Raw genomic sequence first — 60,948 nt, 5'->3', positions numbered from 1 at the left:
TTTTGAATTCTTAATGAACATTTACATGAAGACATTTAAGAGGGATGAATGCATATCAAGTTCCTGATTAGTTGTTGAATCTGTATGAGTTCGTTGATCGCTTACTCCTTAAACGTTAAGGTGCCTTAGGCAAAACTCATAATTAGCCTCAAATTTTTAAGCTTTCTCTAGAGCTTGAGAAACTTGCGCACCAAAGAATACATGGAGGCTACAAAGCTTTATGCGTTGTGAAATATCTACAAAAGTGATATCAATTTGTAGTGCTCTTCAAAAGTATTAAAGCTCAATGCACAACACCTTTGTAATTATACCCAATTTTTATGATTAGGGGACTAAGGAAAATATTGTGACAAGAGTAGAAGAATAAGTTCATACTATTAGTGATAATAATTATGATGTTGAAAATGATGTAAGAAACATTCGTTTATGAATGAGTTTATTGGTAGGCATTATTTTTTACCCTTTTGTTTTTGTACTTTTGCATGATTATTATGTTGGTGATACCCTATTTACAACATAATTATCTGTTAATGTCTTTTAACTTAATCAAGATTTATGCTTCATATCATCTTGAGGCGAAAGTAATATTCAATGCTATGTTTTCATCTTTTTTTCTTAGTTTGGCATGAAAGGTTGAGATTTGGACTTGACAAGGATATAATCCTTAACGAGTCGTACACTCAAGTTGGATATGTAAAACGGGGTATGCTGTTATAATCAATCACATGTAAACTCTTGTTTTATTGAAAGTAATCATAAACCCAAGAAAATCTAGTCCATCCAGCCTCCTTTAAAAACCTTCTCTTTCTTCACCCCTGCCAATATTAAGTTCTAGTTCCATACGATTTGGTTTGTGTATGTGTTCTTACACTACAATAGTGTTCATAAAGTTTAGTGAACTAGTTTCTACTTCAACAAATTAATGTCTTATTGAACTTGGGATGAGAGGGAGATTTTTGTTCTGTTAGATAATGGTCGATTCGATGGAGTCCAACTTAGACTAACAAGTTCATCCGAATAGCACAACGATGCAGTAAGCTCAGTAGGTGAGCCTAGTGATTGACCCAAGCCCGACCCGAGAAAGAAGTGCAAGTCATTTGGTTTGAGGGATAATAGGGGGAGAGTAAACATTCATGCATACAATGCTGCATTTTGAGATTAAATCTCAACCAAACAACACTAAAACATATGGAAATAACTTCAATATCATCAGCTGATTCAAACACTCTCAATACAACAACTCTTATCATGACACAGGAACTTCAAAGACAGACAAAGAAGAAACAGTAAGAAATTCAACATTGCATACAGAATGACAGACAGATCATCAGGGAACTCAAACCATCTCTTTGAGGGCAAGAAGAGAAACAAGAAGACCAAGAAACTTGAGGAGCATGGAATGGGAACATAAGGCCTCTGGTGCATCAGAGCTACCATAGCTCTGAGCTTCTGCTTTTGTAGCAATGGCAGCAACCAAGCAAGCAACCCAAATTAGAGCCAAACCGAAACATTTCTGAAGATCCATTTTCCTTCTTTGTTCTTTATGTTGTTTCTCAGGCTGAGGAGATTGTTATGGTGATGTTCTGATGGTAGGAATTTATAGAGGGAAAAGAAGGATCATTTGCCAGAGAACTTTTCATTGGAAGTGTCAAAATGTGAAGAAAGAATTGTTTGTTACTTTATCAGATGGATCTGAGTTTTGGTGTAGAGAACGGCATATAGAAGCCAAATAGAAGATGATTTAGCTTCATCCATGGCTTCATACTTTGCAGGCCAGGTGATAAGAACAAGGAATTTTCAGGCCATAGGTTTCTCTAGTTATATGCATACAAATAAATATGAAAATATACTTTAGAATGTTCATATAACCCTAACATGTCTCAACTAGCTAGGAAATTATATTATTAAAAAATGTTCAAGAGATTTAAATATTTGTCTCCACATGTTGTACTAAGAAACAATCAATTTTATTTATTTGATCATTGTGGTTTGAGCCATGTGGTTCGACCCATATTGATGGGGTTCATTCACTTTGGAACAACAAATTCATTCTAGTTAGAGAAACGAACACCTAGATGTTGAAAGCTTTCAATCAAGATCCAAGGAACGAATGCTAAGATCTAGCACATAGTTTCAGTTGGGGAACAATTGTATGCCAAGTATAGAATGTGCTAGCATGGGTAGACAACTGAGATCAAATGGTGGTTGGGGTGACAATTTTGTTTGTCAGAAAAAAGAGAGAAGGAAGAAGGGAGAAAGAAGAGAAAATTTTAGCACATACTATTTTCGTTCAATATTTGACACATCATTAGATGGTATATTATTTTATTCCTTAGGACTCAAATAATTTTTTAATGTTTCTTTATAATGAAGGAGAGGGACTATTGTAACATTATAAGTTTTTCCTATCAACAGTCCAAACACTAAAATTGGCATGTCATTAAAGTTCAATTAAGTCAACTGAGATTCAAAATGTATTAACAACACCACATCCATGCACGAGCACACACATAACTAACAATCAAACTCTACTTGGAGTTGGAGGCCTTCTGAAAGCTCTATTTTAAATTTTAGGGACTAATTAGAAAAAATATTTAGACTTTAAGGAGCAAATATAAGGAGTAAATATGTGACTTATAAAATATTAGGGATTGAATAGAAACTGAATTCAAATCTCAAAAAGTAAGTTCATATTTCACGAACCAAAACTGTATATTACATTTGGATGTTTGTAAGATATCAGTTGAATTTTTAAAATTGAACTTCTATATTTTTTATTATCATTTTGACTCGTTAATATTTTTAAAATGAGGTAAAACGTACATCTCAAGTTCTTGCATGATGTTCTTAGAATCAATTATAATAGCTTTGCATTAGGCATTCATACCTCATACAAAAGACTTTAATACAAAGTGTTCAATACAAAGATTTGCAAGTAGAATGTTTCAAATTGACACATCAAAAAGCTCCATAAAGAGGCACAACCTTTAGCAACTTTGAAAGATCGTACGACTTGAAGTTTTTCCCATAACACAAGCTCAAATCCAAGGGTGTTTTTCCATCCTGAATACAACAATAGTGTCATTTCTACTGACCCAGACCCAGAACCAGAACCAAGAACTCGCTTAAAATAAAAACATTTTAATAACTAGTTAACTTTACAAAACATGTGAATGGTTTCAGACCATGCATTGATGAATCGGTTACGATAGCTTACCTTGTTTCTTCTGTTCCTATCTGCTCCATTGACCAACAAAATTTTTGTTATATCTCTATTTCTACCTTGGATGGCGATGTGCAATGGCGTCCATCCATCCTATACAATTGTTCAAGGGAAGCTAGTTACTATAACATCAGCAAGAAAACTAAACCAAATGCTTCATTTTTTGTAGGTTTTTTTATGGATATAAAAAGCTCACTGAATCTGCGACATTGACATCAACTTTGTATTTTATTAGTAGCTTCACAATCTGTTTTGCACCGACTTGAACAGCATAATGAAGTGGGGTAGCACCATTCTATCAAGAAGACAATTATTTAGTCATGATTTTTTTGAAAGCACAGTCCTAAGAAAATACACAGAAGCATCAGCATAACTGAATAAACTACTTACTTTGTCTGTGATATGAGGACTTGCACCTTTTCTTAGAAGATGACCAATGACAGCGTCCTTTCTGCCTATAATTGCCTTATGTAGAGCAGAAAAACCATCCTGATTCACCACATAGAGTCTTGACTTATGAGCTCAACTAAAGAAGCTATGATTTCAAACAATTAAATGTAGAAATTGGATATTAATAGTATTCACCTCGTCGACAGAATCAATGTCAAATCCACTTTCAAGTAGTTTGTCCATTGGAATAATTTGCCCTGATAGCGCAAAAGTGTGAAGTGGATTCCATTTCGGCTGAATATGAAAGGTGCGAGAATTAATTTTTTGGTCAAGCAGACAGCTTTAAACATAAGTGTAAAGGAAAATTAATACACTAAAGACATGAAAGTTGCTGCCTTTTCAAAAGATAGATAAGAGGGAAAAAGCTATTCTAAGACAGTTTGATAATCATTTTATTTTGGTTTTTAGAAATTAAGTTTATAAAACCTACTTTCAACTCTAACTTTGTTTGTTTTGTTGTCCACTTTCTACCAATATTTCCAAGCAAAGTTTTAAAAAAAAAAAATTTAAAAAAAAGTAACTTTCAAAAACTTGTTTTTTCTATAAAAAAAATGATTAAAAACTCAAATGTTTTTTCTTTCAAGAAACATGAAAACTATAGTACAAAAATGAAGAAGAAACAAGCATAAATTTAAAAAACAGAAAACTAAAAATGAATTCATTATCAAATGGAGTCTAAGTATTTTCAGCATTACAGTTGACAGTTTATCCACATTCAGAGTTGCATTCTGTTGCAGAATTGCTTGTTCTTCGGGTTCCAAAAGTTGTTCAACCTCTGCAAGAATTAACAGGCCTTTGATAAAGGTTCTGAAAAGGGGAAAAATCTTAGATATGTATAACTAAAAGATCACAGAAAAGGATTACTGGGCACCCCACCCATAGTCGAAAATTATCTAACATCAGAGTAACACTGTTGAGTCCAAGAGAAGAGAGGTGAAAGGCCAATTAAAGAACTGGTTGTACCATGTACTTTTAATTCTAGAATCAAACTGCTTATGGTTGTACCTTCACAAAAAAATTTATATTTTCAGCAAGTAAAGTGGACATAGGACAAGAACAAGCAAGCCATTCTTTACAAGAGAAACAAAAACAATGTCTTTACAAGATAAACAAAAAGAAACAAAACACGTGACAATCACATGTTTTGAACTACTCTTTGGATGCTCAAATTGTTATGCAATCATCGTATCTTTCATATATGTATTTTAGATTTTATTTGCTCCGCGTTGAGCTTCTATTTACTTTAAAGGGACGCAATCTCTTTACCAAACCATAACTAGAGATAGCCTGACACTCTCAGTAAAGGCTCAAATCTTTCTTGCCGTGACCACCGTACACATTTTAAATGGAAGTGAAAACCTCAAAGATTAAAATGTGACTCATTAAAACTTAAAGATTAAAGTAGAATTATTCTCAAGTATCAATGACTAAAAATGTATTTTTCTCTTTCAATATTCTAAATGAAAAAAATTGTAAGAGAGAAATATATATGCAATGGCTAAAAGACAAACAGATTGAAAGTTGATGGAGGCAGTAAAAACCTTTCTGAAGATCCACCTCATACTTGTTTGCAGCAGGCTGATCAGTAATAGAGACGGCTTGAACATCAGACTCCAAGTTATACTCATCCAATTCCCAATCACTTTCAAAATCCAAGTCATACTCATCCACTTCTTCTTCATCATTATCTTCCTCATCAAACTCACTGCCGCTTCCATCATCTGGATCTTCCCAAGTTTCTTGGCGTGATTGCAAGAAAGACACTTGGTTTGACTCTGTGGCAAAAGTTCTCATTGTTGACCATTTCTTTGAAAGAGAGAATTGGAGCCTTGTGCTTCTAGAACCAACTACATCCAAGTAGTTGGTGGTGCAACCCAACAATGGACCCGAAGCAGTAGCAACAACAGAAACAGGAGGAACTTCAAAGGGAACAAAAGTTGATATAGCCCACGACATTATCTGTTTCTTTTATATGGTATCAACTGAAATAATATTTAGCACCAAAAAGCAACATGGGTAGTTAAACAGAGCTCAAGAGACTTGAGAAGCAATAAATAGTTCACTTAGACATATCAACAAACACCTTGTGGGCAATGAATACCAAATCGTAATTCAACCATTCTATTGGAAGTTTCACCCATGAAAAAAGAAACACGTTCACATAACTCGAATAAGAAAGTAGTACTTGCAGACCCAGAATTAGATTTCGATAAAGACTACAAATTTTTCCTGTCTTAGTTTTTCTCAGTTATCAACAATCCCAGAAATCACCCAATTACATAGAAATGGTAGGGAGAGGACACAAACCTAGATCAGGGAGACAGAGCAAAGTTGAAGTTTTTTGAAAAATCTCCAACCAACAAGAACAGATTTTGGCGCTTATACAGAATAATCGAAAACCCAGAGACGAGGAAGTGCCAAGTTGCATCTCCCCATTACAATATTGATAGCCTGAAAGAGCGCTATACAGTATACCACCGTTTTTCACTTTCCAAAAAAAAAATAATAATAAAATAAATCCCTTTATTGTACCCTTTTTAAACTAATAATTATATGTCAATGCTCAACTGATTAGTAATCGAGAGAAAAAACCGAGTCGACCCACTAAAACTGATCGAATCGATGGTGGCTAGTTAGAGAAGAGGAGGGCTTGATCGGCAATGGATTGAGAAAAATCCAAACAAACAATTTTTTTTTTTATATAATTTGTAAAGAATAAAATCAACCAAAACTGACCGATCGACAATGGTCGTAGTCGGTTTGAATATTTATTAAACTAACAATAATCGGTTCGGTGGACGTTTGATCGAAAAATCGACTCCAATCGATCACCACACATCTCTAAAGAAATGTGCAATATATTAAAAAAAAATCTAATAATTATATCCATTTAAATAATAGTATAATTTAATTAGCTTAATTTATAAATAAGTTAGAAAAATATATGGAAAAGAGAATATGAAAAAATATTAATATTAGGGTAATTATTTTAAATAGTAAAATTATTGAAAATATTTTTAAATGTAGCGAAATGTCACTATCTGTCCGTGATAGACTTCTATCACTGACATTGATAGATGACTATAACGATCTATCATTGATAAATTGTGAAATTTTGTTATATATATAAATAAGTTGACTCATTTTTCTTTATTTGAAAACAGAATAAACATATTCTATATATTTTATTTGAGCATTATCCTTTAGGATTAGAATCTTGATAGAAAGTCTAAATAAGTACAAGTTTATTTTTATTTAAATTTAATATTTTTTTAATTTTATTTAAAGTGTCATCTTTATTTGCTTTTAAAATTTTAGTTTTTCAAAATTACACTTATAAATATGATTCTTTTTTTTTCAAGAAATATATAATTTATAAACATAACTTTCACTTTTCGTTATCTGATATTTTCAAAAACCATAAATATTAAGTTTGGAATAAAAAAAAAAAGAAAAAAAAAAGCTTCTTTTTAGAATTGAACAAACAATCCAAATATTTCTTTGAAAATTAGGCACAAAGGTAAGAAAATTAAGAGTAAACAAAAATGATTTCAAAAATTAAAAAAACGAAATCAATATCAAATAGCCAACAAGCCTAAGTTATTTGTTTATGAAATTTTGATCATTGATAACTATCATAATTGTCTCAAACCTCAGTGTATAAGTAATTAGAGATTTAGTTTAACTTTCAAAATTGTATCAAATAGGTCATTTATAAATTTTCAATTTATGTTTGGTTGATTTTTTTGAAGTGTTAAGAATGTTTAATAGATTCCTTAAATTTATAATCTTGTTTTAAAAAACCCAACTTATTTGAAATCTTAAGAATTCACATAACATCATTTTTGTATTTAGTAGAGTACGATTCGCTTTAGGGAGACACACAAAAGTGAAGTTTTAAAAGTTTAAGTTACTAAATACTTAAAAACCTTAAAAATTTATTGGACACGAAGTAAAAGGAATAAAAAATTATCATACATATTTTAAATTTTAAAGATGTATAGTACATCATTTATTATAACAATCTTTTTAGGTATTTACTTCGTTCTCTATTTCTATTTAAAATAATCCTTAGAAAAAGTATTTGGTTTCCACCGAACTAAAATAATGTCGGAGGTCTCTAGTAAATCGAAAACATTGTTTAAAAATGGAAGATTCAATAGATATAAGGGTAAAACTAGTGGGATTCAAGAAAAGTTTGATACAATAGCCTACCCTTTTTTCCATAATAGGTCAAATATATAATTTGGTTTCATTTTAAGGGAAGTAAATGCAAACTAAGCATGTTCTTCAAATTTTAGAAGTAAATAACTCGAAAATAATAACTAATTAATAATAAACTTCAATATCAATCGAGATAATTATATTTTTAATTGGTATAAATTTTCTTCTTTCTTTTTGATAACATGTGGGATAAGTTGAATATTTGACTTCAAGATTTTTTTCTTTAATATGACAAACTATTATAAAGATAATGAAGATAAATTAGACTCAATCGAACAACAAAGCCAATCAAGAAAATTATAAAAATTCTTGACTTCAAAATTAATAGTATAAACACTATGTCAGTTGAACGGCTATGCTCATTTTGACATATTTCAATCTGAATATAACTCTTCTCCATTAATATTTAGTAGTACAAAAATTTAACATATTGTGAATCTGAATATAATTCAACCAGTTAAGATGATATTAACTCTACAAAAAAAAATCTCATACTTTTTTTCGGTTTTCAATTATTCTTGGTTAAATTAAACACATATTCATCCATGTTTAGACATAATCAATTTGATTAATTGCATTGATTACAAATTGAAATGCTTGAAAATGAAGAACAGATTGAGACCAAAAGTATATTCTCTTTTTTCTTTTTCCAAAAAAGAAGAAGAAGAAGAAGAAACAAGAAGAACATTAGAATAACTTATCTCTTATACTCAGAATTGCCATTATTTCGTGTTTGAAACCCATATACTAACAATACTATAACGTATCATTGTACAAATTTACTGAAGAAAAAAAAAAACTCTAAAAATCTTTATCTACCAATTTTCAAACACCAAATACCTTTTTTTTTCTTTTCAAAATCTATCATTTTTTAGTCCATTCTGTGCCCAATCTTTGAAGGGCCTAAAACACCAAAAAGAAAAGAAAAAAAAAAACTTATGAAATCCACTCCAAACATTTTTTTAGTTCATTTGCTCACCAATCAAGTCCAAGCCCACCACCAGGAATGACAAACCTTGAAAAAGCAAGAAATAGAAATGAACTCCATGTTCAGACAGCAAGCTTCTAGCAGATGCAGTGAGCAACAGAAAAGCAAGAGCTAGCTCTTTTCTATACACTTTGTTTCTCTTCTTCTTTGAACCCTTTTGCTTGTTGATCTCTTGTTGGTTCAATTTACTCAATAACTCGAGCCCCGACTCCGAATGTCTCCTTAGAATCTTCTCCTCGTTCGATGTTTTCGACTCTCGTTCTGCGAATGCTAAGAAGTCGGATTCAGATGATCGTCCTGTCTTCTTTGTCACGACCCATTCGTATGAACTTCCGAGCTGGAATAGCCCCGATACCATGGCATTGAACTTTGTGACAGACATGGTGTTCTCAAACAAGAGATATGGGATCAAGAAAGGGAAGGATTTTGGAGATGGAAGAATGTTTAGTAAGGACATGAAGACTGGGATGTAGCAGATTACCCAAAGAGGCAATTCTGCTTCTGGAATAAACATTGTTAATGGAAGTATGATGCAAAACAAAGTGAATGAGTAAAATGGAAGTATGAGTTTTCTCAAGAGAAAGAACAGAAATATCAAGTTGGTCTTCTTCCATATCGATATCTGCACGAAAAACATTAATTCAAATCACAACCGTCAATCGAAATTTTAAGCTCAACGAGTCGATGATGTGAAATAGGAATGTTTGAAAGTAAACCTTTGAAGTAATGATGGAAGGAAGGCATAATCTGAAGAGCTGCATTGGACCAGAATGCCAACGGTGTTGCTGTTTCTTGTAAGCTTCATATGATTCAGGCAATTCACAAAGCACCTTAACATCATTGAGGAAGATGAATTTCCATCCCTTCAAGTGTGCTCGAACTGCGATATCCATATCTTCCACGGTCGTTCGCTCGAGCCAGCCACCAGATTCCTCAAGTGCTTTCGTTCTCCAAACGCCTGCTGTTCCATTGAATCCAAAGAAATTCAAGAAAACCCCATTAACTTGCTGCTCCACTTCAAAGTGGAAGCACAAGTTGATGTTTTGGAGTCTTGTAAGTAAGTTTTCTTCCTTGTTAACAAACGCCCAACGAGCTTGAACAAGACCCAGCTCAGGATTTCCCTGTGATATGTTAAAGGAAAAGTAAGCTTCCATTTGAGACTGTTGAAAAAGAAAGCTTCCATTGATTAAAAACTTCCTCAGTACCTTGAAATGAGGGATAGTTAGTTTAAGGAAATCAGGGTTGGGCTGGAAATCTGCATCTAAAATAGCTACAAACTCATAATCTTTAACGTAATCACAAGCCATAGCAGACTTGAGATTCCCAGCTTTGTAACCAGTTCGGATCAATCTATGTCTATAAACAATATTAACACCCTTTTCATTCCATGACAGAACTTCTTCTTTGATCAAACGCTGAAGATTTCCATCGTCTGAATCATCTAGAACTTGAATCAAAATCCGATTCCTTGGCCAATCAAGCTCACAAGCAGCAGCAATTGATTGTGCATAGACCTATTCAATTGTGTTTACAAATCACAAGAGATCAGATCAAGTAGCAGAGTCATTGAGGAATAAAATCAAACACCTTGTGCTCAAAAGAAATCAGGGAAGTTCTAATCCATTACCTCTCTCTCATTACACATTGGGATTTGAACAAGAACCATAGGAAAAGTTGAAGCATCTTCCAAATCATAAGCATCATCTTGAATCGTGGGTTTGATTTTCTTATACTTGATCCAAAAGCAGCCAAAACAGAGAACAAGACGATCGAGGGATTGAATCAAGAACAGAATAATGCAGAATTTGGAAAGCATTAATACCAACGGAGCAATGTAATCAACACGAAACGAAAGCCAGGAAACATAAAACCATTGAACAATCCCATGAACCTCAAGAAGCTCCAATGGCTGAATCATTTGTAGATTCCACTTCTTGAAATGAGCAACAACTTCAACGATTAAACCCGCAATTGAAATAACAAGAAAAGCCTTGATGAATCTATACAACTTCCCTCGGCTTTTGGAATCATCTTCGCTAATATCTGCATGAGCAATGCGTTTCTTAACAGAAGCAAACACAGTTTTCACAGTCATAGCCAGCCATGAGAAGAAAAACAGAGCTCTGTGAGCTTTGAGAAGAAGAACCCACGTGAGCTGCTTGGGACTAGCAGCCTTCTGTTTCTCAGGAAGTAACAAAGAATCAGAGCCATTGATTTCCACTAAAGGGAAGCTGTTATGCTTCTCAATTGTGACCACAACAGAGCTGGGAGCCATCTGGGTATCGATTGAAAGGGAAAACAGAGGAGAAAATGAAGAAAAGGAGAAACACCCAGATGGAAAAATGGGGAAAATTTTCAGTTGGAAGAAGAAATGGCCATTGAAACAGAAGAAATGTGGAGGAAGAAGTGTGAGAAGAGAGTGATTTGTAGTATTGGGAAAAGAGATCTGAGAAATGGGGATTAAATTATTAAAGGGAAACCGAATCCAGAAGTTGAGGGGGACTTTCCCATGAAAGTTGACAGAACAAATCTGAGGTCAAAGCTCTTCAGACAGACAAGAAATGGATCTCAAATTTGCTCAAGTGAACTACTAATAAAGGAAGAAGAAAGCTTTTTTAAACAAAATTTCTTTTTTTTTTTTTTTTTTGGGTTCAAGAAATAATTTTGAAAGACAGGTCCTTCTTTGCTCCATAATACTCTGTTTCAGTTAAGTAGGGCCATTATAGTCAGGGCCTACTTGAACAGAAGAGAACAATTTTAGAACAAAATTAGAACACTTTTTGAATGAAAATGAAAACCCTTTTTTTCTTTTTTCTTTTTTCTTTTTTCTTTTTGAAAATTTAAAAAAAAAAAAACCATAAATTTATGAGGAAAATAGATGGAAAACAAGAAAAAAGAAAGAAAAATGAAAATGATAGTTGTAAATATAGCAATATAGTCGAAAATATTAACAGTATAGTACAAATAAAAAAATTAAAAAGTATTTTTAGTCTCTAAACTTTCATTGAAGTAATAATTTAGTCCCTGAATCTTGGTCTGTGACGATTTAGTTCTTTAACTTTTAATTTCAATTGAGTCATTGAACTTTATTATGTAATAATTTAGTCTTTATACTTTCAAATTTGAAACAATTTAGTCCCTATTATAGAAATTATGGTTAAGATTGAATGAGATTTCTTACATAAATAAAGGATAAACTAGTTAGAGACTCAATATTTTTTTTATAAAATATAAAGTCTATATCACAAAGTAATAAAATTTGACATCAAAGTTTGATTAAAAAAATTACATTAGGGACTAAATTGTTACATAATAAAGTTTACGGACTAAATTGTTATAGAACTAAAAGTACAAAGACTAAATTTAACAAAAATTTATGAACTAAATTATTACTTTCATGAAAGTTTAAGAACCAAAAGTATTTTTTAACCTAAAAAAATTATAAATATAGAAAAGTCTAAATCCAGTCTTCAGAGTCTATCAGTGATAAACCAGATCATATCTATTAGCGGTAGAGTTTATAACTTATGGATTTTACTATATTTGTAATTTAGTAAAAATGTTGCTATACATTTAATTATTATCTCTAAAAATGTTATCCATTGTATTTACTCAAAATGAAAACTTTTTTTTTTCTATTTGGAAATTTGTAAAAAGGCCACTAATTTATTAGGAAAATAGATGGAATAACAAGAAAAAGAAAACCCAATTTCTTTTTATTTTCTTTTTGGGAAATTAAAAAAAAAAAAAAGGTCACTAATTTATGAGGAAAAAAAAGAAAAAGAAAAAGAAAAAGAAAAAGGTCAGTATCTAAAGTATGGGTGGATCCTGGCTAGCAAAGAAAGATGATATCTAGTATCTTAACTTTAATGGGAATCTGATTTCATTAACTAATATTTCATTGCTCATGTTTGGCTGTGTGATTATGTAATTATTAAGACAGCTATTTCAGTTTTTTCCCCTTTTCTAATTATTGTTCTCTCTCTTCTCTTATGAATAATAGTAAGCATCTAAATGATACTCTCATGTGGTCTATAATCAACTTGTTCTTAGTTGATTGAGTGTATCAATTTTAATTTCTTCCATTATAGTCTAAGTTAATTAACATGTAAAATTTATCACCTTCCTTTACAAAATATATATATATATATATATATATATTGTCTTTAGGTTTTGGGTTAGTTTCTATTTGATCCCTCGGTTTTAAAATGTTAGACATTTGATCATTAAATTTTGAGTTTTGTTTCAATTTAGTTCCTAAATTTCAAAATGTTGTAATTTTACCCTTGAGTTTTATTTCAATATGGTCCCTAGATTTCAAGATTTTACATTTTTAACTCAATTTTTCATTAAATACTCACTTTCAATTATTGACGTCAACTTTGTTAATTAACTAAAAATAATTATCACGTTAAATTTTAAATTTAATTTTAAAACTAATAAAGATAGTGAAACTTAATTCATTATAATTATTTTTAATTTATTAACATAAATTAACACTAAATACGAAAAATGAGTATTTAATGAATAATCGAAGTTAAGAGAGTAAATCTTGAAACATAAGAATCAAATTGAAACAAAACTCAAATGTCAGTAGTAAAATTGTAACATTTTGAAATCTATGGACAAAATTGAACCAAATTCAAAACTTAATAACTAAAGGTGTAACATTTTGAAACTAAATAGAAACTAGATCCAAAATCTACGAACCAAAAATATATTTTCCCAAAAAATTTAAAAACATCTCCAATTTAGTTGATTTTTTATTGTTTAAAGATTTGTAAGCATTGTTGCTAGTGCATAGTGATTTAATTAGATTAAGATATGAATGACCCTTCCTAGGGAACTCAAATTGAAAATTGACCCAAGATTTAAAAATGGTAAAAAAAAAAATGGTCTTTTGTTTACGTACTCATTTTACCCTATAAAACACACGTGAAAGTATCCACTAGATCACATTTTGATATTAAATTTGTGAAAACACGATTATATCATCATTTTAACTGAGTTTGAACAATTTTTAACTTTATTTTCTTGACTAGTTTAATTGAAAAACATTTTTTTGTTTACCTAATTTTCTAAGTGGGTAAAGTTGTACATGTACATTTTAACTTTTCTTTAGTCACAAAATTTTTATTTTATTTTTTTCAATTACAAGTCTCTCAAATTCGAATTTAAGAAATTCAATTTACCTATATTTAGTTTGTTGTTTTAATTGTCGATACAAAAATGTAAGGATGCTTTTAATTAATAACATACACAATTTGGTTTTCAAATACTTTAAAGCATATGTTTTGGGAGAACAATTTCACATTTTTCATTTTAAGAAATGTTTTTAATGATCTATAAATTTTGTTATTAACCCTTTTTACTTAACTTTTTACTATTTTTAGTTTTCCAAACACATCAATAAAAGTATTATTCTATGGTATTTGACCTTTTGAAATGCACAATAACTATATTAAAAAAAATAACACGATAATTTGAAATCATTTAATCTTTAGAAAATGGTTTTGCAATTAAAAAGTTCATTTTTAATTTAAATTTGAATAAGAAAATAATGAAAACAGTATCAAAATACATTTTTCTATTTATTTTTAATTTGAAAAAGGAAGGAAAATAATTACAAAGACACTTTGACTTATTTTTATAAATAATAATAATAAAATAAATAAAATTAGCTGTGAATGTAGCTCAATTGATTAAGGCTACGTTTGGCATTGCCTTACAGTGTCAAAAAATTATTTGAAAAAATCTTTAACAGTTTCTCACGTTTTGCATAACATGCTTTTAACCTACTAGATCTCTTAAAATCAGGTAGAATTTTTTAATTAATATTTTGTTTTCAATTTTATAATTTAAAAATAAGGTTTATTTTATATATTTTTCTATTTCTCACATAATCAAATCTATTTTTATTTTTCATGAGTTAAATGCATCAATTTTTTTTAAAAAAATATACCATATTGGTTTTTTTTTTAAAATAAAGCTATTTTCCTTAATATTTAAAAATTAATCTATAACAAACAAAATTTATCCTACTAAACAATCATCTAAAATCTTAAATTACAAAAAAAATTTTAAAAAAAGTTGATTATTAGTCTATTTTGGTTATTATATCTAAAATAAGATGTTTTTGTATTTATTTACCAAACACTCTAACCTACTTTTTCAACTTTAAATTAAAATTTACCAAATATTATTTTACTTCTTTTAATAATTTTTTAAAGCACAGTTGCCAGCAATTATTTTAAAGGCTACCATAATCTCAAACAAAGCCTAAAATATATCGAAGTCGAGCCTTCAATTATTAAATATTTTGTGAACTAAAAAATAAATAAAATAAAATAAAAACGATCATGACTATGCTTTCAAGTTCTATGGATATATTTTATGTCCAAAATTTCTTGAATACAAAATCATATTTAAAGTAGAATTTTTCATTAATTTGTTGTCATGTTAATGTGCATTTATTCCACTGATTTTTGTTATTTCTAGAGAATATATAAAAGTTGCACTCAAATTAAAGCCCATTTAAAAAAAAATAAGTTTATTAAATTAATTATTCGAAAGTTTTTAATATTATGAACGAAATTCTGTTCTTTAAAATCAAAATAAATTTTTTGGCTTAATTAGTTTTGGGAATGAGATTGATGATAATGAAAAGAGACAATTGAAGATTGATTGGCGGTGGAGGAAGGCCAATATTGGTATTTTGTGGGGTACATTTTAGATATTATTTTAAAATAAAGTGGGTCATGAAAGAAGGGCATATATAACAAAAAATAAATAAATAAATAAAAATCTTAGGATAATCGTAAATATAGCAACTAATTCAAAGTGTTGATCGATTATAGCACAATCCAAAAAAAAAATGATATAATAAAATTTAGGTTTAACTCTCAGAGTCTATCAGTGATAAAGTCTTATCACTAATAGATTTTGTTATAATTGCAACTCTTTAAAAATGTTATTATATACTTAATTATTTACATAACGGCCATTATTCTAAAGTTTTCCATTTTTTTATGCAATGTTTGCATTTTAAATATATTTTATGGCTTTTAATTTTTTAAAAAATCAGAAATTAAAATTGAATAGCCAATATAAACTTAATTTAGCAATAAGCCATTTGAAGTAATAAATAAATCAATTAAAACATTTGAAGGTATAAATAATAAAACAAAAAATATGTATAAATGGTACTATCAATAAATATATTTTTTTTAAAAAAATAGTAAATACTACTTTCGTCCTACTTTTGATTTACATTCATTTTGGTCTTTGTACTTTCAAAATGTTCGTTTTAAGCCCTATATTTTCAATTTTGATTCATTTACTTTCAAAATATTTATTTTGGTTCAAATACTTTCAACTTAGATTCATTTTGGTCTTTGTACTTTTAAGAAGTGATGATTCTTGTCCCTTCATTTTCATTTTATTTTTAAGGGATCAAAATGATCACATTTTAAAAGTTCAAGGATCAAAATAAACTAAAATTGAAAGTATAAGGACCAAAATAGAAATTTTAAAAGTATAGTGAGTAAAATGAACCAAAGTTGAAAATATAAGAACTATAATGAATATTTTGAAATATTTTGAAAGTATATGAATCAAAATGAATCAAAACAAAAAATACAGAGGCCAAAATAGTATTTAAGTTAAAAAAAAAAAAAAAAAAAAAAAAAAAAACCTCTTATTCCTTCCACGTCCTAATTCTAACATTATTTTTTAAAAGTAGTTGTAAAAATAGAATATTTCCTAAAATAATATTATCCTAATGAATTTGTAGTCTGTAATCCTAGCATATAATAAAGAAATTTTGCTCCAAGAATATTGTTTAGAAAGTAATTATTTTTTAAATATTAGAGAACCAAAACTCAATTTGATTTAGGATAATTGTTTTAAATGACAAAACTACTAAAAATATTTTCGAATATAACAAAATATAATTATCTATCAATGTAGACGGTATATAAGTAAGTTTGACTAATGAACTATATTAAATATGAAGCAAGAATTAAATTCACACCATAGTTAATTAAGCTTTTGCATTTAAATAGTAATCATCATCTTAGGTCTCTCTAGATTTAACTTTATGTCATCTAAAGTAAGGTCAAAGTAAGCATTTTATTATAACAAAAGGGTCTCTCTAATTATATTTTATATGCTTCCAAATAAGTACCCTTACTTTTCTTATATCATAAATCTGACAATTAATTTTATAATAGTTATTCTTTTTTTATTATTAATTATTGCATACACATTATAATATGATTACCATGATTACAAGATTAATTAACAATCCCAATCAATTTCCATGCATAAGCATATGATATATTATCATGCATGTCATGTTTAATCAAATCAGATCATATCAAACAGATGGGCATTTGTCTTGGAATCTTCAATTGGCATAGTTCTTCATAAAAAGAAATTGGAGAGATCCAAAGCTAATAAACTTAATAAAAAAATTATTGTTATGTGGGTTTGATTTCAATACATTCAATGATTTTTTTATCTCATAACCCTTCTCAGATTTAATTTGATAGCTATATATATATATATATACTAACCATTTACTATATGATATTGTTAGTTATTTACGAATATCTTCCACATAAAATGTTAGAATTGATATATGATGGTTCACTTGAATATAATTTAACTAGTTAGAATATGTTACGGTCGATTAAAAGATTAGATGTTTGAATTTCACTTTACATGTAAACTCAAAAATATGAAAACTTAGTTCTATATTTCTAATTATGGTAGTGATTAGTTGATGTAATTCTTATCTAAATATTCATGCAAATGAACTTTTAAGAATTATGATATACGTAGTGTATTGAAAGATTTAAAGGAAAAATTATTATTTGAATATTTAGAGCATTTTTCTTGGGGTTCAATAATAACAAGTGGACGGTAAGATTCAAATATTTATCTTATTAGTTGATGAAATATATTTTAACTAGTTGAGTTAGATTGAGGTTGGATTTATTTAAATTAATTAAGTTTTTGTACAGTTATCATCTTGTGGTCCATCTAAGTCAGGAATGATAATAATGCATGGTTTTAATCATCATCTATTCTTAAGATCACCATCATCATGTAATTTTTTATGGTGAATAATTTTATTACCATTTCTATATGAATTAAAAACTAATTTTTAGATAATATATCACTAGTTAGAAACAATCAAAAGCAGAAGTAAACCTTTTAATCAGGTTAATTGTGATATTTTGCGCTTTTAAATTATAAGACTATTACCAAAACATAAAAAGAGGTTAGAAATATGAGTTTTAAAAATTCACATGGACTCAAGTATTATAGATGTTATGGGTAGATTTATCAAGATAAGTCAAGTCCGAGAGTTTAAAGAGATAGGAGGCCTTATAGTCACATGATGAGCCTAGAATGCACAAGGAGAACCTTAAAGAAGCTTGAGCCTAGGAGAGGCTAGAGAAGAAGCTTAGGCATGAGGAGCCTTGAGAAGCCTAGGCTAGGCATGAGAAGTCTCAGCCTAAAGGACCCTAAGAGAGCTTAAAAGGACCCATGTGAGAGCCTAGTGCTCAAAGGAACTTAGGAGAGAGCTCAGTGGGACTCATGGAGAGAGTCTAGTGGAGCTTAGAGAACTCATTGGAGCTTAAAGAGAGCTCAAAAAACCCATAGGGAGAGTCTAGTGGAGCCTAGGAGATGAGAGCTCATATGACCATGGGGAGAGCCTAGAAGAGCAGCTTAGAGAACCCAATGGGAGAGAGCCTATGAGATCTTAGAGGACCCACGCGGAGAAACTAATGGAGCTCAGAAGATCCATGTGGATCTTAGAGTTTACCACCTAAAACAAGCATTAACTTAGCAATTTCGAACATTCAAGAAGGTGCAGTTACGAGCCCGAGCATGAGTTACGCTTTACCATTCTATATAAGTGACTAAAGCCATTGGTCGAAGGTATGCCTAAATACCTTACTATTTTCTACTGTCAAGTTTCTCACAAAACTCAAGATTGACTCAAGCGTCATAGTGCGTGTTGCTTGATACCACATCGGTGCTTAATCTCTTTTGTTTGTCGAACGAATCTCTCCTGTAAAACAAATTCACGATTGATTCATTTTTTGGCACCAACAATAATAGATAAAGTATTTCCACTAGCACTAACTTACTAAATATATCGATTTTACTTTTTTACATTTTAATTTTTTAGTTAGATATGTTAGAGTGGATGACTGGCTAATAATATATGTCTTAACCAGTTAAGTTATATGTCATTTGACAATATCATTTTTGTTACTCATATACTGCATACATATTTTTGATGTCAAAGACATGCATTCTTTGTAACCTATTTGTAAATCACATATATTGGCTTCATTCACTATTCCAATTTGTCATAAAAACTATAAGCATATCAAGTAGTTGATGTTTAAATTCGAATCGGAAAAACACACCTGACATTCACGTAACACCAACTATAAATTTATTTAAATGGGAGAAGAACGTGACTTGCGAAAGAACAAACCATGCACAATAATATAGTAATTTTCACACACACTCCAATGCTTGAATTTGAGAGTGAAAAAGTGTGTAAGCTAGAGAGTTTGAGAGTAGGATTTAAGTAACCTTATATAGAGTTATAATAATATATTTATAGAGAGGATTGACCTAAGGTCTTCTCTAATTATGTTTTTATGTGGGTTTCTTGGTCTTAGGGTGTGCTCGTATAAGAATTGGGTTTCTCGATCTAGAAGGTTGGGTTCAACAATGTGGCCGACCTCGACCTCTGAGGTCAAGGCCATGGGAGAAGTTGACCTAAAGGTCCAACTCCTCTCTCTTGACCCAACATATCTTGTCTTGATCTCGAATCGTTTTTTTTTTCTTATATTTATTATTAATCTAAAATTATCCATAACACGAGTAGTGATATATGGTCATGCCAATGTGGAGATTGAATTATGCTCATATGCATCCAAGGGCAAAATCACTTGGATTAGACACAACAGGTCTAAAATCCATGCAAAACTTGTAACCTCGAACCTTATTGGCTTGGCTTGGACTAGGCCCCCTATTTCAAGACAACTACTTAAAAATTTGAAAACTACCCATCAATAACCTTAATAACTTCCAAACTCATCACTACTCTACGTGTCACTTATCAACATGTATTGTAAACACCAAAAGATTTAAAGGTAAATATCTAGTTTAATTTAGATTTGTCACTATTTTGTTCCTAAACTTTAAGAATAGATCTTTAATATGTTTATTTATTTTAAAAAATAATAATCGATTGTTGATTTGGATAAAAAAAAATTTGAATTTTATGTCTAACAAAATTCTAATTTTTCAATTTTATGTTTAATAGATACATAAATTTTGAAAACATATACATATAAGTCAAATGGCCTATTAGATACAAAGTCAAAAGGTTTAGAAAATTATTGGACATAAAATTGAAAGTTTAAGAATTCTATTAGTCGCGGTTAAAAGTTTATTAACTTAATGGACATAAAGTTGAAAAGTTTAAGAATCTATTAAGTACCTTTTAAAATTCAATGACCTATTTGACACAAAATTGAAAGTTCAATGATCATGATAGACATTTCTAGAAGTTCAGAGACCAAATCGACACAAATTTGAAAGTTTAAGGATTAAGCTAATAATTTAACCTATATTTAACAAATATGACAAGTCATAAATTCAAGTCATGCATGATAGGGAATACGAGATTATGAGTAGGGGTGTTCAAATGACCCAATAAACTGTACAATCTAGACTACTAGCCCAATTAGAACCTTTTTTATTTGGGTTGGGTTGACCTCTTTTGAGATTTTCGATTTAGATTGGGTTCTCGAATTTAAAGATTTTTTTGTTAGGTCAACTCAACATAACCCGAATTTGGTTTGAATTAATATATATAATAAGTTAGTTTTTTCATATTTCACGGCTCTTTCTCTCTATCTCTTTCTCCCATCCTAGTTGCTCTTTCTCCCACTAGTTTCCCTTTCGCTGTTTCAAAATAAAATAAGATAACCAGATGAACTAATCCAACCGAACCTGAACATTTAAAGATTCAATAGGAGATCTCGTTTGAGTCTTCTAAATACTCAATCCAACCAACTCAAATTTTTAAATTCGATCTAAAAGATCTCTTCGACCCAACTCAATTCATGTACGGTCGTAAGCGCGAAGAAGAGAGAAGAAAAAAAGAGAAAATGGATAAAGTTGGAGGGGAGTTTTGGTTGGGTGAAAGTGAGAAAAGTGGGGAAGGTGGCTAAGTGGGCATGCAACCCAGCAACCAAACAATGGGGGATTAGAGGAGGATATAATTAATTAATTAATTAGGTTTTTGCTTTGAGGCATCATCTTCTTCACTTCAATTTTCACAAAAAGCCACTTCTTCTGTTGGGTACATACTCACATGACCCCTTTTCCTTTTTTTTTTTTTTTGGTTTCTATCTTCTTCCTTTAATTACTCATCCCATGTGCTAACCCCTTATGCCTCCTGGACCTGTCTATTTTCTCTATTTTCTTTATTATTTATTACATCCCCCCTCCTTAAATATTATATATTTACCTTTCTTTCAATCCCAAATATTATTTGTGGTATATCTTGAAATTTGTGCCAACAATTTCATCAGATGTAAAGATGATTCAATCTACCCTTTTAGTTTAATCATTAGTCTCACGTTTGAGTAGTTATTATAATTTGGCAAACACATAATACGAGTGGAAAATAGTTAATACTATAACAAAAGGGTTTTGAAATAATATTTAATGTGCTTAGAACCTCAAATATGGAGTGAGTTATAATAACGCACTCCACCAACCTTAAGTTAGTGGCTCTAAACATCCCTTTAAGTTGTGATTATAGGGTTAGAATTTTGCTGTTTTATTTTGATCCTTTGAATTAGTTATGTTGAAAAAAAAGAGTGATGTGGTCTAACCAAAATTTAAAATGTTAATGAAATACAGGGGTCTCATTTTAAGAAAATGTGTTGATGGATATTTTTGGAAAAGTTACTAAAGAAATTGAATTAATAAATAAATATTTTACAGTTTTTAAACAAATTAATATGTATATGACTTATATTAGATTTATATTAACGATATTTTGTTATTGGCTTTTATGTTTTATGGATTTTTTTTTATAATATAACGAAAATATCAATTCACTTCTAATCATGTTGATATTGAAGTTATGAAAATATGGATATGTTAGATGAAAATTTAATACAATGAATTTAATATCTATATGTTTTGATGTGTATTAAATATTTTGTTTTGAAAATTTGTGTTATGTTTCAAATATGTATCTTAACCAACTAAGTTGACAAGAGATTTTTTTTTATCTTTTGTGCTTTTTCATTCAAATGAAAATAAAATTCATAATTTACCTACTAATCTAATTTCATACAAAAGAACGTAACACTAATAGCTTATTTGATCTTGTTTAATCTATTAGACAGGATAGCATCATTTTGCAATTTGATTTTAGTAATGAAATGTTAAGGTTTGTTCAAAAAAAAAAAAAAAAAATTAAGAGCCTATTTGGTGAGTTTTTTTTTTTTTTTTTTTTTGAATTTTTATTGAGAAAAAAATAAAGTAATATGCTTTCCAAATGTGTTTTTTTTTCCAAAAGAAATAGAAATGTTTAAAGTAAAAAAATTATTTTTTTAATACAATAAAGATGGAGATTGAACCGTAAAACTCTTGATCAAAAATACATTTATATATCAGTTGAACTATGATTACTTTTACATAATTTAATAATTTATTGTTCTTAGTTCTCTTAAATTTTAGATTAAAAAATAAAAGGTTACTTTACAATATACTTTTTTCACTTTATAAATATATATATATATTTTTTTTTTGTGACAAAATAGAAAAACACTACCAAACATAATCTATAAATATTTTGAACAATAAATGGGGTCATAAAAGAAAGGGTATGTAAAGAAGCAAAGATAATAGCTGCAAAAGAGCAAGTAAAAATCTAATTTCTAATTTTTAATTGTCAATAATTAAAATGTGGTTCTTTTAGCATTTAAGATACTATACATTTATTTATTACAGAAGATGAAAATACAATAATTTCCACTAAATCAATAATTACCCTAGTTAAGAACTTGATATAATTATTTGAAAGGTAGGTCAGAGAGGTTCTACCCTAATGAGTCATTATAACATTTGGTTAAAAGTAGATAGATTTTCATCCTCTCAATCTCTCTATATATAAGTAGATTTTTAAAAATAAAAAAATAAATGGAACTATATATACGAAATAACAAAAGTTAATCTTCTTTGATTAGAGACGGATATAAAATCTAATAGTGATAGAAACTTATAGAAGTTTATCATTGTACTATATGATAGGCATTGATAGACAATGTTCTTTTTACTATTTCTGTAAATAGTTTGACATTTTCTCTATAAGTAAAAATTTTCTATATATATATATATATATATCCAACCATAATATGTTTCTTTTAACAATTAAAATGAAATTTAAATTGAGCTGATGCATCATTTGTGAATTTTATCTTATCGTAGTACAATATAACACTAAAGATAGACATATATATAAAGTAATTAATAAAAAAAACATATAACAAGAATAATAGTATGTACTAAATATATCCATTTTTTTATTTGAGCAGAGTAAAATTTTTGTAGTTATAACATATCATGTACCTATTTTGACAAGGTACATGATTGTGTTTGTTCATAGATTTAACCTTGAGTGTAAAATATCGAATGTTCTTTTTTTTTCCGAAAACAAAAGCAAATTCAAGGAAATTTAGATATGTAATGAGAAATTATTGTAAAGATATGGGGAGGTTCGTTATTTTTTAAAAATTTATATATACCTAATAAAAAAATATAACTATAATAGGTAGCACTTTTAAGGCTAATAATTATGTGAATAGAAATATTTATAAAGAATTATAAATATAGCAAAATCTAACAATGATGACTCCTATTAATGATAGATTCTATCGCTAATAGAATTACCACCAATAGACTCTGAGAGCTATGTATAAATTTTGTTATATTTGTAAATTCTTGTTCATTGTACTACATTTGTAAATACTTTAGGCTTGATAGTTATATTTGCAATTATCCCTGAAAATAAGGGGAAAAAATTAATTTATACTCCCAAAATTTTAGGAGTTGTATCAGCTTAAGCCATGAACTAGAATTGTATTAATTTAAACTCTAAACTTTTATAAGTTTATCAATTTACACTTTATAGTACGTTTTGTTTTGAAAAAAAACCTTAGGTGAACTTGTAATTATATCAATTAAATAAATGGATCGATTTAGACTCTAAGTCATAAATTTCTTTGAGAATCGCCGTTTTATGCATTTACTCTAATTGTCCATTTTGTCAAAACCAAGATTTGAAGAAGTCTACATGATGGAGTAAACATGCATATGGCGGAAGGAAACAGAATCATTAAGCACTCTAATTACACTTAATTTGAGTTACAAGCTTGTTTAAAATAGTTTTTCACATACAAAGGTTTCGGTTCATTACCTTTGAAAAATTCCACCTTAATCCTTCTGCTCTCCACGAATTTGACCTTCAAATTTACAGTAGACCACCGAAAGAATCTTCTCTAGTATTCTCAACCTTGGATTTGAGTTGTGGATCTCTGAATTGAGAGAGAATTAGAAGAAGTTTGGAGAGGGTTTGGGAGTTCAAAGAAATTTTTTAGAAATTTCCAAAATTTCATAATTTCATTTACTTCAATTTCAAAAATTGAAGTATTTATTCAACATAAACATGCAAGCACTAATTCTTTGAGTCATTTGACACTTCAAAATGGCATTAGAGGAAGTGGGCTAGGTGTTGATTTAGGAAGAAAAATCCACTAAAAAGTCTAAAACTTGGATAAATCCACTAAAACCCATTTTCAAACTTAATTTAATTTAATTGTAACTTATTTAAATTAAACAAAAAAAAATTCTAAAATTGAATTTCTAAGTTGAAATTGATTTAATTTAATTTAATTTAATTTAATTAATTAATTAATAATTTAATACCAAATATTAGATTAATAAAACACCTAGTTGAAACATGAATCTCTATTCATGTAATCAATATTTAAATATATTAAACTCTCCAATTATGTTTAATTTCAACAAAATTAAACGTTTAATTATATCAAATATAAATATGCAAACCCTAAATTGAAATTGAACACTTCAATATTCAAACTTTAAATTGAAATTTGAACACTTCAAATTGAAACCTCAAACTGAATTTGAACACTTCAAATTCACTCAATATTCTAATCCAAGGTTTAATATGTTACGAGCTAGTAAAGGGACCTTATGAACCTATAGATCATGAGCTCCAACGATTTAAGATTAATTGGCTAAACTCTTTAAACCGAATTAATCAATATTCGTTAACTACCAAAAAACACCACTATAGCTCAGTAGTTGCACTATCTTCATTATAGATATATTTCTATCCACCTAATTTAACCATAATCAATAAATGGACTATTTACAGGTTGTTCGTAATAACGGTTAAGTCTAAAGTTGTTTTACCCCCGAAATTACATCTTACTCCTTAAGTCTCACTGATCCTTTAATGAACAATAGGTTTGTGATCCAATCACTAAACCGAATCCCTCGCGTGCCAATGAGAGGGTGGAACCCCTTGTTCAAGACTTAGAATCGGTATTTAAGAGAACAACCTCTCTACTATCTCTGAATTGGGTGGGAGTGAATTCTGTTTTGCACTCTATGTCCTCAGCTATCTACCCGATCTTACCCCTGAAATGGGAGGTTTATTGAGCCGACATTTTTAAGCCAACCCTCACCTATGTAAATCTAAAGATAATTCCGAATAAACAGAAGTTCATAGTTAACTCAGGATTCAAGTCGAGTTACTTAGGGTATCGATTTGAAACAGTCAGTCTTAAATAGTAAACAACGTTATAAAGTAAGAGTGACTTATTTCTTGGTCCATGTCTTATACAAACTCATTGCATAAGACGCATCCACTCGCATGTCTTTACATAAACGATTCAGGATCACATTGGTTGTACTATCTACAAAGTGAGTCGCATCCGATAGTGTTACCAGAATAAGATACCCAACCTTATTCATATATTATAAACCGTTTTGGCTATTTACTCGAACTTGATCCATTTTTATGTCTCCACATAAAGTTCAAGTATTTATGTAATAGACATGGATCTTAATTTATTGGATTTACATACAAGTACAATTTACCTATTCAATAATAGTTTTATTGAATAAATGTCAATAACATCTTTATTGATAATAGAAAATGTTTAACATTACAAACTGCGAATTTTAAGACATACAACTCAATACTACACACGTTTTAGAGGTAATGTATGGATGATTTCCAAAGGTAATGGTAATGAAGAGTATAAATTGATTGGCTTATGAAAACTTAGGCCATGTTTGGTAACGATTTAGTTTTTTATTTTTATTTTTGAAAATTAAGCCTATAGACTCTACTTCTACTTCCAAATTTCTTCCTTTGTTATCTGACTTTTATTAATGGTTTAAAAAAAAAGCCAAAATTTGAAAATTAAAAAAATAACTTTTAGAATTTTTTTTTTAATTTTAGAATTTGGTTAAGAGTGCAATCATTGTACTTAAGAAAGATACAAATCATTGTAAGAAGTGGGAAGGAAATAGGCTTAATTTTCAAAAACAAAAAACAAAAAACGAAATAGTTACCAAACGGGACTTTAGGAGTTTAATTGACTCAAATTATAAGTTTCACATGATATTGGTCAAACAAAATTTAGAGAAAGGTATACAAATTTAAATTGATACACTTATTAGTCCCGAGATTAAATGGATATAAAACTCCTAAATAAATTTTTTATATATATTAAAAAAAATGGTGGTGGGGAGGTTAGAGAAAAGAAGATGAGATGTAGACAAGTTGAATGAGGTAGAAACATGTGAGGATTGAAACCAAAAACATAGGCATTTAAGACTTATGCCCTCTCACCAGAAGACCACACCCCTACCCTTCTTTCTCAATTATCCCCTTCCTCTCTCTCTTTCTTGGGCTCCACCACACCATTACATCTATTTTTTCTCTCTCTAACCCTAAAAAAATTTCACTTTTAATTCTCACCTTTTTCTCTTTGTTTTGCAATATCCAGCTAGCTCACATAGAGATAAATAATAATTGGGAGGAAATAACGTTACAAGAACTTGAATTTAGGACATCCTAAAGCAACCTATTTTGATACTATCTTAAATCACTGATCGATCAAAAAACTTAAGCTAATGAGTAAAAACAAATTTAATTGTATCATCTAACAACTAGTTAACTTTGGGCATAAAAATGTTTGGAGCTGTTTTGGGCCAGGGTTTTAGGTCTACAAATTTAATTTCTATTTCAAGTACTCTACAATGGTTGGTCAAGCTTGTTTGTTTCACACTATATATATAGTTCTTATCAAATGTAAGTTATATATACATAAAGAATATTTGGAATAGTTTAGTGATGATGGACCTAGAATTTTGATTAGAACGAATTAGAAGTCATAGATCTATAAATTAAATTAGTTGTAATCAAGTCTACGTGTCTGTTGCCAACAAGAGCATAACTCAACTGGCATAGTGCTTGTACTATCGACCTCGAGATCTGAAGTTTGATTCTCCACCTTATACTTTAATTACAATACATTTAAAAAAAAAAAAAAAGTCTACGTGTTTGTTTATTTCCTAATTATATAAATAGGTGAATTATAAGAATAGTTAGAATTTCTAGCTAATGACTTACCTTTCTAATTAAGACTACTTAAATTATTGTTTGAGTTTGGTTGGATTTAAGTTTATCTAAAGCCTAGTTTTATTTTGGTTAAGTAAATTGGACTTGTTTTAGTTGGGGTTTAATTTTGAGCATAAAAATAATACACCATCTTTTTCATAAAGTTATTAAGGAATACTTGACATGAAGTAAAAGGTAGTAAGTAATATTATATACTGAATTTGAAAAATAATATTGCATGTATTTGTCAAAATTCTTACGCGGGTTAAGGAAGTCATAAAAATCATTCCAGAATAAAATTAAGGTCTCATTTGGTATCTATTTGATTTTTTATTTTTTTAAATTAAGTCTATATACACTACTTCTAGCTCCAAATTTCTTCCTTTATTATCTACTTTTTTGCTAATGGTTTAAAAAAACAAGTCGAATTTTGAAAACTAAAAAAATAGTAGCTTTTAAAAACTCATTTTTATTTTTGGAGTTTGGCTAAGAATTCAATCATTGTAATTAAGAAATATGCGAATCATTGTAAAAAAATAGGAGGAAATACACTTAATTTTCAAAAACTAAAAAACAAAAATGAAAATGATTACCAAGTAGGACTTAAATAACTCTATAATAAAATTGGAAATGACAATTTTTTTTTTTTAAAAAAAAAAAAGCTTTAGTCGGAGTGAAAAATCAACCAATACAATGTTCTATCTATTGAATTGTTTTTAAATTTAATTATATATATTTGAAGAAAGAAAAGGAAATTTATTTGAAATTGGAGATAGTGGGGGAATAGAACTAGAGAGGGGCTTGTAAGGAAGTGGGCCTTCATGGTCTATGGGCTTAGCTTTTTAGGCACACAAAAAAGCATAGTAAAGAATTTTTCTTCATTTATTTAACCAAAGGTAAGTTGGGAAATGAGCAACTTATATATTTTGTTATTGTTGTAAATTTGAGAAGCACAACCACACACAACAAGAATATAATTATGAAGATAATATACTATAATAATAAAATAAATTAAACATAATATATGAATTAACAAAATATAAAATAAGAATTTTCTCTAAATTCTCCACTTTCTCCAATTTTCATGAATTTTGCCCAATGTGTCTTTCAAAACCCACAAAATACCATTATTTATAGCCAATTTGATAAATAGGAGGTGGATTACATGGACATTAATAGTGTGTAATCTTGAGACACATGAACAACACATGCGGTAATAGATAAGTAACACATGGCCAATGGACACTAATAATGGGCATCTACATTACACCTAATTTAACATATTTATAATACCCCCCTTAGGAAATATGTCTCGTTAAAATCTTATTAGGAAAAAACCCACTGGAAAAAACTCCTAGTGAAGGAAAAAGAGTATATATTTCATATAATATGATACTCTTAACATATTTACTCCCACTCATGGAAACGTCACTTGAGATCTCTGAGTCACTACATTCCAATGTTGTGCACCACTTTTCAAAGATTGTGGTAGGTAATGCCTTTGTAAATAAGTCTGTCAGATTATCTTTCGAACAAATTTGTTGTACAGTGATGTCGAAAAGTTTCTGTGAAATATGTTTTGTTCTATCTCGTTTAATATATTCTCCCTTTATTTGGAATATGCATGTTATGTTGTCTTCGTATAATATCGTTGGAAGATTTTTACTAGAAGACAAATCATATGTTTTACGAATGTGTTGAGTCATTAATCTTAGCCATTCATATTCTCGACTAGCCTCATAAATTGCAAGAATTTCAACATGATTTGAAAAAGTAGCTATTATGGTCTATTTCACCGATCACCATGATATAGCAGTTCCTCCATATGTGAACAGATAATCTGTTTGATATCTAGCTTTGTGTGGATCAAATAAATATCTAGAATATGCATAACCTATTAGATCAAAATCTGATTTATTTGAATAAAACAAACCTATGTCAATCGTTGCTCGGAGATAATGAAATATATGTTTAATTCCGTTTCAATGTCTTTTTGTTGGAAAATAACTATATCTTGCTAATAAATTTACTGAAAATGCAATATCTGGTATTGTATTATTATCAAGATACATAAGTGCACCAATTACACTAAGATATGGCACTTCAGAAGTAAGAAATTCTTCATCATCATCTCGAGGTCAAAATATATCTTTCTTCACGTCAAGTGAACGAACTTCCATTGGAATGTTCAATGGATGTGTTTTGTCCATATAAAATCTTTTCAAAACTTTTTCTGTATAAGTTGACTAATGAACAAATATCCCATTTGCTAAATGCTCAATTTGCAAGTCAAGGCAAAATTTTGTTTTTTTCGAGATATTTCATCTCAAATTCTTTATTAAAATATTCTATTGCCTTTGAAAGTTCTTCAAGAGTTCTAATTATATTTAAATCATCAACATAGACAATTATAATAGCAAATCCTGACTATGATTACTTTATAAAAATACATAGACAAATTGGATTATTTGATATCTTTCTTTTAACAAATATCCACTCAGGCGATTGTACCACATTCATCCTGATTGTTTCAATCCATATAGCGATCTCTGTAACTTCATTGAATACAATTCCTAGGAATTTGATTTATATGATTCAAGTACCTTAAATCCTTCTGGGATTCTCATATAGATATCATTATCAAGAGATTCATATAAATATGTTGTGATTACATCTATAAGATGCATATTTAGACTTTCATACACAGTCAAACCAATTAAATATCTTAGTGTAATTGCATCCACCACCGGAGAATACATCTCCTCATAATCAATACCAAGTCTTTGTGAAAATCTTGTGCAACTAGTCTTACTTTATATCTTATGACCTCATTATTTGCATTTCTTTTCCTCATAAATACCTGTTTGTTTCCCACAGGTTTGACACATTCTAGTGTTTGGACTACTGGTCCAAAAACCTGACGTTTTGAAAGTAAGTTTGATTCTTCCTCAATTGCTTCTTTCCACTAAAGCCAATCTTTTCTATGTCAACGCTCTTCAAAAGATTTTGGTTCAGAAACCTCATTTTTGGATATAATATCAAAAGTAACATTATGCCCAAAAATGTTATCAATAACTACATGAGTTCATTTCCATCTTTTTCCCGTCATTGCATAGTTTATTGAAATCTCATTATTATATTTATGTATTCCACCTTCCTCATTAGTCATGTCATGAATTTCTTTATGGGTATTTACATCCTCAACGAAGTCTTCTTGACTATTAATTATTTTTCTTTTTTTGAGAATTTTTATTTTTGGAACTCACTGGTCTACCACACTTCTAGCGTGTTCCAGACTCATTAGTGACAACTTACTGTGTTGAGATATCAATTTTCGATGGAACATTTGCAGCTGGTATATGTGACTTAATTACTTTCTTTACATCTATAAATGCATCTGGTAACTAATTTGCTATATTTTGCAAATGAATTATCTTATGAACTTCAAGTTCACATCGATTTGTACGGAGATCTAAATGAGATAATAACGATACATTCCATGTAATCTATTTTTCCAATTTCTTAATTCCTCCCTCAAATGTTGAAAAATTTGTCTCATTAAAATGACAATTAGCAAATCGTGCAGTAAATACATCACCCGTCAAGGGTTCAAGATATTTAATAATTGATTAGGAATCATACCCAATATATATTCCTACCTCATTTGAGGATGCATCTTAGTACGTTGTGGTGGAGCAATTGGAACATATAATGTACAGCAAAAAACTCTCAAATGGGAAATATTTGGCTCATGATCATAAGCTAATTACAGGCGAGTACTTATGATAAGCTATTGGCCTAATGCGTACAACTGACGTTGTATGCAAAATAGCATGTTCCCATACAGATGTAGGAAGCTTAGCTCTCAGAAGTAATGATCTGGCAATTAACTATGAATGATTATGCTAAACCATTTTGTATATGAGCATGAGCTACAGGATGTTCAACACTGATCTCAATTGACATACAATAATTATCAAAAACTTGGGATGTAAATTCACCAGCATTATCAAGACGAATGGTCGTAATTGTATAATTAGGAAATTGTGCTCTTAACTTAATTATTTGAGCAAGTAATCTTACAAATGCAAGATTTCGACTTGATAATAAACACACGCGTGACCATCTATTGAATGCGTCTATTAATACCATAAAATATTTAAATGGTCCACTTGGTGGGTTAATAGGTCCACATATATCACCATGAATTCGTTCTAAAAATGTAGGTGATTCAGTCCCCACTTTGATTGGTGTTGGTCTAATGATTAATTTGCATTGAGAGCAAGCATCTCATGATGATTCATTAAATTGAAGAATCTTCTGGCTCTTCAATGGGTGTCCATTTGAATTCTCAATAATTCTTCTCATCGTTATAGACCCTAGATGACCTAATCTGTCATGCCAAATTGTAAATATGCCTGGATTCATGAACTTCGAGTTCATTGTTGCTTATGTTTCAATTACTCGTATATGAGTATAATATAATCTAGAAGATAGAGCAGACAACTCTTCCAGTATATGTTTTTCATATGAGACAGTAGATATGCTAGAAAAATACTCCATATTATTCTTTCTATCAGTCTCAATATGATAAACATTACAACATATATCTTTAATACTAAGAAGATTTCTCTTTGATTGACTAGAGAACAATGTATTGTCAATTGTAAATTTTGTTCCTCTAGGAAAAATAATATTTTTTTTCCAAACTTTTCGATTACGTTTGCAGAATCCGATATTGTATTGATTTTTGCTTTCAACATTGTCAGTTTGAAAAAATATTTTCTATTTATAAGTATTGTACATCTAGTTGTACTGTCTACCAGACATAGATTTTTTTTACTCATTTTTTAGTCACCCAACATATGAAAATAATCCAGGTTTCTTCATTAAAATAAAATAATTACAATAAGAAAAAAAAACACTTGAAATATACAAAATCTAACATGTACTAAGAGAAAAAAAGGATGAAGATGGATAAAAAAAACAACATTAAGTTTAGATATTTTCAACTGTGTCATTCTTCTCTTCAGAAGATTCAAAGAAGTCCGTCACATCCAAATTTGTCATATGGGATGGGTCAAATAATATATATTATTATCCTTGTATACAAAATTTGCTTCCACATTTTTCTCTTTTTCCTTTAGGGATCTTGATAGAGATCAACTAAGTGTTTTGACGTACGACAGGTACGTGAGCAATGTCCAATCATTCTGCATCTTATTTTCAACACTTTTTGAATTCTTATCTTTTGGATTCTTATCTTTTGGAGTTTTTCTTTGTGATCATCATTTGGTATGGTTCTTTTGAAATTTGAATGATTAGAACGACCACTACAAAAACAATAATTATTTCTTCCTCTGTCAGGGTCACGACCTTGATCATGACCACGACCTCAACCATGATTATTATTAAAATTCATAGCATTCATGTGACATCCGAGTCCTCACAGAATTTCTTAGGTTAATAAAAGATTTCAGACTCAAAAGCCTTGAAAGAAAAAGATTGGCTAAGTACCTTGAAGGAAGTATTAGTACTTAAGAAAATTTCTAAGTATTGGAGACATGTGATTGATCTAGGAGTTAGAATTCAAGTGTTGGAAAGACGAGGTGAATGCCTAGTCCAAGGAAGAATAAGGAATTTGGACTAAGTACTAAGTATTGGATGAGTCACCCTTGAGTTGGAAGTATACTGAATTGTAGGAGTTTTGGACGCATGTTTGGACAAGAATAGGCTCACTTGGATGCATGCTAGGGTAAGAAGAACCATTTTTTTTTATGTCTAGAGCTAGGTTAACGCATGAGGGAAAAATGGTTAAGTGTTGGACAATCATGCATTGAACTATACACAACTAAGTGAGAAAACTAGGGTTGGACGCATAGCAAGAAGGTAGCGAACGCATAAGAGGACCAGAGTGGAAATTTGGCTTAGTGTTGGATAGCATATGACACAATAAGTAGGTAAACCTTAAAGTTTGAAGGTTGGATGCCTAGGAAGTATTGTGGATGCATAGAAGGCTATGTGAAAGCATATGAAGGGCAAGAATAGAGCATAAGATAACCACTTAGGAGAAATTTGCACCAAGAATTCCTAGGAGAGACAGGGTAAACACATACCCTAAGGGGACAACATGCTTGGATGCATGAGCCAAGGTGTTAGGCGTTTGGGAAGTCATTTAGGAAGTATAAACTCAAAATGATGGTTTTGATGCACAAACCCTAGGAAGGCATTTGTTTAGTTTCATCTTGGATGCATAATAGAAAGTTTGGAACTAAATCAAGGGGAGAAACCATGATACAAAAAGGAAGTTAGGGCCAAGAAGTAGAGATTTGGGAAGTTTAAGGAATGAACAAAGGGACCATGCATCCAACAAGAAGTATTTAGGCGTTGAGTGACAATAAGGGTGAAGGAACTCTAATGGGAGAGAACCTTGAGCGGAAGCGGATCGACCAAATTTCATTTTCATTACATCTAAATTTTACAGTAAACAAGATATACATTTAATTCTAAATTACAGCATATTTTAGAAAGGATTTTAAGAAATCTCACATTTGAAGATCTTTTCTTCACGTTTTCCCTCGAACAAATCATAAACTCCTTGAAGACTCTTTTCAAGAATAACCTCGAACAAACTGAACACTACCACGAATGTTACCTTGGTATTTTCAAGGTGGGAACCCAGGAGTGGTGGACTCTGGCTATTTTGGATTTTAAAGGAAAACTTAATGTAGAGGAAGGATTGAGAATTTTCACATAAAACTCAAAGAACACAGAATACTTCTGTTGTTTTCTCACTTTCTCAATCTCGATTGACTAACCCTAAGAAGAAGAAGAAAACATTTTTTTTTTAATCTCCTTGCCAAAAATAATCACCACCCATTTATGTGGGTGGAGAGAAAAAAATGGGAAGGGAGTTGTAACTCCCTTCCTTATTATTAAAATAATAATAATAATATAAATATAAATATGATAACTAAATTATCATATTATATATATATATATATATATTAAATTATATGTTATATCAAATATAACATATAACCTATAGTTTTAACATTGTATCATATACAATATAAACTATAGTTTCTTTTCTCTTTTATATGGCATTTAATATAAATCTTATTTATATTAAATTTAATAACTATGAATCCAAACTATAGAAACTATATTTGAATCTCATTTAAATATTTATTTCCTCCCATTAAGCTATAATGTATCAAATATATTATGACAATTATATCACATATAATTGAATTAACTTAATTATATCATATATAATTAAATCCTTCTATTAATTTGAACAATTCAAATTAATCCAAAAACTAAATCTCAACTAAACCTATTGAGCTACTAAGGGAACCTCATGGACCTATAGCTTGAAGTTTCAATGGTACATGAATAATTAATTAAACTCTTTAATTACATTATTCACCATCTATTAACTATCGAGCACTCTACTAAAGACCGACAGCTGCACTCTTCGCACTACAAATATATTTCTATGTCCATTGGATATAACCAATCAACAGTACGATGACCCTTCACAAATTGCTCGTAAGTACAGCTAGGCCAAATTATTGTTTTGCCCTTGTAGTTACATCTAACTCCTTAAGTACCACTGATCCCTCTAATGAACAATAGATCATATTCCAACTATGATTAAACCCCTCTCGGGCCAAGAGAGGGTGTGGCACCACAGTTCAAAACCCGGAATCATCCCTTAAGGGAGTAATTTATCTACTTACCCCTTCTTCGGGGAAGGAGTGAACTCCATCTTGTATAGTTGTATTCCCAGCTCCTTCATCAGACGAATCCCCAAAATGGTAGGCTTGTTGAGTCAGCAATCTAGCCACTCTTACCCATACAAATCAAAGGACCGCCCTCATAGGCAAGAGTTCACAACTCACTCACGATGCAAGTCATGTTACCCATGGTTATCCTAATGAAATGTAAGTCTCTATTATGAACGACTTTATATAATGAGACTAAATATTTTGTGGTCCGGTCTTATACAAACTTCTTTGTATAAAATATCCCTGCTCGCATGTCTATACATGAATGATCAATATCATATCATTTGTAGCACTTTACAATAATTATAACACTTACAAACCTGGCCATACTCGTAATGTCACCAGGATAAGGTACCCAACCTTATCCATCTACTACAGACCATTTAGGTTATCACTTAAACATGACTCACCCGTATGTCTCTACATACATGTTTAAGTTACAAATATAATCTTGGATGTTAGTTTATTGGTTTGTGGTTAATGCAACTAAAATATCATATATTTATAGACAATGAATAAAATATCATATATTTTATTAAATACATAATGAGTTTGTTCAACAATGTTTACAAACTATAGGACCCTACAAGATTTAGGGCATCAATCCCAACAAAGGAGAGGAACGTGGCTTCTTCAAATGAAATTTTGGTAAACCAAAGTAGGAGGTGGAGGGTAGAGATGCAAGATTTAATATGGGACAGCCACTTCAAAGGAAGTATATATTGAACATATGCAATGGAGGACACGACTTACCTACATGCAAGTAAGTGGTGGCAATGAAGAAGGTGGTGGCTCAACGAGAAGAAGACACTAAAACTTCCTTCAAGGAGGAGGTGGCAGATGTTGGAGGCTTGAAGGATGACAAGGATGATCTAAAGTTGCCCATAAATACCTTCAGGGAGTTACCTTTCACTCCACAACTTTCTGATCTCTTGAGAAATCTTATAAGAGAGTGATTGGAGAGAATTAAAGTTTGGAGGGAATACCATGCATTGGAGTGTTGTATCAGGTGTCCAAACTTAACTGTTAGATGTTGAACAGGTTGAACCAAGCGTTGGTGTTGTTGTCCATCTGTCCAACTTGGCTGTGAAGTGTAACCCTGCATCCAACAACTATTTTTTTTTTCCCAAATTGAAGGTGTAGTTTGAGCCTAGTTGGTTGGTAAGCTAGGGTTAAGGTCAAGAAAATATTTTAAGATTATTTTTAACCTAAACACGGGATTCTAAGTTGGTATTTGGGTTTATACAGACTCAGGATTTAGAAGGGAAAAAAGTTACAGGAGATTAGGGAACCCTTTTTCCTGATAAACTATGCATAGTTCTCCTTTCTTTGTCTTTGTGAATTGATATATGTATTTACGTATATATAAGTGTGTGTGTGTGTGTGTATATATATATATATATATATATATATATATACATGCATGGTCTTGAAATTTGTGGCATGATCAGGAAATATGTTGTCTTCATAGATTTCATGTTGTTTGGATTATTTTTCTGAAATTATGTGGATGCATGTTTATAGTGAATTGAATTGGAAACTAGAAATGTATCAAGGATATTGTTAGCATATCTTGTGGACGTATGGCTAGGATTGTCAGTATAATCTGGCTGGGACTGTCAGCGTACTTGAGTATGTCTAGCGGGATATTGTCAACATGTGCACATTCGGCGGGTTGTATTGGGTACTGGGGTTATTTCCTTTGGAATTGTATTTGACCGAATTATTATATTTCTGGAGAACATATGATTATGCCAATAACATCTCAGTATTTGTGAAATTGTATTCCCAAAAATGATTTTCAAACAAAAAATCTATTTTTATACTAAACTTGTCACTCATTAAGCTTTCCCAGCTCATGTTTTCCAAATGTTTTATCCCCTCCCCCTCCCCTCAGGTAGCATAAAAGTAGAGTTCTAAGATGCTAATAAGGTCAAGGTCTGTCACACTATAGCCACGTATCTGGGTGAAAGTCGATTCTTTATGAGTTCTGTAGCCTACCAATAGAGTTATCTAAGTTAAGTCTAAAGTTATGTAAGTATTATAATGGTTTAATATAAAACAAATTAACCAGAGAGTTGTTGTCATTTTATACTTAGCTAAAATGTTATTTGTAATTTAGATCTAGGATATGCAGTAGTAGTTATCACAAAAGAGTTTGAAATGTGATTAGTAAGTGCAAGGTGATGGGTAACAAGTGTTACAAAATGGTCATGTCTATTATCTTCACACCTTCTTTCGAGTGAAAGAGATAAGCTCGAAAGGAGGTATGACAATTCACTTTAGGGAATGGTGTCATCAAGATTCATGATTTTTCATTAATAACTCGTTATTTTGTTCAGCCACGAGAAGACGTGAAATTAGTTCTGAATATTATTTAAAACCTTTCTCTCGATATTGTTGCTACATGAGCATATTCGAAACATGAAATGTAGAAAATGTTTTCGCTAACATATTAGCATCAGTAATTTTTTCTCCGTATAACAACAGTTTTGAACTAATTTTAAATAATGGGGAGTTATAGTCACTTACTGATTTGAAATCTTGTAGCCTCAAGTGCATCCACTCAAACGAGCTTTAGGGAAAATAATTGTTTTTTTTTTATTATCATACCTCTTTCAAATTTTTTCACAAAATACGGGGATCTTTTATTATAAGATACTCCATTTTCAATTCCTCGTCGAGATTATGACAAAGGAAAATCATAGCTATTATTTTGTCCTGACTGGATGTCGTATTTCCTTATTTAATAGTCTCTCCAAGATTCATAACATGCAGGTGGATTTCAACATCAAGTACCCATGATAAATAATTATTATTGTTAATATCAAGGGCGACAAATTATAATTATGTAATGACTGCACTATCATAGAATATTGTATTTATACTACAAATTTTAAAGATATTAAATACGCAAAATAACGTTAAATTTATTAATTATAACTAAGAGGGAAAAACCGACATATCTTTAGAACCTACCTTTACGAGGAAAACAATAGGAGCTCATGCAGATAACGTGTTGTGAATTTGAAGAGCACAACAGTGTACAACAAAAACATTAATATAAAGATAATATAATAATAATAATAATAATAATAATAATAATAATAATAATATATAATAAAATAAACAAATATAATAATATATATATATATATATACATACAAAATAAATAAATAAGAAAATATAAAATAAGAAATCTCTATAAATTCTTCACTTTCTCCAATTTTTATGGATTTTGTCCAATGTGTATCTTCCAAAACCCACCAAATGTCATTATTTATAGACAATTTGAAGGTGGATTACATCGACACTAGTAATGTGTAATCTTGAGACACATGAACAACACATGGGATAATGGATAAGTGACATATAACCAATAGACACTAATAATAGACATCTACATTACACCTAAGTTATATATTTATTAACTTGAATGTAGTTCTAACTAGTAAAAAAATTCAAAAAAAAAAAAGTTAGAAGCTCGACACCCACATGCTAAATAAAAGAAGGAAAAAAACAAAACAAAACCTACGTTAATGTAAGGTAAATCATGTGCACTGAACAAGCGATCACTATTGGATATATATTTGTTAGGAAAAACAAAATTTTGCATCCTCGGCAAAATGTTATTATTCATACTTTAAAAAATGCTACCAAGCTCATTTAGGGCAAGGTAGAATATCTTGTTAATACAACAAATCTACATATTTTCACGACTTGCAAGAAGAATTTATTATATCTTATTTTATTTTTTTCAGGTTTACTTTAATTTCACATTTAATTTTAACTCATTATTTAATAAATATTCTTATATGGATGAATTATCAATTATAATTTTTTGAGTTTAAGAAAAGCATATTTAATCAAATTTTTCGACCAAAGAAAACAATTCAAATTCAACCATATTTGATATGTAATTCTTTCTTCAGGTTCAAACTCTCCTATCCTACTTATTCAATACTAAAAAATATGGCAAATAAATATAATGAAATCTAGCTTACCATCCCCTACAGACAAGCACACAAGATTTCACACAATGGCCTCCTAATTCCAAGAAGAAACCCACACAACAATCTTGTTGCTTTTGCATTTTCATCTTCATCAAAAGGCTGCTTCTTTTCTCACAACCCCACCAACTTTCCCCTGTATAAAAAGCCATGGCAGACCTTCACTTTCACAATCAATTCATAGCTTAACCAAGAAAACAAAGAGAGAGCTTGAGCAGAAATGGCCTTTTCCAAATCCAAGTTTCTCACTATCTTTCTGCTTTTCTGCAGCCTTCTTCACTTTGGCTTTGCCAGTGAAGAAGTTATGGACGACCCCATTGCTCAGAGTGAAATTGTAGGCCAACGTCTGCCTTATTCACAGGACTGCTGCAATTACTGTCACTTGGGGACCTGCTGCGGCAGCAGCGACTACTGCAACCCTTGTCTGCAAGATGGATGTGGGTGTGTGGAGAATCCGAGCATCAGGTGCTGTTCTGGCTCGATTTGCCATCCGTCGTGCCAATGTCAGGGACCGTGCCCATCTTGTAGCTGTGTGAGAGGCAATGTCAGGGTTGAGGGACAACATGAATCGAACTCTGATCATCCTAGCAGTGAATCAATGCCTCCAAAGCATGGTAGAAATTAGGACATGAAGCTCAGTGAAGGAGTTGGATCATGTTCTTCATGTCCAACATTAATATCTTAGTTAATGAAGTCAAAACTGCTTAATAAAAAGCTTCATGATTTGAATTCATTTTCTTATTATAATACCACTCTAATATCAATACAGAACTTTTTTCTACGTATACGACTTCCTATATTACATAAGCTGAATTTCATAAGTTCATTGTTCAGTATGAGTATCTCATTCGTATAAGTATGTACCTCCAGCCTCAAATATTCTCAACACTTGATTTCGGTCGAAGCTCACACTAATCTAAACACAACTATCATTGCTGTTTCACCGCCGTCTTTCTTTCTTTTTGCTAATACAATCTTACTGGCTATCTTTTGACTGGCATAGAGAAGCTTCTCATAAAGTTTTCCACTTCAAACTTGTGATCAACTGCTGAAGAAAGAGATGTAGAGGGTTGTAGAAGAGGCGTTCTAGCCCTGCTTGGCCGTTCATTAGTAACAGAGTCAGGATCGTCTTGTACAGAAGTTGGTTGTAGTTCGATTGCTGTATAGTCAGCAGTAGTTTCAGAAGTATCATCAATAAGCCGACAGTCATCATCCTCAAGTGACATGACCGTGCTTGTTTCTGTGTGAATCGTGGTGTCATCTGCGAACATGCGAAGCCTTCTTTTCCTTCTTGCTGCCTTGCCCCATCCATGGATTGTTTCCCTTATTCTTTGTGGAATTAATGCAGCTTTATAGTTTGTTCCCATCTAGTAAAAAGATACACAGACGGTCAAAGGTAATCGTAGTACTCAGGACACGGGTTCTAATCTAGCTCGCCTGTCATGTTCGAAACTGATACCTGAGTTACCAAAGCATACAAGGGCAAGGTGCTGTAGCTGCAAAGGAACTGCCCAGCGAATCTACAGATAAAAATCATAAAAACTGAATATATAGCTCTTTAAGCAAGCACGCGACTAGCAATAACTTCAATTCATGCATACCCCAAAATAAGTCTTGCATAGACAAGCATATGATTCCTAATGAAGCAAGAATTATATCCAAATTGCCACTGCAAATTAAGAAAAGTCTTAGTTACAAGTAATTCTAACACAGTTTTCTCAATCCATACTTCTAAATATTTTGTGATCTTGTTTGTTCCATTTCATTTTTCCCATCGTTGTAAGTTGCAAAACGCAGGCAGTGCTCAATATCCATAGAAATTAAGTTGGAGATAGTTATGAAAGGAGGAAAGTACCCAGAACCAGAAGAATGATGCCAACTCGAATGCATTCTGCAAAAACCAAAAAAGCTTCAATAAATCAGATATAAACATTAAGGTCAATTTCTTGATGATGATCATTCTAATGTAAATAATAAATATCGACCTGGAAAAGGATAAAGTGGATCAAGGACAAGAGGAGTTCAGGCTTCTTAAACCAGAAAAGATCATCTCTTGGCTTTAGCTTTGAACCCGAAAATGAACCAGTTATACCAGCACTTTCCAGTGCCAATGTTGCGATGACATGCTGCAATTTCGTGCCCACAAAAAGAACAAGCTACAAAAAAAAAGGATAGAAAACAGCATAGAAAAGATGAGAGATAATGAAATTTTACGATAAGGAGCGAGAGAGTGTACTTACAGCAACCGGAATGCTTGCTATCCAGAAATATAGATTCGAGCCTGCAGTAATGCAAAGAAAAAGATAAAATTCAGCATGTTTTATATAAACAGGCAACTCGGGTTTGAGCAAGACAGTATAAGTTGGATAGAAAATGGCATGAGTTGCAAGATGTTTGGCAACAGTCGAGATCAGTAGCTAAATAATGACACAATGACACACTGAAGTAAAAGTAGGTAAGGGAATAGTACTGAGGATCAACCATCGCCTCAACCTAATAATAATAAGATCAAATGGGCAAGAAGCAGAGGAAGGATTAATGGACACAATGATATATTACATGCAATTGGTTCAAATTGCTACTTTTACAGAGAGTTTTACCTTTTACATTAAACAGCATGAAAGCAACAACGAATCCCCACAATGGACCACTGCATTAAAGAGAAGAGGTATTAGCTTTCACATCTCCTAAGGGATCTAAATAAGCATGCATATAAAGTAATGTCTGAGTTTGCAAGACATGAAACTATTATGGTAAATATTTATTTTAGGTGAATATTTCAACTCCTTTATCCTTTACAATTTAAGAGGAGGCAACCTGATCATATAAATGGCAGACCTTTTTATTGTCTCATGGTGTAGCAAAATCAACATTTTCAAGGAGACCAACATTCTAATTATTAACCAAAGGAATTCTAATGTCTTTAAAAGGTCTCCACAATATTCCCCTCAAATTAGTATACTTCTGAGTTGCAAGCTACGCAAATGTCTATTATCATATTCAAACCATATACAAATTGAAAATTGCAGTCATTTCACCTACCTCACGCCTACTATCCTTTGGAATTCTTCTTCCATGGAGCGAATCATGTAGCTGTGGAAATCATATGTCAGGGGGAGGTGGTGATTCTGCAACAAATGAAGTCAAATGGAAAACATGTTCCATTATTTAGGGTCTTAAGAATACAGATAAATTTCTTTTAAAAAAAAAACACATTTTAATGTAGCCTAAAATGAGTCACCTTAAATATTTTAACTATGTTAGATTTTACTATGACTATTATGTTAGCATGAACGATTCAAACACAGTCATGTATCGAAATAATAAAAACGTGTCATCATTGCATAAGTCCTCCAAGCTCATACTAGGTATTTTCCAAAAGATTCACCAAATATAACAGCTTGACAACAGCCAACTGATGATAAAAAATGCTAGCAAACCAACATACCATGATGAAGCCCTTGCGGAGTGTGAGGTAGTCAGCACGAACTACAGAATTCCCAAATTGCCGGAAAAAACATGTCTACAATTTATAAGTTCAATTAATTCAAACCAAATTAAAATCAAGACATGCCAAGGTAGCGGTAAAACTTTAAAATGGCAGGAGGAGAGACTGCAATCATTAGGAATACAATGGCTAAATCAAAACAAAAGGGAAAGAAAACTACGAGAAGAGAATATAGAGTAATTTGTTGAAAGGAAAATGAAAAAAAAAAGGTTGATAGGGTTTCTAGAGTACCATCTCCCATATATCTGGACCCAAATATTTGCTACCTCACTCACCTCTCTATTAATATATTGTTAATCTATTGCTAAAAACAAATATCTCTAACAACTCTCATAAATTCTGATGTCTGAACATGTCATATGACTATTCTATACTAATTAACCAAATACGTAATATTACTCTGCCCCAAAACACCTTTTGTAGATACCAGGAACAAAATATATTCATCCAACACAAAGATTCCCCACAAATACATGCTTCAACTCTTACAGTTGCTTATAAAAAGTTACTTGACCATGTGGGATGTGGGATGTTTTACTCATCTCTATGGAATAAAATAATCTGATTCGAGACATAGCAAAACCCACAGAAGTATCCCCCCCACAAAATAATAATAATAATAAAGACAGCCTTTGTAGTACTACATTTATAAATGAATTTTCATCTGTTTGAAGAATAGGCAGCACTGGTAATTATCCAGAAATATAAGCCTCTAAAAGTCCAAAGAAGCTTCAAAACTAAAATTTTCATGGTGCAAGCTCATATCAACTGAGTTCTCCATTCTGACCTCAAGAATTTGATAATAATTCCCTAACACGTTGAAACTGTAACAATGCATTGCTTATCCAAGAAAAATGAAAAGATGGGGAAATTGTTGCTCCATCATTATTTAATGCTTCTTAGCCCAGAATGTAAGTTCCCTATGCTGCATCAAGTTTTCTATGTGATTATATTTTAAGTTCCTGGGTGACTTGTGAAGAAAAAATTAGTCGACTTTCTGACTGACCATTGTACAGAAAGAGTTTACTTCCATCATTATCCAACTCTTCCTTTGATTTCATCATCAAATGCCTCTTGATGTAGCTCATCACTGCATGCCAGAATGAAGCACACAATTGAATCACTATAAAATCCCCTCAAAAGTACACCCTTGAATAGATGGATATGGTGAGCGCACATGCATGTGGATAGATAATTATAACATCAAACAGAGTATGAAGTGTGAGTGTGGAAGTTGAAGGCATACCACCCAGATTAGAAAACTGTTCCTCGTCATAGGATTTGAAGTGTGATATCGGACAAAGGTTGATTGCCTCCGCAGTGTCATTTCTCTCGTGATATCTATGTTGGTATAGAAAATTGTTAGCGTAAAAAAGATATAGAGGGAATATTGTTTTGTGAATGATTTCAAACTCTGTATCATCATGAACTTTGCTAGAAGAACAAGAGAGAAAGAATAAATAGGTAAAAGAGTGTGGGGACGTCAACCTTGAAAGTACATGTGGTACAAACAGTATTGAATAAACGATGATTGGCTTGAATAATGCCTTACTTCTAAATTCAGTATCATTAACAAAAGTGTACTTGACAGGATGAAATGAGGATTATGTAAAACCCCCGATAATTTACACTTATAAGAGGAGGGGCAAAAAGGGAAATGGACTAGAGAAGTTTGTTACAAAAGAAGTTGGAGGAGAAGATTCTTTTTCAGGAGGTATGGTGGGAGGAGAATTCGGTTAAGACCAGGGACCACCATTAGCTGTTAAATAGGGCAGTCGGAAGCCAAGGTAAGGGAGGAAAAGAGAGGTGAAGATAAATAAGAGTTGAGGAGCTTTTATGGAGAGATTTCCCAGCTCTCTCGAATTCCCACTGGACTCCTTCGTTTTGTGGTTGTTGTTTTCATTTTGAGAAGATTGTAGTTTGGTGTTTCGTTTACATTTTGCTCCTTTATTAATTGAAAGTTATTAAGTCTAAGTTGTATTCTTTCTCTCTTCCTGTTACTCTTTTTTTGTTCTATTGTTTGTTCCTTGGTGTGAATCCATGAGCAGGGCCGAGTTAGGACTTGGAGTCTTAACAAGTGGTATCAAAGCCGCAATCCTGGGGAAAACTCGAGCAATGACTCAAAAACAGATGGAAGAAAGGATGGAGACGAGTGAGAAGGAGATGGCCGGATTGAAGGAACTGTTGTGCGGATTATGTATGAACATTGAGAAGCTGACGGAAGAAGTCAGAGAAAGTAACTCCGCTCGGAGGAAGGAGGAAACGGTGATTACCAAAGGAAGCACTCTCAAAGCAAAAGGGAAATCGGACGAGGCGGAATCGTCCCAAACGCACGGAGCTGGAAACACAGATAAAGGTAAGTATAAACGTTTAGAAATACCTCTTTTTACAGGGGAAAATCCGGAGTCCTGGGTGTACCACGCCGAACACTACTTTGAAATACATGAGCTATCAGACGCAGAGAAGGTCAAGGTGGCCGTTGTTAGTTTCGCCCCAGACGAGGTAGATTGGTTTCGATGGAGTAATAACCGAAAGGCCATAACCACTTAGGATGAACTGAAGAAGAGACTCTTCAACACTATAGAACTATTGGGGAAGGAAGTCTGGGCGCTCGGCTGCTGAAAATCAAGCAAGACAGTTCCTATCCAGACTATGTAAAAAAATTCGTCACGTATTCGGTGCCCTTGTCGGAGCTATCAGAGAGTGTGCTGAAGGATGCCTTCATGAACGGGCTGGAACCGGCATTGCAAGCGGAAGTGATCAGCCGTAACCCCAAAACATTGGATGAGTGTATGCGCGAAGCCCAACTTGTGAAAGATAGGAACTTGGCCCTAAAGTTGGCACTAAGTGATCTGGGGGTTGGTGGGCTTAGCCAAAAGGAGGCCCAACAAGGTAAGGAGTACTCAAAAAAAAATCACATGGAGGGGCACGAGGTCCTGACCATGAAACAAGTATCTATACCGGTCAAGAATTTCCCATTGAAGAAAGAGGCCCCCTGAAGAGATTTTCGGACTCAGAGTTCAGAGAACGCCTCGATAAGGGCCTTTGTTTCCAGTGCAACGAGAAGTAAGCGCCACCATTGTAAGGTAAGAGAGAACCGTCAACTAATGCTCTTCATAGCCAACGAGGAAGAAGACCCGGTAGTGGAAGCAGTTAAAGAAGAGAGAGAAACTCGAATTGAAAAACATAGAAGTCATGGAGAAAGCCGAGCTTGCATTGAAATCGCTACTCAGGTTTTCTGCAAAGGGGACCATGAAACTGAGAGGAGAAATAAGGGGGAAGGAGGTGTTGGTGCTCATTGACTCGGGAGCAACACGCAACTTCATCCATCAGGATACCGTGAGGGAGCTCGAAATTCCTTTAAAACACCAGACGAAATTTGGGGTAATAATTGGCAATGGAAGCGAAATAGAAGGGAAGGGAGAATGTAAAAACGTGGAGCTTAGATTGCCAGGGTTGGTGAGGGCGGACTTTTTGGCAATGGAGCTTGGTCGGATGAATGTGGTGTTGGGGATGCCTTGGTTGTGCACTACCAGCTTCATGAGCATCCACTGGCCTTCGTTAACCATGACTTTTTGGTCGAAAGACTCACACATAACCTTACGAGGAGATCCATCTCTCACAAAGGTGGAAGTATCTTTCAAGACCCTAAGTAAACAATGGGAAGAAGATGATATGGGGTTCTTAGTGGATTTTCAACATTTGGAGATCGAGAACGAAGAGGGGACAGAGCAAGAGGATGAGGCCAAAGTTCCAACTAAGCTACCGGTAATGATTTCAACACTTTTAGAACAGAACCAAGATGTTTTTGAAATGCCAGCTACGCTTCCTCCTAAAAGGGCAGTCGACCACCAGATCACTATCAAGGAAGGCCAGGATCCTATTAATGTTCGGTCGTACAAGTATGACCACGTGCAGAAGGAAGAAATAGAAAAGCTGGTGAGGGAAATGATGCAGGCCGGATTCATACACCCCAGCAGAAGCCCCTACTCAAGTCCAGTGTTGTTAGCCAAGAAGAAGGATGGGGGATGGCGTTTCTGTGTCAACTACCGAAAGCTAAACCAAGTGACCATTGCCGATAAATTTCCAATACCGGTTATAGAAGAACTTCTCGATGAACTACATGGAGCTGCAGTGTTTTCCAAGCTCGACCTCAAGTCAGCCTATCACCAAATCAAAATGAGGGAAATGACATTGAGAAGACAGCTTTCCGCACTCACGAAGGGCATTATGAATTCCTAGTGATGCCGTTTGGACTCACCAACGCACCTACCACTTTCCAATTACTTATGAATCAGGTTTTTTTTCGCCCTTTCCTACGTCACTTCATTCTTGTGTTTTTTGACGACATACTTGTGTACAGCCCTGATCTTTCCACCCACAAGACTCACTAGGGAGTAGTGTTCAACGTCCTAAGGTATAACAAGCTGTATGCGAATCAAAAGAAATGCGTTTTTTGTCAAGAACGGATACAATACTTGGGGCATTGGATTTCACCACAAGGAGTAGAGGCGAATGGAAAGAAGATTCAAGCCATGGTGAACTGGCCATGACCAACAAACGTGACAGAGTTGCGGGTTTTCTTGGCCTAACAGGATACCATCGGAGGTTTGTAAAGGGATATAGTGCAATGGCAGCACTTCTCACCCGATTACTTCAAAAGAATGGATTCATTTGGAATGAGGAGGCGACCAGAGCGTTTGAAGAATTTAAAAGGGAAATGATTTCCTGCCCAATGTTAGCTCTGCCGGATTTCGCCAAGCCGTTCATCATTAAGACTGATGCTTCTGGGATCGGTCTGGGCGCTGTGCTATCTCAAGGGGAGAAACCAATCGCCTATTTCAGCCAAAAACTCTCCCCACGCACCCAAGCCCAATCAATCTATGAAAGGGAGCTGATGGCAGTGGTTTCGGCAATTCAAAAGTGGAGGCACTACCTTTTGGGAGGGAAGTTTACAGTCATATTCGACCAAAAGGCCTTAAAGTTCTTAATCGAGCAGAGGGAAGTGCAACCCCAATTCCAACGATGGCTTACCAAACTTCTGGGCTATGATTTTGAAATTCTCTACCAACCTGGTCTACAAAACAAAGCAACAGATGCCCTATCACCTTCCCCCAACAGCAGAGTTACACACATTGATAACCTCGGCCGTAGTGGACATGGAGCTAATCATCAAGGAGGTGGAAAACGACGAGGAACTTCAACAGATCATTGCAATATTAAAGGAAGACCCGGAAGGAAAACCGAATCACCAATGGAAGTACAATAGGTTGTTGTACAAAGGGAGGCTAGTCATCCCTCGCAAGTCATCGTTGATCCCGGCCCTATTACATACTTTCCATGATTCGGTGTTACGGGGCCATTCCAAAATGGAGAACTTCATTGGCCAGGAATGAAGGCGGACATACAAAGGTATGTGGAAGGTTGTGAAGTCTGCCAGAGGAATAAAACAGAGTCATTGTCACCAGCAGGGTTGCTACAGCCACTCCCCATTCCTGAATTGACAATTGAAGAATGGACCATGGATTTCATAGAAGGTTTGCCGAGAGGAGGGGGTTATGATACCATACTAGTGGTTGTGGATCGTCTAAGTATGGACATTTCATTCCTTTGAAACACCCCTTCTCAGCTAAACAAGTGGTAGAGGCATTCACCCAAGAAGTGATCAAACATCATGGCATACCCAAGTCCATTACCACTGATCGAGACAAAATTTTATTAAGTAATTTTTGGAGGGAGATTTCACCACCCTGAGAACTCAGCTGAAAAGAAGCACCGCTTTCCATCCTCAGACGGATGGCCAAACCGAGAGAGTCAACCGATGCCTTGAGACGTACTTGAGATGTTTTTGCAACAAACAACCATCACAATGGAACAAATGGTTGGCATGGGCTGAACTTTGGTACAACACTACTTTTCATATCTCAATTCGGACCACTCCATTCCAAGCGGTTTATGGTAGGCCTCCCCCACCACTAGTTTATTATGGGGATAGAAAATCATCAAACGACACTGTGGAAAGACAACTGAAAAAAAAGAGACTTGGCCGAACGCCCTTAAAGAAAACTTGGTGATAGCATAGAATAGGATGAAGAAAAATGCTGATCTACATAGAAGGGAGTTGCAATATGAAGTGGGGGATGAAGTCTTTCTTAAACTTAGACCATATCGTCAGCGATCCTTGGCTAGAAAAAGAAGTGAAAAATTGTCTCCAAGGTTCTATGGTCCCTACCAAATATCAGAAAAGATTGGGGAAGTTGCCTACCGTTTGAACCTGCCGCCAGAAGTAGCCATTCACAACATGCTCCATGTGTCTCAACTCAAGAAGAAACTCGGACAAGCGCAGCAAGTACAACATCTTCCTCCTATACTATCGGAAGACTTCGAATTACAGGTTAGTCCTGAACTAGTGTTAGGAATAAGGTGGAATGGTGAGTTAGCTACTCAAGAATGGTTGGTTATGTGGAAGAATATGTCAGAGAGTGAGGCCACTTGGGAATCCACACTAACCATGAAACAACAATTCCCAACGTATCACCTTGAGGACAAGGTGCATTTCGAGAGAGGCGGTATTGTAAAACCTCTGATAATTTACACTTATAAGAGGAGGGGAAAAACGGGAAATGGACTAGAGAAGTTTGTTACAAAAGAAGTTGAAGGAAAAGATTCTTTTTCAAGAGGTATAGTGGGAGGAGAATTCGGTTAAGACCAGAGACCACCATCAGCTGTTAAATAGGGTAGTCGGAAGCCAAGGTAAGGGAGGAAAAGAGAGGTGAAGATAAATAAGAGCTGAGGAGCTTTTATGGAGAGCTTTCCCAGCTCTCTTGAATTCCCACTGGGCTCCTTCGTTTTGTGGTTGTTGTTTTCATTTTGAGAAGATTGTAGTTTGGTGTTTCGTTTACATTTTGCTCCTTTATTAATTGAAAGTTATTAAGTCTGAGCTGTATTCTTTCTCTCTTCCTGTTACTCTTTTTTTGTTCTATTGTTCGTTCCTTGGTGTGAATCAGTGAGCAGGGCCGAGTTAGGACTTGGAGTCTTAATAGATTAGTTTCATACTAGTTATATATCTAGTGCCTAATAGAAGATGAATACAGATATGTTATCGGATCCCACATTACCTGACCATAGAACTTACCATTTAGTGAATCATGTCTGTCCATGTGGGCTTCATCCTCCCAGACTCTCCATCTGTGAACCTGATTTATCATATATCAAACAATTACAACCGGTAACAATTGTGATTCTTTTGCAATTTCCCATCAAATACCAATAATCAATGTCAAGATATTGTAGGCCAATATGCAATATCTTTAGATGTAATTTGGGACAGAAAATAAAGGCAGTCATTTCATCGATGACAAGTGAGAACTCTTTCCAACACAAAATGCAATATAAGGAGCAGATATTAAGAGATGATGATGTGAAATCAAAAGTAAAAGAAAATTCAGTTTAGAAAGCCTTGTTTTAGGAAAGTGTGAAAAATTTAACAAGGCTAAGTACAAAATGACCATAGTAACTACGAAGTACCTTCACAATTGCCAGTAACATTGTTAAGCAGCTATAAGATATATGAGTTACTGCCATTATAAAGATAAAGCGATGCAATTGCTCAAGACCCTCATATGAAACAAATGGCTCGTAACCCTGCATAACGAGTATTTGAAAATTATCAATCAGCATCGGCTTGGAAGAAGTATGAGTTCTTTTCTAAGTTATATGAACTTTATTACATGCCTTCTTGCAGGTTTTCTTATTCACATTAAGCATCCGCCTAAACAAATGGGGTAATACAGAATTTGTATATAGTTTCCGTTCCTCAGATGAACTGTCATCTTCCTGTTCATCAGCCTCAGCTTTGGTGCATGGAGTAAAAGGGGTATTGTAGAACTTTGATGGGATACAGATATTTGCTATTGAGCTTGATGTAGCTGTTAAAAGGAGAGAAATAAATCCAAGCAGCATCAACTCTGACCAGAATGCCAAATGACTAAAGTTAAGAAATAAGAAAAAGGAAAATACAGCTCTGAATTAAATACACTAGGTAGCCAGAATACATAACAAAACTTTTAAGCACGCCTTAAGTAATTGAGTGAATAGCATAGGCCACTTACCTTCTTTCATTTTCTCCACTGCCTCAAATAGTGGCTTTCGGTTAGTTTTCCCCAACCACTGAGAGTACAAAAGGAACAATCACAAATCATGAAAAATATAAAAATATCTGGCTAACAAACTGAAACAAATTAATAAAATCAATCCAAGTTTGCAGGATCCCAGCCCTTCTATCAAATGAGAAACGTAAAGCTACATTCTCTATACATGCTACTAAACATTACATGAAAGTTCAAACAAATTATGGACAAAACATTCAAATGGAAGCATAAGAGAAATTCAATGACACAAACTAAGGCCCCTATTGGTATGGCTTGAATTTGTTATCTAACGCTTTGAACGACTAGGGTTCCCCTATGTTAAATTCATATTTAGCTTATTTATATTATTTACAATTTTGACCCTAAGGTTTAGAGAAGTGCACTATATAAACTCTCAAACCCAGTAACCCTAGAGGCGACGTCATTCTGTACTCTAAATTATTCTTTCAAATAAAACTATTCTCCCTTTATCCTGTAGATAATACACTGTTAGTGAACCACATAAATCTGTGTGTCGATTCTTTATTGCTTTACGTTTTATGTTCATTGTTATTTATCTATTCTTAACAACCCCATTTGGTAACCAATTGGCTTTTAAAAATTAAGTTTGTTTCCTCTCAAATTCTTATAATGATTTTCTTCTTTCTTCAGTAAAATAGTTGAATTTTTAGCCAAATTCCAAAAACGAAAACCAAGTTTTTAAAAACTATCTTTTTTATGTTTTCAAAAATTGGATTGGTTTTTTAAACATTGGTAGAAAGTATATAACAAAACAAGAAATTTATAGGCAGAAAAACTAAATAGTTATCCAACAAAGATAAATAATCTAAGGTAGATGAACCATATGATGTTATTAGTCCATATATTGCAGCATGTAGAAAATGCTGGTGACATCGGAAAGAAAGAAGTATGCAAGTGATGAATATGACATGAAAGATTGATATGTGGTTCAGTTATCATAAAATCATCAGGTGAAATGCTTACAGTGCTTAACCGGTGAATGGACCGTTCGACAAGCAAAGAGACTGCAACAAAAATAGTCAGCACAGAAGCAACAGACCAAGTGGGAGTCAAAGCCAAAGATCGCATCTCATGATCATTTTCAGCCATCTTCGACAACTTTCTGAACCCTTCTAGTATGTTCTTCAAAGCTCCAGTTACACACCAACCTAGCAGTCTTAACAGACCTCAATCGAGGTCATTAATGGTCACTGATCAGAAAAAAGAAGAAGAAAGGAAACACTGCTTACTTTCCGAGGATGGCTAAATCATTCAAAATATGAACAGAAAATCCGTGAAGACAGCATACTGCAAAACAATGAAAAAGAAAACTGTATTTGCCTTATGAAAGAGTTTTCAGGCCCCAATACTCCATGAAAGTGAGAAATGAAGGGTGAATTTATCTTCTCTGATTTTCCCCAATTAATGAAGTCAAAAGTTTTCTTTCCTTTTCTCCTTTTTTGGGTCTGGCCCCTTGGCTCTGAGAAAAACTTTAGTTCAAAAACCAGCTGAGACAAACTTAATATGACCTATTGCAAGTACTGAAGAAAGAAATGGATCCAAACAACTGAACGATTCTGTCCAAGAACCAAGGAAACAAAAAGCTAGCAGCCCTCTTTGCATCTACCGACCAAATTGACAAAAAGGGACAAATGAACCGATTCTGTTCAAGAACCCCTATGAGTATGGAATCTCGGTCTCACATTTCCCAAAAAACAGACAAAAGCTTAGCTAAGAAGACATCCGTTCAAATGCTTTTCAACTCCACAAGTTGTAGAAACAGAAATATGCGAACCCAAATCAAAATGGGAAAGCAAGTTCCAGTGAATCAAGAACCCAAAAGCTAAAACCACAAGATTTGACTGGGTTGGAACACTAAATTATAAAACCCCACATGCACTAACACGAGGTTCCTGGGGTTTGGAAACCGCTGCCTGTGCATTAACTCCTCAAAGAAACAGAAGAGAGAACTTCGAGAAGAATATAATACGGTAATGTAATGAGAAGGGAAATTAAGAATGACCCAGAAGAAAGAAATGCATGGAATCGCACAGAGATGTCAGTGTTTTTCATTTGGGTTTTTCAATTGTTCTTGAGCGTGGCTGAAAATTTAAAATGGTGGGTCACTACCCAACTGCGAAACCAATTATCTTCGAAGCCAAGTGGGAAAGAAGGCAAGTAATTAACTCATTAATCGCTGAATTTGACAACGTAGCTTTTCTTTTCTTTATACTCTCCGCTGATTGGGGAACATGTCAAAATCCCAAACCCACTGCTCCAAGGATTAACCATCCTCATTCTGTTATATATATATATATATATATATATATATATATATATATATTTAATTGCGAGTTTAGCACATTTACATTTAACATATCATAACTATGCTATCAAACATATTTTTGTTTAATTAAAATCCAATTTCTGAATCTACTTTCAAATACATATTTGAAAACATAAAATACAACTATGTTTTTATTTAATTCCTATCAGACATATCCCAATTTATTGATGGATCCAAATTTTCATCATTTATAACCTTAATCAATATTAAATGGGGGAGAAAATAACACGGTAGAAGTTTGGTTGTAAATTATCTTATAACACTGTAGAAGTTTGATTGTAAATTATCTTACTTTGATACTATGTTAAATCACTAAGACTCCATTTGGTAACCATTTTGTTTTTTGTTTTTGTTTTTTAAAATTAAGTTTATAGATACTACTTTCACCTCCAAATTTATTCTTTTGTTATCTACTTTTCATCGATGGTTTAAAAAAAAATCAAATTTTGAGAAATAAAAAATGTACATAGCTTTTAAAAAGTTGTTTTTGTTTTGTAATTTGACTAAGAATTCAACTATTGTATTTAAGAAAGGTGCAAATCATTGTAAGAAACGTAGAAAAAATAGACTAAATTTTTAAAAATAAAAATAAAAAAATAAAATGATTATCAAACTAAAAATTTGGGTTTGTGAGTGAAGATAATTTTATAGAAGTGCTTTTACTTTTCTTCCCTTTTGTGATTTGAGAATCAAAAAAAGAGGCTATAATGACTTATTGAAAATGATGTGTTTGTTTTTATTATTGAAAAACAAAAAAAAGGGAAATTTACTTGGTTTAGAACAGCATTATTTGAACTATTGTGGTTCTACAGCATTCTTAGTTGATGGCATTATAGAATATTGTACTTTAAAATTGTGTAAGAACTTAAAAAGATATTTATTAAAAATGATATATTATTGTATGGTTTCTAAAATATGGTAGGTGAGATGTTCTTTTCTATTTTGTTATTTTTGTAATTAAGCTTAACAATGGATTGTTTTAAATGAATTTATACTTTTTGAAAACCATTCACGTATAGAAGAATATTAAACTATTTACAAAATATATATATATTTTTTATAGATTTTTATTAATTTCTATCGGCTTCTATCATTGATATACAATCAACCTCTATCAAAGAATATCAAAAATTTTTATGTTGTATAAATAAATGTTATTATTTTTATTCTTTTTACATGTAATTATCATAATTTAAATTAAAAATTCAAAGAAAATTCCGATGAACCAATTATAATAGCATTTATCATTCATTGTATTGTATTTCATATAAGACGAGATAAGCCATGTTCATCTTGTCTCTACACTTGCTCTATTTTGTAGATATAGCAAAATTCCAATTCTCTATTATCAATTTTACTCAATAGTCTCTAATTTTCATTTCAAGAAAATGATAATAAATTATCATATGAATAGTTTTGAAATATTTGAACATTAAATACGAATATTATGAATGGATTAAATTTTATCGATTGAGTCATTATTAGTTTGTTCAATCAATTGTCTCCCTATAGTTTTTTTTTTTTTTTTTTTTTTTGATAAAGAAAAAAATGAATTATTAACAAAATATTAAATTAGAATAAAAACAGGTTGATTTTGTTGATTGTGTGTGCATAGGATCATGAAGAAGATATGAATTTATCTGTCTCAAATTTAAAATTGTACTCTTTATGGCATCCATCTTTTATTTTTAAAATATGTTATAAAATGAGAGATAGAAAGGGAACAAGTTGGAAAAGAAAGAGACTTCCTTGCAACTAATCAAGAATACATTGCCATCATCCTCCCATCTTTTTTAATTCTAAATATTTACAAGAGAAAAAAAATCATATAATATATATCTTTCACTTGACTGGTTATACTTCGAAATTCAAGTTAGTACAACGTTTGAAGTAGTATCGAGATAAAAATGTAAAACTGTGTACCTTTGTAGAGTATTGCTATATCTACTATTTATAGAGTATTTGAGAATCCTTCTGTCATTTCTGTAATCTAGTGATTGAGAAGTTTCTCGTTGATATTATCTGTTATATGAATAATATAAAAAAAATCAAAAAATACAAAACTTGATATACCAAAAGGAATCTGAGTCCAACAACTTCACGTTGTCTCTTTAAGACAATTTTATTCACTCTAGTGTCTAAGTTTCATGAGTTTCTCCCAATATATAATAGATTAACTTTCTTATGGAAGTAGCACTCCCTCCACAAGATCCAACGAACTATACTTTGTGGAAATAATCCGAACTTCAACGACTTTACAAAAAGGGAGAAAGTTTTAATGAGAGAAAAATGCTTATGAAAAGTTCTTCAAAGCAATTTAAAGAAGAGACATATTTATAAACTATTTGTGACCATTCGAATAGTCATGTCTCTTCTTCAAGTTAGTTATTTTCAAAGCGACATATTCATTCATGAAACAATGCAACTTTACACGAAATGTCACATACCATTTATTCCAATAATCTCCCCATAAATGGTAAGTTGACAATTTAAGATCAAAGAAAAGAAAACGTCCAGTATTTTCCAATGAAGAATCTGCATCAAGATAAGTAGTAAAAACTTTGAACTTTCTCTAGTGAACATCAATCGAGTTTACTTGGTTGATTATTGGACTTGATGCCTTGAATTGCCAACTATTCTAGAGTAAACTAAGAAAATTGAAGTCACACAGTTTCTCATTATAACAAAGTTTGTTCTCATAACTGTGTTTCTTTTGGCCTTGAACACCGTCTGGTCTCAAGATTGTGTTAGAGAATTTGTTTTAAATTTTTTTATAGAAGTGGCCCCTTCACACCCACATAGGTGATTCCTATAAAGAACATCGTATATGCTCTTTTTATAAATAATTATTCAACACTTATAGAAATCATTAAAAGTATGTTGTGTTGGGAATGTCCTAGAACTCGCAATTCGTGTTAAACATTCTATTTTATCAATAACAATGACTTGTTAATTTTGCATCTTATTATGAAAATCTAATAAACACATCCTTATCTATAGTCTGAATGTTGTAACTTCATGTAGTGACATAAACAGGATCAAGTTGACAGTATATAGCCTAAATGGTCTAATGAGTATATGGATGAAATTGGGTATCTCATCTTGGTAACACTATTGGATGCGGCCCACTTTGTAGTTGTTACAAGAAGTTGTAAGGTACTACAAACGATGTGATACACAAAATCGTTCATGTTGAGACACGAGAATGGAGGCATCCTATGCAATGAGTTTGCATATAGACTAGACCACGAAAATAGTCACTTTTCTTTATAACGGCCATTTACTGTTAAAACTGACTATTTCATTTATTATATAACCTAGGTTAACTCGATCTTAATCTTGAACTAGCTATGAACTCCTGTTTGTTCGGGATTATCCTTTGATCTGCAAATGGTGAGAGTAGTCCAACAACACTGCTCAATAAGCTTACCATTTTGGGGATAAAACCGGATAAATAGTTGGGGACATAGCCTTGCAAGATGGAATTCACTCCTACCCTATTTAGGGTTAGCAGATAGGTTGTTCTCTTAAGTACTGACTCCAGGTTTTGAACAATCGGGGCCCCTCCTTCTCATGATAGAGAAAGGATTTAATTCATAAAGATTATGAATCAGAATTGTTCATTAGAGAATCAGTAGAAACTTAAGGAACAAGATGTAATCACAGGGGTAAAATGGTATTTTTGACGTAGTTGTGGTTACGAACAACCTGTGAAGGATCGACTTACTGATTATGGTTATTAAATGGACATAATATATCTACAGTGAGGGGAGTTCAACTATGTGTTGAGGTTGATGCCCTAAAGTCTCGTGTCCTGTAGTTTGTAAACAGTACATACGAATACCTGTGATTATTAATATATGATATTTACTTCACATCTTGTTGTTTTGCTCATTTACTTGTTTTAGTTGCTTTACCACAAAGCAATAAACATAAAATCCCTGGCTATTTGTATATAACTCAAGCATGTATGTGATGACATACAAGTGGATCATGTCTTGGGTAATAACATGAATGGTCTGTAGTATATGGATATAGGAGGGAAACCTTATCCTGGTAACGCTACAGACGCGGCCCCGCTTTGTGGAATGGTCACAAGTGTTGTGACTTACCACAGATGATCTGATCCTGATCATTCGTGTTAGGGACATGCGAGTGAGGGCGTCCTATACAAAGAGTTTGTAGAAGACCTGACCACAAAGTGTTAATGTCTCGTTATATAACACCATTCATGACAGAGACTTCACTTCACTAGGATGACCATAGGTAACATGACCTTAATCCTAAGTAAGTTGGGAACTCCTGCCATTGAGAGCGGTCCTTTGATTTGTATGGGTGCGAGTGGCTAAGTTGCCGATTCAAACCTACCATTTTGGGGATACGTCTGATTTGGGAGCTAGGAACTCAGCTACACAAGAAGGAATTCACTCCTTTCACGATGCAGGGGCAAGTAGATAGATGGCTCTCTTAAGGGCTGATTCCGGGATTTGAACGATATGGCGCCACACACCTTCTCTTGGCCCTAGAGATGTTCACACATAGTTGGACTATGTTGTATTGTTCATTAGAGGGGCAAAACTGATTTGGGAGCTAGGAACTCAGCTACTTAAGGATTGAGATGTAACTATAGGGGCAAAACGGTAAATTGGTCCAGCTGTAATTACGAGCATCTGTGAAGGGTCATCGTACTCATGATTGGTTATATCCAATGGACACAGAAATATATCTGTGGTAAGAAGATTTCAACTATTGGTCTTTAGTGGAATCACTGACAGTTAACGGATGGTGAATTTCGTGGCTAAAGAGTTTAGTCAGCTATTCACATACCGTTGGAGCATCGAGCCACAGGTCCATTAGGTCACCTAGGTAGCTTGGATAAAGTCGAAAACCAGTGTTTGGGTTAATTTGAAATGTTTAAATTGACAAGAGGAAGTACAATTATATATGATATAGTTGGAATGGCTAATTATATATGATATAATTGGCTAAATGTATGAGATATATTATTTTGGAGGAAATTAAATATAAATATGATTTATATCAAATATAGGAAAATACTATAATAGATATATGATATCAAACTATAGGATATAAATATAATATGATTATATTTATTAAATTAATTAATTGATTAATTATTTTTATTAATCAATTTTCACGTTTAGGAAATGGGATCGTGGGCACCGAAGGTTATGTAACCGGCGGGATACAAGTGGAAAATGGTTTTCAATTTGTGTGCGAATTAAGTCGTGCAAAAAGAATCCCGCGCCCAAAAACAAATCGTGAAAGGCTGATTGTCGAGAGCCTATACGATAGCTTCTCAGTCGTCTAAACAATCGTCTAACTCACGCGTCCCTTAAACAATCGTACATCAGTTTCCTAAACGATCGTGTAGTTTTACTATACGATAAGCATCCCCGTTATACGATAGCGACCCATTTACTATCTATTATTTGATTGACTAATCCTTTATATTGCAATGGCTGAAGAGTCAAATGTTTTGGCACGCTTGTCGTTTACACGATTTCTTTTCCTCCGTCTTCTACCAAACTCACTAGAGCCCACTCTCTGGGTTTTTTACGCTGAGGATACCCGGGTCTCCCTATTGGTGGTGTTGTCCCCATCTTCTTATTCATGTACGTCCGGATCGTGTAGTATCATACGAGAGATTCGCCGGGGTGTTGGTAGATCGGTGGAATTCTTCCGCTGCCGTGGGTTCATACATTCGAAGATCATCTTACTCTGGTAATGAACCTCTTCTCTATGCTTTATTGTATACTGAGCATGTTGTTGTTGAATTGTATTATGCATAACTCTTATTTAGAATGTATATCGTTTATATTCCGGTCACTATAAAAATCGGAGTGATCTAAACCCGCTCATGGAATTCTCGATTTTGAGTTCCTTCAATTGGTATCAGAGCCAGGTTTTCTGATACTCCGATTTCATGTGTTGCAACGAATTAACGTTTACGTTCAAGGTGGATGCATTTCTACACTATTTTAAATATTAATACTGTTGTGGATGTGTCGGATTAATGGATGTTTACGAGATGAATTGCCTCAGTTTGTTTAAATTCGTTTTACATATGCAGTTGTATGTAAAGGCCTCTGCGTTTTGGGCATATATAATCGTCATCAAGTCTGTATTCAAAGTGTTTGAGTCTTGAGTCGTTCGTCAAAGTTTTGAACAAAGGTTGCGGCTCTTCGAGGAAGGAGACGATCAAGGGTTGATCGCTTCGTGCAGAAGCAGTTATACGCGATCGTTGTCCATCGCATCGTAAAGATGAAGGCGTAAGCGATCGTGGTTGAATGCATCGGTTGAACGATGGCGTATACGATCAAGCATTGGTCATATCGGGAAGAAGATCGGGTACGCGATTGCTAAGCATCGTTTAAAGCACGCACAAGCTAGACTATCGTTTAGGTCAGCAAGCTTCATCGTTTAGTAACAGACTAAACAATCGCTTAGCATCGCAAGGTAAATCGTTTACCACGTTGCACGCTAAGTTAAATGATCAGGCGCTCGCGTATCGTTTAAGCGCGCTAGACGATCATTTAGGTCAACAAGCTTCATCGCTTAGTAACTGACTAAACGATCACTTAGTAAATCAAGGTAAATCACTATCGTCGCGCTATACGATCGCATGGACGATCAAGCTTCACAGCCTCGTCGTCGTCTACGCGATCGTTTGCTAAAGTTCCTATCGTCCAGTGTGTGCGGAACGATCGTCTACCTAATAAAGATTGCTACATGATGGAGACCTCTTGGCGGTTCAAGATCCAGTTCGCCTGTGAACCGGTTTGCTCGATGATAAATGTAATAGATAGGGTTTTTCATTCCGGTTCTTTTTGGTTTAAAGGCTCATCCCGATCCATTAATCTATTTGTTTAATACATGCGATGTATGTCTTATATGTCATATGGTATGCACATATAGTAAATCTCACCTTAGGTTATGCATTGATCATGCATCACCTCTTTATTGTAATTATTATAATTTAGAGAAGCATGAGTTAATTATGTAAGAGCATGCTCATGCATCATATAATATAAGAATTATATTTATGCATGCATAAAAAACATAGACATGTATCATCTTTATATTATAATTGTTATAGTATAAAGGTGAATGATAGCTTGTTTCCTTGGTTATTAAGAGTTATATAAAAGTTATATAGTAATGACCGAAAATTGCATGAAGCATGGCACATAGGTTATTTTATAAATGTTATAAACGCCTAATTGTATGCAATTTTTTTTAGTTGTTTCTTTTTAAAAGTTAAAAAGAAATTAGAACTAAAAGAAATAAGATAGACATGCATGCTCACTTAGGTTTAATTCATGTTTTAAAATGTTTAAAACTTGGATCACATAGACCTAAGATCACGGTTCTAATATGATTAGTAACCCTAAGACTTTAATCTTTTAATCAGTTTAATAGGATTAAATTGGCTAATCAAAGGTTAAAGGGTAGT

The 60,948-nt window shown here is 32.5% G+C and overlaps 3 protein-coding genes across 5 annotated transcripts; all 3 read right to left on the bottom strand.

The window, feature by feature from the left end:
- Positions 1–2,847: 2,847 nt before the first annotated feature.
- On the bottom strand, positions 2,848–6,343 carry EMB506 (Ankyrin repeat family protein). The gene is made up of 8 exons (XM_039034634.2): positions 5,981–6,343; positions 5,215–5,655; positions 4,369–4,448; positions 3,809–3,907; positions 3,614–3,712; positions 3,420–3,518; positions 3,218–3,316; positions 2,848–3,063 (listed from the first exon to the last, which is right to left on the bottom strand). The coding sequence occupies exons 2-8, from the start codon at positions 5,627–5,629 to the stop codon at positions 2,959–2,961; spliced, it is 996 nt and encodes a 331-aa protein (XP_038890562.1). The 5' UTR covers positions 5,630–5,655; positions 5,981–6,343; the 3' UTR covers positions 2,848–2,958.
- A 2,241-nt stretch (positions 6,344–8,584) lies between these two features.
- CSLC04 (Cellulose-synthase-like C4) lies at positions 8,585–11,569 on the bottom strand. Its single transcript, XM_039033552.2, has 4 exons — positions 10,513–11,569; positions 10,091–10,399; positions 9,602–10,006; positions 8,585–9,507 (listed from the first exon to the last, which is right to left on the bottom strand). The coding sequence occupies exons 1-4, from the start codon at positions 11,158–11,160 to the stop codon at positions 8,860–8,862; spliced, it is 2,010 nt and encodes a 669-aa protein (XP_038889480.1). The 5' UTR covers positions 11,161–11,569; the 3' UTR covers positions 8,585–8,859.
- A 28,617-nt stretch (positions 11,570–40,186) lies between these two features.
- On the bottom strand, positions 40,187–53,414 carry LOC120079576 (MLO-like protein 11). Of its 3 annotated transcripts, none has more exons than XM_039033804.2 (16): positions 52,466–53,414; positions 52,109–52,335; positions 51,086–51,143; positions 50,709–50,941; positions 50,502–50,618; positions 50,110–50,170; positions 44,221–44,315; positions 42,915–42,989; positions 42,509–42,594; positions 42,067–42,116; positions 41,707–41,747; positions 41,452–41,622; positions 41,322–41,357; positions 41,068–41,135; positions 40,926–40,986; positions 40,187–40,833 (listed from the first exon to the last, which is right to left on the bottom strand). In XM_039033804.2, the coding sequence occupies exons 2-16, from the start codon at positions 52,232–52,234 to the stop codon at positions 40,450–40,452; spliced, it is 1,662 nt and encodes a 553-aa protein (XP_038889732.1). In that variant the 5' UTR covers positions 52,235–52,335; positions 52,466–53,414; the 3' UTR covers positions 40,187–40,449. The 3 variants fall into 3 exon arrangements, with proteins under 3 accessions (XP_038889732.1, XP_038889734.1, XP_038889733.1); XM_039033806.2 differs by having other exon boundaries at positions 50,709–50,902; positions 52,466–53,323; XM_039033805.2 differs by having other exon boundaries at positions 52,109–52,301; positions 52,375–53,208.
- Positions 53,415–60,948: the final 7,534 nt, after the last annotated feature.

Source organism: Benincasa hispida, chromosome 6, assembly GCF_027475165.1.
Source record: "Benincasa hispida cultivar pf3 chromosome 6, pf3_genome.v1.1, whole genome shotgun sequence".
Lineage (NCBI taxonomy): Eukaryota > Viridiplantae > Streptophyta > Magnoliopsida > Cucurbitales > Cucurbitaceae > Benincasa > Benincasa hispida.
This window is presented reverse-complemented; position numbering and strand designations above follow the sequence as displayed.

Bases quoted from the DNA above. Each gene is read 5' to 3' on its own strand.
- EMB506 (XM_039034634.2), bottom strand. From the start codon at position 5,629: ATGTCGTGGGCTATATCAACTTTTGTTCCCTTTGAAGTTCCTCCTGTT. The intron at 3,317-3,419 runs GTGAGCTTTTTA...ACAATTGTATAG, and splicing joins ATGTCAATGTCGCAGATTCA to GATGGATGGACGCCATTGCA. The intron at 3,064-3,217 runs GTAAGCTATCGT...TGTTGTATTCAG, and splicing joins ATAGGAACAGAAGAAACAAG to GATGGAAAAACACCCTTGGA.
- CSLC04 (XM_039033552.2), bottom strand. From the start codon at position 11,160: ATGGCTCCCAGCTCTGTTGTGGTCACAATTGAGAAGCATAACAGCTTC. The intron at 10,400-10,512 runs GTAATGGATTAG...ACAATTGAATAG, and splicing joins CAATGTGTAATGAGAGAGAG to GTCTATGCACAATCAATTGC. The intron at 10,007-10,090 runs GTACTGAGGAAG...AACATATCACAG, and splicing joins TAACTATCCCTCATTTCAAG to GGAAATCCTGAGCTGGGTCT.
- LOC120079576 (XM_039033804.2), bottom strand. From the start codon at position 52,234: ATGGCTGAAAATGATCATGAGATGCGATCTTTGGCTTTGACTCCCACT. The intron at 40,987-41,067 runs GTATGCATGAAT...TTTTATCTGTAG, and splicing joins TATGCAAGACTTATTTTGGG to ATTCGCTGGGCAGTTCCTTT. The intron at 40,834-40,925 runs GTATCAGTTTCG...TCTTTTTACTAG, and splicing joins TGTATGCTTTGGTAACTCAG to ATGGGAACAAACTATAAAGC.